We start from the raw sequence: 72,089 nt of genomic DNA, 5'->3' as shown, positions 1-72,089 counted from the left end.
TGGTTTGCGAACTGCTGCTGCTGTACGTGCACCCGGATTTGCGTCATACTTTAGGGTAACTCAAAACAAAGACTGCACCCTCGGCACTTGCTGTTTACAGACTGCGTACTTTTAAATGACCACAGGTCAAGTGGTTTATCGTGATATATATCGTTATCATGATATAAAATAATTCATATCGTGATAAATATTTTTTCCATATCACACAGCACTACATGCAGTTACTGTTCCTCCATTTAGAAAGACAGAGGCGTCAGAGTGGACTTCTACATTCAACACAGACAGTCTCACGATCCGACTCCCGACGTTGGTTTTGAATCGATTTTTTAAATTAAATTATGTATGCTGTATGCATTTTGTTCATTCCTAAGTTGCGAGTCTACACCAACCAAAATACTGTCTTTAGTTAATAACATTTGAAATGATGAAGGTACTTGGAAAGTAACACAAAATAAGCTGCCTTTTTTAGAAAAATACAAAAACTTTTCATAAGTACTTAAGGTTTTGTGAGGTTACAAAACCCTGTTTAATCTTTCCCTCCCAGGCTTCTAGACTTCTGATTGGCCAAAATTTCGTTTTTAGCGTTTACATGTGTGGACAAAACTGCATGTGAGCACCCAGCTGCTTAAAGCCGTAGCGCCCAGATTACTTATTACTTACTTACTTATGTAGACAGCTACTTTCGTGCAACTGATATAAGACCCGGTAAGCTGAAGACAGCTTTAACCGTCTATTTGTTGAAAAACAGTAACGGGACCACAACCGCATTTTCTTGTTAGCAACGGTAACGCCATTGTAAGAAAGAGTAATTAGTTAGAATATTCGTTACTGAAAAAAGTAACACCGTTAGTAATGCCGTTACTTGTAACGCCGTTATTCCCATCACAGCTGAGTGGTAAGTATTTTGGTTTTCCATTATATTAGTATTTGTCAGTAACATTCATTTGCAGCTCTGCTCTAAAAGAACATACGTACCTGGGCCCGCCTACTATCCTTGGAAAGGTAAAATGTTTGGCTAGAATCCAAAGTGTATGACATGTCAGGGAAAAGCCCCGAAATAAAGCACCGAAATGTGCGCTGCTTTTCAGTCTGGTTACTACCGTTTATGTCAGAATCGGTACCCATCCCTAATGTTGAATGGCAAAACCTACCAAGGTGGTTTAACCATTGAGCCTGCACAGCAGTGCAGTGTGTATCTAGTCCCATCAGTATTCTATAAATGTGACATTGCATTTATCTTGAGCTTTACTCTTGTTAAAAATGAGAAAATGCTCCAACAAAGTTATGAGTTGTAAATTGAAAGCAGAAGCAAAACCTTTAAAAGTCATCCAGAACATTCAAGCAGCTAAAAGGATTTTTAAATGAATGGCTCTAAAAATCTTCCAAAGACTGTTCTGGTTATCTGCTACAGAGAAGATGTGCAAAAATTATGTACAACTATAAAACAAATGGAGTAATTGGTCAATTTTAAGTATATTCAAATGCAGTCATGGAGATTCCAGTTGTGTGTTGATGCAAATACTATGGTAACACCTTGTGCTGTAATGTTTTTGGAAATAAACTCTTCCTGGACATATTGGCACCTCTTTACAGTCTTTGGGCTTGGCTGTAAATCTAGAAAACAATAAACATGGTTTGTCTTTTTATAACCTGTGTGATTACCGGAGGCAGAATGACAGGGTAGTGGCGTTGAGTGGAAAAAGCCAAGGAATGCTGCTGCTTTTCTTACAACCTGCTTACAGCAGCCTGTAGTCATTATAGTAGAGCTGAAATCCTTTAGCGTTCAATTTCCACCATACACCGAGGTTTCCCTCCACATGACATCCACAGATGTAAGCTGTGTTAAACGCTGCTAGTGGAAAACATGAAGATTTGGGATTCCTCATCATCTAGGAAACATACATTTATCAATTAAAGATACCATACAATAGCCTACAAAGGTTCCTGTAAATCATTACTTTCCTAATAAGGGGTCACCAGAGTGTATAGCTTCTCATGACTTGGCAGGTTTCTAAACCACAAATTAAACATTTGATATCATTACGATAACAATAAAAACATACATCTTAGGGTCTTTTCTTCTTCCGATAAGTTTAATTAAAAAAACAGTCAAGTAAAGCACATTTGCTTGGCTGACTCATTTGAACTTGACCTTCCATTTCTAATCTAGAGGGTTTAATATGATGCTGGTCCACCTTTTGCACAGATAACAGATTCATCTCTTCTGGGAAGGGCTTCCACAAAGTTTACATGTGTTTATGGGAATTTTTTGACCATTATTCAGGAAGGATAGACACTGATCAAGATCTGGCTTGCACACCAAACTCATCTTTGTCCAGAGGTGCACAGTCATGTTGGAGGAAGAAGGGGCCATCCCCAAACTGTTCCCACACAGTTGGGGGCATGAAAATGTCCATAATGTCTTGGTATGCTGAAGGATTTAGAGTTTCTTTCAATGGAACTGAGGGAAATGCAGTCCCACCAAACTTCTCACTTGGCACAATGCAATCAGAGAAATATCACCTCCTGGCAATGGCCAAACACAGACTCATCCAGAAAACATATCTCCACTGCTCTAGAGTCCAGTGATGGCATACTTTACACCACTGCATCCAATGCTCTGTATTGCACTTGGTGATGTAAGGCTAGTCTCAAGTTCACTGAAGTTTGGAGGTCTGTAGTGACTGACTATGAGAAAAGTTGGTGAACTCTGTACATTATGCACGTCGGCATCTGCTTTGTGATTTAATGTGGCCCATGACTTTATGGCTCAGTTACTGTCGTTCCCAGACACTTCCACGTTGTTATAATAACAATAAGAGCTGAATGAGAGCAACCTGTTCTTTCACAAATGTTGTTTGTAGAAGCAGTCTGCATGCCGGGCGCTTGATTTTATGCACCATGCAAGTGACTGGAAGGCCTGGATTCAATGATTTGGAAGGGTGAGAGAATATTTTTGAAATATAGTGAATGGTTGATTAGTTTTCATCAGTTTGGGGGTTATGTATTTTATATGTTCCACTTCACTGTTCTCAAAAAAAACAAATGTATGCGGTCTTAAAATACCCTGGCATGCTGAGGAGTGTGATATCTTTTTGGCACACTGTCTGGGAAAGATGACAGTGTGCCATCCCATCCCATCATCATCACCGACCATCCCAGTCGGTGTGGCTGGAAAAAAGTGCAGCATGTATTTGATATGTCTAGAAACTTTGGGTCAAGGAATACCTGCCTCAATTTCAGGAGCATCAGAACAAAATTTTCCCAAAGATGTAGTTGTCATTCTGGAGGAGTAGGAGGTGATTTAGAGGGCATGAGGTATCTGGTCCATAGCTAGGAGCCATTTTGCATCTGTACAACTGAGAATTTTATCCCCTGGCAATAAGTTGGACTCATTCTGGTGATGTATAAAAGTTTACATACATATAAATAGCTCTTACACTTTTCTCCACCCTTTTAAATGACAAGATCCCTGGGTCCTGTTTTCCGGGCCACTATTATAAACAAACCAAGTGCACAGATCACAAACTTAGGAGGCACACTGAAAGTCCGAAAGTAGACTAGACAGGCAGGTAATTATATGGGCTACAGAAAATAATTAAGTTATAGACTGTATTTGTATGAAATGTGTATACATATTGCATTTGAATCATTTTAACCACATTTAACATGTTTTTGCTGTTGTTGTTTTGGAAAAAATGCTTTGATTTTGACACTCCATTTGATTTCCATGCAACCCTGAGAAAATGTCTGTAGATCCACCCCTGCACATGCTACTGTGGACAGACCCCATGGCCAGCAGTGGGTGGGTTATACCCCTATGAAACACTGTTAAATGTTGTGAAAGTCTGTTGGGTGGGCTCACTCTGGGCGTCAGTTATTCATAACACCTATCATAGCTTAATATGCTCCCTTATGGGATTTTTTTCTTATTATTATTTATTATTTCACAGAAAAAGTGCCAGTGTGTGAAGGGTGATTCCAGCTACCTCTTATCGAAGGAGTTGAAGCTCTTCTGTCCAGCTGTATATACAACATGTCAACACACTGGACAAACAGACTCGAAAACCCCCTTGGAGCTGCAATTGATTTTTTATTAACTGGTATGTAACTGCTATAAAATGTTTCATTCTGGCTTTTAAAGTCCTAGTCTGTTTTTTTATCATATATGTGTTGTTTATTTATGACACATCGTAGTTATGATCAAATGTCAGTGTGGATGTGCATTTGTTGTCTTTACTGCAGTAAACTGGGTTATTATCATGCATGAAACCACCTCACCCTTTATGCAGTTAGATAAAGTTTATATTTAAGTATTGAGTATCTTGCCCAAGGATATTTGGCATGCAGACCAAAGATGAGAAAAAAACCCAGAGTAAACCCTCTGACCAGTCTCTCAGTGGGAATTTAGGGACTGCTGCATTTTTGATTTCACAGAAACATGGATCAGTGACAGAGTTCTGGACAGCTACATGGCTCACTGCATGTCTTGGTGGTAGAAATGCAGCTCTGAGCGGTAAGACTTGTGATCGTGGCTGCTGTGTCTACATCAACTTGGAAAGGTGCAAGAACTTTTTAATTACTGTTCATAGCTGGTAGAGTTTATGATTGTTCAATGCAGACCCTTTTATCTACCTTGGGAATTCACTGCTGTGCTCATTACAGTAGCGTGCAACCCACCCAGCGCTAATGCAAAAATATAGTGACAGTTAACCCTTGGTCACTCTTTAGCAACAGTTTTATGAACAGGAAACAGAAAAAGGGAGTTATACAGAATATTCACTTCAGTAATGGTTTGCAGTGTTGGTGTGGTTTTCGGTCTCCGATGTGACTCATCACCGTGAGGGATTTTTGGTTGCCAGGCTGTGTTTGCCGGTGATTTTGTGGCTTTGAAATTAGTTGTGAATGTACTTGTGTTTGCTTAAGAACAGACTAAGATAGCAAGAAGACATTGAAATGATGTTAAATCAATATGAGGTAATTCTGTTAAATCAACATTGAAATCTGACATTGATTTTACATCACTTTTGCACCCTCAGTTAATAATGAAACAACAATTATTTATTAAAAGCTAGACATTTTAAATGAGAATAAGAAAGAAAAGTATGTCTTTGTGCCCCCTTTTCCCTGTTAATGCCCTATCGGCCCCCCTGGCTAAACTTTGCTAGATCCGCCCCTGCACAGTTACCAGCCGTCAGCTACCTAGAAAAGGATCCTGGTGTAGAAATTAATATTAAATAAATTCTCACAACAGCTTATCAAGGTTAAACGTGCTGCTGTTGTTCAGTCGCTGGTTTCCTCTTTCTGGCACGAAGTGGACCAAAAACAAACAAGAGAGACGGACTCGTGACAGAAAAGCCGATCAGCTGATCATTGATCAGTTTCATGATTGAAGTAGCAGCAGGAGAGGGAGGGAGAGGCAGTCGCTCCATATATCGGTTAACGCGGGAATGCTTTACAAACATTCAGAGATGAACTTACACACTTGCTTTACTTCTCTCTGGGATAACTTTCTCAGAGATGAAATGCTGGTTTGGTAGCGAGGCTACAAATACACACAGCCGCTCTATCACGTGAGCACACTGCTCCGAGGTGCTATGGTTATGAGCGGAGTTGTTTGATATTTAATGGATCGATTACATTTTTATTTCCCTCTGATATCCGATCCAGTAATTTACGTCAGTATCGGACCGATACCGATACGTAATATCGGATCGGTCCATCTCTAGTCAGAACATGATATGTCATGTTTAGGTGGAAACTATTGAGCTAACTCCCTGCTAACTTCTATTTCTGTTAAATTTGATAAATTCATGGATGCCGGGAAGTTAAAGTTAATTGTTACATGTGGTAGAGCAGCCACACCAATCCTTTTATTACAGATGAAAGAATTTAGACTCTCAGTGATGCCGCAGTGTTTGTTCGGCTCAGGGAACTGCAGCGGAGTTTGGGCCCAGACACAGCTATTGACGTCAGTGTTTTTGAAAACACTGATTTTTCAATGCGTTTGCACCATTGTCCACACATAAATGGTGTTTTCGGTCACTGAAAATGGAGATTTTTAAAAACTCCCGCCAGGGTGGAGCTTTTCAAAAACTCAGTTTTTGCGTTCACGTGTGGACAAGGAAAACTGAGATTTAGTCACGCGATTTTGATGTCACGCTGTGCGCCACGTTATTGTTTACATGGGATTAATACAATAAATAAATACTGTTGCTGTTAATATTACTATCTTCACTTTTTACACGCTTACATATACACATGCAGTTAGTGCTGGGCGATATGACGATATATATCGTGTGGACGATAGAAAAGTGTCTATCGTGCCATTTGTCTTCTATCGTTTCTATCGTTTATAACCCAAATTTGATAAATTATTACATAAAATATATAATTAACCCTTTACAACCGGTCGGAGCAGGCACACTCTGTTTTACCTAACTATTTTTAAATCTCTGTAGAACTGGAACCACGTAAGTTAGTGCAATAATTTTTTTTTGCATGTGAAACCGGAGTTGTACTTACATCTTATGCCATCAGCTTGTTCTAGGTCACGGTTTCCTTCCACATATAGCTTTGCAAAAAATGAATAAGAAGCACTTGCAGCAAAAAAACCATAATATTCCAGAAACACGCTTTGCCGATGTTAATAACACTTCCTACGTTGGCATATAGGTCAGCGAGAACTATCGCATGTCCGCCATTACCTGCCCAAAACCGAAAGTGATGTCATTTTCGCGAAAGGGCCTTATAAGCCTATGTTGGTGTTTTTAAAAGTCATGTTTGACTTTATGCTTTTCTGTATCGTTTCTGGGATGCTTAGAACTCAAATTACACTGTTGGAAATAGTTTACTTTCATGCATTATAATATTTATTTTCATTTTTCCTGTAGTGTATATAAAAATTAGAGTATCTCAAAAATAAAACTATGAAGACACTCAAAATAAATTTCTCGTGGTTGGAAACTATTTTGTATTTACAGTTTTGAAAGATACACCTCTTAATTTTTTCTAACTACAAATATATGTAAAAAAAACAACAAAAACGATTTTCATTTTTTTTTTGTAGTTTATTGCACTACAATTTTTTTGCAATTTATGTAGTTATTATGGACTTGATGCATACATATTATTAAAATTTGGGCTATAACGGTTGTATTGATATATGGAAACTTGAAATGCTCCCACAAAGGGCACTACAGCATGTAAAAACATAAAGATAAGCTTGGGCGGACTTGGTTCTATGGTAGGTCTTAAAGGGTTAAATAGCCTGTGGCAAATATATTAGTGTTGTCTTCTCACTATACATGCTCTTACTTTATGCAAGAGAAAATAAAGTATAAAAAAATGATATTTTTCGCAAAGAAACTCTGTCTTGTGGTTTGAAAGCTGGTGCTGCTGTACATGCACCCGGATTTGCAACATACTTTAGGGTAACTCAAAACAAAGACTGCACCCTCGGCACTTGCTGTTTACAGGCTGCGTACTTTCTAGATGACCACAGGTCAGGTGGTTTATCGTGATATATATCGTTATCATGATATAAAACAATTCATATCGTGATAAGTATTTTTTCCATATCGCCCAGCACTACATGTAGTTACTGTTCCTCCATTTAGAAAGACAGAGGCGTCAGAGTGAACTTCTACATTCAACACAGACACTCTCACGATCCGACTCCCGACGTTGGTTTTGAATTCCATCCATCCATCCATCTTCATCCGCTTTATCCAAGGCCGGGTCGCGGGGGCAGCAGCCTAAGCAAAGAGGCCCAGATCTCCCTCTCCCCAGCCACCTCCTCCAGCTTATCCGGGGGAACACCAAGGCGTTCCCAGGCCAGCCGAGAGATATAAGCTCTCCAGCGTGTCCTGGGTCTGCCCCGGGGTCTCCTCCCGGTGGGACATGCCTGGAACACCTCACCCCGGAGGCGCCCAGGGGGCATCCTTGTCAGATGCCCGAACCACCTCAGCTGGCTCCTTTCGATGTGGAGCAGCAGCGGCTCTACTCTGAGCCCCTCCCGGATGGCCGAACTTCTCACCCTATCTCTAAGGGAGAGGCCAGCCACCCTTCGGAGGAAGCTCATTTCTGCCGCTTGTATCTGCGATCTCGTTCTTTCGGTCACTACCCACAGCTCGTGGCCATAGGTGAGGGTAGGGGCGTAGATCGACCGGTAAATTGAGAGCTTCGCTTTTACACTCAGCTCCCTCTTCACCACGACGGACCAGTGCAGCGTCTGCATTACTGCAGCTGCAGCACCAATCCGTCTGTCGATCTCCGGCTCCCTTCTCCCATCACTCGCGAACAAGACCCCGAGATACTTGAACTCCTCCACTTGGGCAGGAACTCATCCCCGACCCGGAGTGGGCACTCCACCCTTTTCCGGCTGAGAACCATGGCCTCAGATTTGGAGGTGCTGATCCTCATTCCCGCTGCTTCACACTCGGCTGCGAACAATTCCATGCGAGCTGGAGGCCCTCACCCGATGAAGCCAACAGAACCACATCATCTGCAAAAATCAGAGATGAGATTCTGAGGCCACCAAAGCGAAAGCCCTCCGCCACTTGGCTGCGCCTAGAAATCCTGTCCATAAAAATTATGAACAGATGGTTTGCCAGAATCTCTTCGAGGCAGTCCGAAAGTCTTTCTCCATGGCCTCTCCGAACTCCTCCCACACCCGAGTTTTTGCTTCAGCCACTGCCCGAGCCGCATTCCGCTTGGCCTGTCGATACCTGTCGGCTGCCTCCGGAGTCCAACAGGCTAACCAAGCCCGATAGGACTCCTTCTTCAGCCTGGTTTTGAATTGATTTTTTAAATTAAATTATGTATGCTGTATGCATTTTGTTCATTCCTAAGTTGCGAGTCTACACCAACCAAAATACTGTCTTTAGTTAATAACATTTGAAATGATGAAGGTACTTGGAAAGTAACACAAAATAAGCTGCCTTTTTTAGAAAAATACAAAAACTTTTCACAAGTACTTAAGGTTTTGTGAGGTTACAAAACCCTGTTTAATCTTTCCCTCCCAGGCTTCTAGACTTCTGATTGGCCAAAATTTTGTTTTTAGCGTTTACATGTGTGGACAAAACTGCACGTAAGCACCCAGCTGCTTAAAGCCGTAGCGCCCAGATTACTTATTACTTACTTACTTATGTAGACAGCTACTTTCGTGCAACTGATATAAGACCCGGTAAGCTGAAGACAGCTTTAACCGTCTATTTGTTGAAAAATAGTAACAGGACCGCAACTGCATTTTGTTGTTAGCAACGGTAACGCCGTTGTAACGATAGAAAGAGTAATTAGTTAGAATATTCGTTACTGAAAAAAGTAACACCGTTAGTAATGCCGTTACTTGTAACGCCATTATTCTATCACGCTGAGTGGTAAGTATTTTATTTTTCCAATATATTAGTAATCGTCAGTAACATTCATCTGTAGCTCAGCTCTAAAAGAACATACGTACCTGGGCCCGCCTACTATCCTTGGAAAGGTAAAATGTTTGGCTAGAATCCAAAGTGTATGTCATCTCAGGGAAAAAAAAGCGCCGAAATAAAGCACCGAAATGTGCGCTGCTTTTCAGTCTGGTTACTACTGTTTATATGTCAGAATCGGTACCCATCCCTAATGTTGAATGGCAAAACCTACCAAGGTGGTTTAACCATTGAGCCTGCACAGCAGTGCAGTGTGTATCTAGTCCCATCAGTATTCTATAAATGTGACATTGCATTTATCTTGAGCTTTACTCTTGTTAAAAATGAGAAAATGCTCCAATAAAGTTAGGAGTTGTAAATTAAAAGCAGAAGCAAAACCTCTAAAAGTCATCCAGAACATTCAAGCAGCTAAAACGATTTTTAAATGAATGGCTCTAAAAATCTTCCAAAGACTGTTCTGGTTATCTGCTACAGAGAAGATGTGCAAAAATTATGTACAACTATAAAACAAATGGAGTAATTGGTCAATTTTAAGTATATTCAAATGCAGTCATGGAGATTCCAGTTGTGTGTTGATGCAAATACTATGGTAACACCTTGTGCTGTAATGTTTTTGGAAATAAACTCTTCCTGGACATATTGGCACCTCTTTACAGTCTTTGGGCTTGGCTGTAAATCTAGAAAACAATAAACATGGTTTGTCTTTTTATAACCTGTGTGATTACCGGAGGCAGAATGACAGGGTAGTGGCGTTGAGTGGAAAAAGTAAGTAAGTAAGTAAGTAAGTAAAATTTATTTATATAGCACATTTCCCAGATAAAAATCACAAAGTGCTTTACAGTAAGATCAGACATACAAGTTAAAATTAATTAAATTAGTTAAAAGCCCGTTTGTATAAAAATGTCTTCAGCTGCTTTTTAAAGGAGTCAGTAGAGTCTAGACAGCGTAAAGACAACGGCAGAGAGTTCCACAGCCTAGGTGCCAGTGCCTGAAAAGCCCGATCCCCACGTGTTTTAAATCTAGTACGTGGGACCACCAGTAGCCTCTGACCTGAAGACCTAAGTGCTCGGGATGAAGCATGAGGTTTCAACAGGTCAGAGATATACTGGGGAGCTTCACCATGCAGAGCTCTAAAAGTTACAACTAAAATTTTAAAATGAACCCTAAAATTTACAGGCAACCAATGAAGAGAAGCCAAAACTGGGGTAATGTGTGACCTCTTGTTTGTACCAGTTAAAAGTCTTGCCGCTGCATTCTGAACAGACTGAAGGCGATCCAGAGCTGATTTGTTAAGACACGTAAAAAGACCGTTACAATAATCCAAACGAGAAGAGATAAAAGCATGAATAATCATCTCAAGTTCTGCCTTTGACACCAGTAGCCTGAGTTTAGAAATGTTTCTTAGATGATAAAAACAGTTCCGGACAAGTTGTTTAGAGTGTTTCTCAAGAGACATCGAACTGTCAAATATAACACCTAAGTTTCTGAGACTCGACTGAAATGAAGGGTCTAAAAAACTGATATGCTGCCTAATTTCTGAGAGCATGTGATCAGGTGCAATAATCAAAGTTTCTGTTTTATCTGCATTTAACTGAAGGAAATTGTCATTTAACCATTGTTTGATTTCTGACAGACAATCATTTAAACAAGACAATTTATACAACTCAGAAGCTTTGAAAGAACAGTACAACTGAATGTCATCAGCATAGAGATGATAAGAAATATTATTGTAACGTCTGATAATGTGGCCTAGAGGGAGGATATACAGCAAAAAGAGAATAGGACCTAAAACAGATCCTTGAGGTACCCCAGAAGACAGAACTGATGTTTCCGACAGCACATGATTTATACAGACAGTAAAGGATCTCTCAGATAGATACGACATAAACCATTTTAAAACAACGCCAGTAATCCCAAACAAGTCCTTCAGCCTATTTATCATGATGCTGTGATCAACAGTATCAAAAGCAGAGCTGAGATCCAACATAACCAGAACAGTGTACTCTCCAGAGTCTGCTGCCATCAGAATGTCACTAGACACTTTAAGCAAAGCGGTTTCAGTGGAGTGCAATTTGCGGAAACCAGACTGGAAAATGTCCAGAACATTGTTCTTTTCCAAAAAGTTTATAAGTTGTTCTGCAGCTATTTTTTCCAAAATCTTTGACACCAATGGTAGTTTTGATATTGGCCTGTAACTGCTTGGAAGAGATAGGTCCAAATTTGGTTTCTTGGAAAAAGCCAAGGAATGCTGCTGCTTTTCTTACAACCTGCTTACAGCAGCCTGTAGTCATTATAGTAGAGCTGAAATCCTTTAGCGTTCAATTTCCACCATACACCGAGGTTTCCCTCCACATGACATCCACAGATGTAAGCTGTGTTAAACGCTGCTAGTGGAAAACATGAAGATTTGGGATTCCTCATCATCTAGGAAACATACATTTATCAATTAAAGATACCATACAATAGCCTACAAAGGTTCCTGTAAATCATTACTTTCCTAATAAGGGGTCACCAGAGTGTATAGCTTCTCATGACTTGGCAGGTTTCTAAACCACAAATTAAACATTTGATATCATTACGATAACAATAAAAACATACATCTTAGGGTCTTTTCTTCTTCCGATAAGTTTAATTAAAAAAACAGTCAAGTAAAGCACATTTGCTTGGCTGACTCATTTGAACTTGACCTTCCATTTCTAATCTAGAGGGTTTAATATGATGCTGGTCCACCTTTTGCACAGATAACAGATTCATCTCTTCTGGGAAGGGCTTCCACAAAGTTTACATGTGTTTATGGGAATTTTTTGACCATTATTCAGGAAGGATAGACACTGATCAAGATCTGGCTTGCACACCAAACTCATCTTTGTCCAGAGGTGCACAGTCATGTTGGAGGAAGAAGGGGCCATCCCCAAACTGTTCCCACACAGTTGGGGGCATGAAAATGTCCATAATGTCTTGGTATGCTGAAGGATTTAGAGTTTCTTTCAATGGAACTGAGGGAAATGCAGTCCCACCAAACTTCTCACTTGGCACAATGCAATCAGAGAAATATCACCTCCTGGCAATGGCCAAACACAGACTCATCCAGAAAACATATCTCCACTGCTCTAGAGTCCAGTGATGGCATACTTTACACCACTGCATCCAATGCTCTGTATTGCACTTGGTGATGTAAGGCTAGTCTCAAGTTCACTGAAGTTTGGAGGTCTGTAGTGACTGACTATGAGAAAAGTTGGTGAACTCTGTACATTATGCACGTCGGCATCTGCTTTGTGATTTAATGTGGCCCATGACTTTATGGCTCAGTTACTGTCGTTCCCAGACACTTCCACGTTGTTATAATAACAATAAGAGCTGAATGAGAGCAACCTGTTCTTTCACAAATGTTGTTTGTAGAAGCAGTCTGCATGCCGGGCGCTTGATTTTATGCACCATGCAAGTGACTGGAAGGCCTGGATTCAATGATTTGGAAGGGTGAGAGAATATTTTTGAAATATAGTGAATGGTTGATTAGTTTTCATCAGTTTGGGGGTTATGTATTTTATATGTTCCACTTCACTGTTCTCAAAAAAAACAAATGTATGCGGTCTTAAAATACCCTGGCATGCTGAGGAGTGTGATATCTTTTTGGCACACCATGTCTGGTAAAGATAAGAACCACCATCCCAGTCGGTGTGGCTGGAAAAAAGTGCAGCATGTATTTGATATGTCTAGAAACTTTGGGTTAAGGAATACCTGCCTCAATTTCAGGAGCATCAGAACAAAATTTTCCCAAAGATGTAGTTGTCATTCTGGAGGAGTAGGAGGTGATTTAGAGGGCATGAGGTATCTGGTCCATAGCTAGGAGCCATTTTGCATCTGTACAACTGAGAATTTTATCCCCTGGCAATAAGTTGGACTCATTCTGGTGATTGTTGCACTTCTCCAGGTTTGCCCTTTCTCACTGTTTCAGTTGATAACTTTTATGATTCGAATTTCTATGGATTGCTAAGTAGCAATAGATTTCCACATTGGTGGTCTAAGGATCTTATCTCTGCTTTTTGCAGATGATGCTGAATGTCTCATCAAAGAAGAGGGGAAAATGAGCTTTCTCCACATGGTGGCTGGTTCATTCGAGAGGAACTCCAAGCCCCATACTCCTCCACATCAAAAGCAGTCAGCAGAGGATTCAGGCATCTGAATAGGAGGTCTCCCGGAGGCTTCCTAAGTAAGGTGTTCTGGGCATGTTAAACCAGGAGGAGCCCCGAGGAAAGACCCAGGACACTCTGGAGAAATTATTCCTTTTGATTGGCCTGGGAATGCTTCAGTGTTGTTCCAGATGAGTTGGGTCTTCTCTGCTTAGGCTTCTCTGTCCAGCCTCAGATAAGTAGCAGAAAATTGCTCAATGGATCCATAGATAACATGATTTAATCATGTCTTAAAATGAAGCTTCAATGCAACTGTATTAGATCTTATGGGAAAAAAGTATCATAACTTATATTTTTAAGAAATTGAGTCTGCACAAAAACATAACACAGTGATCATTGGCACATCGTGTGATGTGGAAAGAGATGATAACGGCGTGGGCCGTCCAGCTTTGAGGTTGTAATTGCCGGGAGGGAATTTTACTGCTGAGGATGACGTTTGCCTCCAAATTTGAAACTTACCACAGGAAAGTGACTGATAATCATTTCACTGCTTTGACTGCATCCCAATGTTCAAGTTGACTATGTTCATGCAGCTGATTTTTTTTTTTACATTCCAGGATTTGATAGCCAGTCAGACGCCAGTAAAGATGGGCTGGTGCGTAGAGGAGGATCACTTTCTTTAGGTTATATTAATCCATTCTTCCCCTGCTCCACTCAGAAGGACAGAGACTCAGGATGGCCCGACCTCTGCAACTCTTCTTCGTGGTCTCCTCCTTAAAGGCCACCTCTCTGTGTGCTGTTCTGGTTCCCTTTAATGTAACAGTCAAAGAGGGACAAAATGCCATCCTCCCATGCTTCTTTCAACCTACCTGCAGCAATAGATCTATGCTGTGGGTGAAAAATGGGAAAAATGTGGTGAAGCAGAATTGCAGCACAGACGAAGGAAACAAGTCTGCTGATGCCCAACTGTCTGTATCAACTGACCGTAACTTTGGCTTAAACATAACACGGGCTGAGAAGCAAGATGAGGGAGATTATTTTTGTGAGATCCAATATGAAGAGAAACGGTGGTGTGTAGCCATTGTGAGGCTAAAGGTTAACAACACAAGGTCCGGATCATCCTCTTCATCACCTGCGTCGGTAAGCATCTCTCCTTTTTGCACATGACATTGAAAGGTCCCACTTACGTCTGAGTTTAACTAAATTTATGTTTCCTGTGCAGTGTGTGAAAAACGGGAAGCAGAATTCCACCACAGGCGAAGGAAACACGTGTGCTGATGGCCGAGTCTCTGTGTCCCCTGAACGACACCTTTGCCCAAACGTAACATGGGCTAAGAAGCAAGACGGAGGAGATTATCTTTGTTACATCCAGGGTGGAGGGAAACGGTGCGCAGCTGTTTTGAGGCTAACAGTCAACGGGACATCCACTCCACCGCCTGCGTCGGTAAGCATCCCTCCCTTTTACACATGACAATGAAATGTGAACACCACAGTGTCCACTTGTGTCTGAGTTTAACTGAATTTATGTTTCCTGTTCTCTGAAATTCTGTCCTTAGAAACCACAACAAACCTGAGCTGCTGTCAGCTTGACAGAGGAGGATCTTTGGCTCCTCGACTTTGTGGACTGGATGATGAAATCAGTGGTGCTGTGCAACATCCACACCCGATGCATTCACACGGACCTTCCTCCTCCTCTTCAGCTCATCAGTGGCTGCCACCCGTTACACATTTCTCATTTTCAGTGTCTAAAAACATCCAGGTGTGAAGTTAGAAGTACCAGCTTTACTCTGAATGTGCTTTGGGATGTTAAGTGTGAAGCTTAGAAACATTAAAGTTTTTCAGACTCATTGTCACAAGAAATGTGTTCTAACAGGACAGTCATATCTCGTTATATTCTGTCATTTCTTCTTTGATTTTTATTTTATCTTTAGTTTGCATGACTTTTACATTTTATCCATCTGCCTTTGTATTTCTACTCATTCTGTCTCTAAATAAACTCTTTGGTTGCTCCAGTGTCTTCTTTGGTGTCTTCAGTCTAAATGCAGTCCTTCTCTTTACATGAATAAATGAGTTTAATAGTCTAAAGTGTGTACTTGCAGCATTACATAATTACATGTGTTTTTTTCTGTAAAACACTAAAGTATAACCAAACCAAAAACTCCTTTACTTCCCAAAGATGAACATAAATGAAGAATCTGAGAGTCACTCAGAGTGAAACATCTGCAGCTGTAACCAGACTTCAGTATTTTTTAGCTCCATCATAGTTGAGTCATTTTGTTACGGGACAGACATGTGTCGTCATGTTCACGGAGGAAGGAATATTATTAGAACATTATTCATTTTACAATAGATAGAAATTAATATGAAGCCAAACTACAGAGAATCAAGAGCACAAATCAATTATTAGATCATTTCATTTATGCAGCAAAATGAGTTTGTCCACAGAACTGAATGAAAACCACAAACCACAACCACAATTGAGTCAATAACAGGTTGACAACCCACAGCTCCCGAGTCACATGCAGCTCTTTCATCCTTATACTGCGGCTCCACGTAACTTGGGCCAACAAATTATAAGTATTTAACTTAAGAGAGAGATTGGCGCTAGCCTTAACTCATTGTGTTTCTTCGTTGTTATTATTTTTTAAGAGTTCATAATGTTCAAAATGCATTCATTACATAATTTAAATGCAATTTTCTCTGTAGTACTCCATGGATTTCATAAGCAGGACATTATAGTTGTTTATACAAAGCTTAAACATAAAACAATCAAACAATATATGCAGCGTTATCTTCATTTTAGATCTCAAAAATTGGCGGCTCCCAGTGTTTTCTGGGCAGTTTGGGTGTTGCCGACCACTAGAAGCAGACAAGGTGCTTTTTCAAACCACACGGGGGAGCTGTTCATATATTTTTAAGAACATAAGTGCTTTAGTCTATAGCTGTGAACATGTGGGGAGAGAAAAAATCAACGGTCAATGGTGACTTTATTGTCACCAGTGGGAAATTGATTTGATCTCTATCCATACAGAGAGATAAAAACAAACAAACACAACACACACACACAAAGCCCAGAGAGAACAGACCAAATTTTATCATCAAAAAAGTGCAATGGCAACAACCCTTATGGTTTAGTGTTATTAACCATGATTATAGCAGCAAATACAAAAGACACTCTATGTCTCTTTGTCTTCACTGCAGGCACTTTATACTGACGACATGAGGGAAGCAGCTGAAAATCATTAGAGAGGATGATCTGAACATAACATGACACAGGTCGTCTTCCTCAGCACCTGCCTGTAAGTCCACATGCTGGACCCGAGACCTCCCTGAAATCGAAACAGCCCCTTTAACCAGATTACTAAGTCTGGTCTTATTGTTCAAAGACATATTACCATACCAAACAATGATACAGAATGTTATAACAGGTAATAATCCCTTATTGTAACAAATGCACTGGATTTGAAATGTGTCACTGTGCTCACTGTGTGTGTTGACAATAATATGACACACATGACCATGAATCTCCCCACTCATATGTAAACCAGGGCACATAAAGACAACCACAGGAAGTGAAAAAGGAAATAACTATATTATTAGCGTCTCCTCTTATTAGCAGCCTTTTAGGCTCTCTAACACAGGCAGATCTACAGTTAAAACATGTTCTGGAAATGCAATAGTCAGGTCACGTAGATACATCTCATCATACCTTGAGCTTTGAACTGTGCCATTTTTGGTTTTCTGTTCAAATGAATTCAGGACTGAAACTGAAACTTCCACTTACTAACATGTCTGATTTCCATTTTCTTGCCCTCTGCAGCCATCACAGTCCTCTCACTGGACATGGATCACAGTCCTTAAAATAGCAGCTTTAACACCTGGGATTGTTTTCCTTTGCGACTGAAAACTGAGGAGAGAACCAGAAGATGAAGAGACTGGAGCAATAAAACTGTTCAGTCAAACTGGTGCCATACCACCATGCAAAGAGAGAATTATTGAATTTTATTTTATTTTATGTTTTGTTTTTTTCATTTTATTTTTGCATGTGTGTTGTTGCTGCCTGTGTTTAATCAAGTGTGAGACACTTACTGCTGCCTTTCTTGGCCAGGTCTCCTGTGAAAATAGGTTTTTAATCTCAGTGGGATCTTTCTGGTTAAATAAAGGTTAAATTAAAAATGAATTAAAATTACCCCACTGTCTAATACTACTACTACTACTACTAACAATAATAATAATATTAATAATACTACTACTACTAATAATAATAATAATAATTATTATTATTATTATTATTATTATTTGGTGATGATGATGATTAATAAATATATATATATATTTGTTTTAAAAATTAAATGAAGAAACTTTGATATCTTTACTTATGAGTCAAGCACTTGACTCACAGTCAAGTGAACAGTGAGTGTCCTGTGAACATTTGCCATTCATTACTTAGCTGTGAGTCTTGTTCAGTAATAGTGTGTTGGAAAGTCTCTCTGTATGCCGGCTTGTACACATACACGAGAGACACGAGAGTTCTTCTTTACTGATGTTTACTGTGCTTCTCTTAACGTACACAGGTACAAATACAAATGTACAAGAAAATTATATTTCAGCATTAAAACATATTACAATATAAAATTCACAAAATATAAACAAACATAACACTTTGGCCTGCAAGTAGACAAACCGGTGTAAGTGGAACTTAGGATTTATTTCTTCTTTGACATTCACTATGAGCAGCTTCTCTGACCTTACTTCCCAAAACAGGAAGTGACCTCTGCCCTTACCTTATACTCAAAAAATTAACCGGTTATTTTCCTTGTATCAAATTGACTTTACACCAATCCGGTATGCAAAAAAAGGAAAATGTTTCTGCTCAACATAAAAATAAAACATACAAAATAAAATGCGTTAATTACATTATCATTACAAGAGCTAAGCCTAGTGGTCAAATACTAACATTTCACCAACTGTTACACTCTGCCCGTCCCTGATCTTATCAAAATCAGTCAGAGCTGATTTTTTTTTTTTTTTTTTTTTACAAACATGACCTCTGCTGTGATACGCTTTTTTTGTCATGTTTTATTTTATTTTTTATTTATAAATCCTTTAGTTACAATCCCTGTTACCATAGTTTACGAGCTTTATGAGACAAGAAATGCTCCAGCTTTGCATTGCCAACAATTATTTCCTCAAAGCCCGCTGACATAATAACACTTGATTATGGTCTCTGTAAAATCAGCGGTGTGGAAATGAGAGCACCCAAAAAGAGCAAACAATAAAAAAACAAAGCAGAAAGGACCTGAAATGATATCAAGTGTAGTCCTAATTTTTACCACAGGCCTCTGGAAGTGGTTAAAACAGTTCCTTTATTACCCACACACAACCAAATAACCCAAGTTTCAAACTCATGTTAAGCCTCACAGACTGTAACATGAGACCAGAGGGACACGCCTCTCCTAAGACAAGAGAGAGCTCACACCACACGCTGAAGCTGTGAGAGTGACGGTCAGTGAGAGGAGCACCAACACCAGCATCACCTCTGCTAAACACTGAAGCACATCACAGCTGCTGAGTCAGCGCAGTGGGTCTCACATTATTTCATGTTTGTCTCTCTGCAGCCCCCACGTGAAGCAGAGACACACACGAAAACTCCCATCGTCAACACAGCCTTCATAACCCTGCTGCTCTCTGCTGCTGCTGCTGTGTGGTTGGTTTGGAGGAGGAAGTCCTGCAGATCAGGATCCACACCTGGAGGCGCTGATGGAGGACCTGCCAGTGACCTGGAGACGACACCTTTCACTGAGAGGAGCCCTGACAGAGGGACGTTCATCGGATAACTGAAGTGTGTGTGTGTGTGTGTGTGTGTGTGTGTGTGTGTGTGTGCGTGCGTGCGTGCGTGCGTGCGTGCGGTTTCTACACCAATGCGACCTCTGCTGTGATGCTGTGAGTTTTATAGGACATAAATTTCAGCTTTTCTGCTAAGAAACATCTGAGATTTGAATGTTTGTGTCATGTTTTCATGTCTTCCTGAGTGTCCCTTTGCCCCTTCTCCAGAAATCTGGCAATATTATTTTTAAATAACAAATGAAACAAACAAATAAATAAAGTAGCCTGCAAAAACAAAACAAAAGAAATAGTCAAATGGAAATTTGGAAAAACTGATTTAAGAAACAAACAGGAGAAGGAGACAAAGCCAGACAACAGGTTGATGGCTATGACTTCGACAAATCAAAGGGTGAAAGGTCAGAAAGAAGAAAAATATTTCCCAGCATGCCCCTCTGCCATCAAAACCTCCCATGAATGGTTTTTACTTTAAGCAATGCTGTGAATGATTGAATGAATAGCTTCATATCAATAATGAATTTTAGCTCAGCTTAAATAAAGTTAGACTTGTTAGAGTTTCACAACAAACAACCGTGACTTAAACTTGTTAGTCAAACTTTCATGTGTCACCTTGTACTGAAAGCCAGTTCATGTACACATAGATGTGTCTGTTGACGTCACTAAATCCTAAAATGTCCTACGATGAGTCACGCTCTATTTGAGACAGAGCCAAACAATAAGTGAGGGAAATACTGCTCGTGTACAGGTTTTCAAGGAAGGCCACACCTCCTCCCAGGACATTGTTTAAAAGATTGGCAAGACAGAGCACATCCCAGCAATCAGCGAAATCATTTGGAAAGCAGTGAATTTTCCCATCCATGTAGTTTATGTCAGGCACACAGGCAGTTTGTCGCCTCTCCTGCGATACCTTTCTGCTGCTTGTAATTTTTAGAAGTCAACACCAGGAGCAGTACATGCTGATTGTGCCTTTTAATCTGTCATGCTGCACAAATGAACCATGTGAGCGGCGCCATAAGTGCAGCACTGATGTTTATCTTCCCTGCTTCAATAATTTACATTCCTTTAGACACAGTTCACCCATAACGGCATAATGGCATCATAACATAGATAGGCCGGGTGTATTATCAGTCTGTATACAGTTATTGTTTTACAAGTGTACAGGAAGAAAAATATAGAGCACAAAGGTTTAATTTGGTTAGTTCTTTCCCATACATAACAAATGATGGTACAGGATTTAGTTTGTATTGTTTGTCACTACAGGTATATGATGTAATAATTACCTTTGGTTCCCTTTGAGCTACCTGGCTGCTGCTGCAGTCCTTCGTGGTTTGGAGTGAGGCTGGAGCTGGTTTAAGTGGAGAGGCCAAAACAATGGGCTTAACCTTCTGTTGTGAACACACAGGGAGGAATGGGGTTTCTTCTTGTGTCATGGTCGGTTATTGTCTCTGTGGTTTTCAGCTGTGATGTTTAAAATACTTTATTTAGTTACAATATAAGTTGAGCTGTTTCTCATTTGGGGACATCAGTTTGTTGAGTTATGACATTTTGTTAAATATTTTTATGAGAATTCTGTTTAACTGACATCTTTTATGGACCAACTTAGAGCTTAACACAGTTTGTTTCCATTACACAATCTGTCCCTGTGGTTCCTGAAGGAGAAAAAAAAGCATGATTGCTAAGCATAAATCAGGCAGCATAAAGTAGTCCCATAAATGTGGGAGCTCCTGCAGAGGGGTGTTTTTCTCCCACCACAGACGTGCTCCAGTGCAGTCCTTCAAAAGGCCAACTGCACATCGCTGGACACGGATGATCTAAGCCATAGGTGTCAAACTCTGGCCCGCGGGCCAAATTTGGACCGCAGCCTAATTACATTTGGCCCGCGAAGCCATACCAAATTACTATCAGAGCTGGCCTACTGGTATTATACAGCTAATATATATATTGTTTAGTATTAAGCTTTGCTTGTTCCATATTCAGTTTTTCAGCAAAACGTGTTTGAGTCCATAAGAAAAGATTCATTCTTATATCTGGAGGAATAAATATATTTCAATAAATATTAACGTTAGCCCGCGACTTTGTTCCAGTTTTGAATTTTGGCCCACTGTGTATTTGAGTTTGACACCCCTGATCTAAGCATTTGCTCATTAAATGTAAGTGGACCAATTTCACATTATACACCAACACTAACAGCACTCTGTGTTTGAGCACCTAGAAACTCCATCATTGTTTCCCTCCAACATAAACAGTAGATATGCAGGGAAGATAAATGATGGTAGATATCCATACTTACATAAAACTGAGGAATTTGTAATGGTTATGGTTGCAAGACAGAAAGCATCAACTTTGGAGCTGAGATTAACAAAAGTAGGACGATTTGCCACAAAATTTTAGCAGTTTAAGCAGTGGCGGAGCAGGGGGGGGGGCTTACTGGGCTTAAGCCCGGGTTGTTTTTTCAGAAGCCCGGGGTCTTTTGGAGTGTAATTTTTTCATAGTTAGATGCCTGGCTGACAACTGTATAAAACAAAAATTACACACAATATTCGAAGCACATAGTGCACACTGTGGGAATTTACAACTGTGCGTAAATCCCCCCTAATTGGTATGATCTGAGCTCAGGCACTAAGCAGGGCGGGGCAGCTGCTGTCTAACGGTGTGTTCACACCGAACGCGATGGACGCGAATAAAACGGCCCAAACGCCCCTAATTTGACGCGTGCACATTCACGTCTCAACGCGTGTCCAAGGCGCGTCAACCGGAAATGTGGGAGGAATGTGGGAGGAAGTTGTGCCAGACATCTTTGCAAGATGGCAGCTGTCGAGCTAGCGCTTGAAGAGAGAGTCTCCCTTCTCTATGTACTGTGGAGAGCAGAGTAGCGGCGTAAAGGACATCCTCGCCGTACCTGGGTCCATCAGGTCCTCCAGAGGCGTGAGCAGTTTGGTGAGTTTCACCATTTGCTCCAGGAGCTGCGCCTGGATGACGGCCGATTCCAGCGCTATCACCGTCGGCCAGTTTGAGGACCTGCTTTCCCTCGTCGGTCCCAGCATCGCCCGCCTAGACACCAACTACAGGCGCTCAATCCCACCTGCAGAGCGCCTGTCCGTCTGCCTGAGGTTAGTAAAAGTGTTTAATACGGTAGTCCTTTATTGATACCTGTGCTAATATGCTAAACCATCCAGTTATACACTGCTAACATGGATGTGCTATGCTAACAGTGAATGCTGTCGGTGTTTACTGAAAGAAAACTGTGGTATGGAGACTGTTTATAATATTTCTAGTGATACTCAGAAGGTCTCATCAAGTCCCGATTTAATTCGATTTATGCTGTTATCAGTGTTTGCGATGATAGCATGGCTGTGGTGTCACATCAATGTATGCGCTCGGTGTTTGCTGATATCAAACTGTAGCATTAGGACCACTGAGTTAACCTTTGCAGCGATACTCACTCCTTTTTATTTAGACCTGGTTTAATTCTGGGATAGTTGAATGTTTGTATATAATCCCTGCAGCTGTCAGACTCTATAGCAGGGGTCACAGCCTTTATTAAAACAGAGTTAGATAAAACTGAACAGTTTGGTTCATCTTTAGTTACATGGTTCTATCTTGATAAGCTGTCTTATCACAGATTAATTTTTCAAAAATATTAATGATTTAAGCAAGGAAAGGGCTACATGTCAACATACAACTCTTTATTTCTATTAATGTCTTACTTCATTCCTACCTGATTGACATGTTTAGGAATTATGAGTGATTGGCTCACTGTAGTGGCAAAAGTTGCTACCAATCAAATTATGATATGTTAAAGTTAAAACAAAATACAACTGTTTTAGATATTATCTAATATACATTTTGTAATTATCCTTATAATTACAAAATGTTTTATGTAAGATTTAAGTTTTGTGATTTAAATCTGACATCACCAAAGTATTTTGGAATTTGAATAATGTATTTTGTAACTGCAGTACACATAATACTGATTTTGAACAATTTTGTCCAGGTTCCTTGTCACTGGGGACTCCTTCACGACCAAGCGTTCAGTTACAGAGTCGGTGTGTCCACGGTGAGCCAGATCATCCCCCAGGTAGCGACGTCCATCTGGGACTGTCTAGTGGACGATTTCATGGCTGTGCCTTCACCTGGAGACTGGCGGTCCATCACAGAGGGATTCCAGGAGCGCTGGAACTTTCCTCTGTGCTGTGGAGCTCTGGATGGGAAGCACGTCCAGACAAAGGCACCCCATATATCATATAGGAGACACACACATTGATATACACTAAATATTTATTTCATTTCTTTTTTGTGGTGCCCAAATTTATGCACCTGCTTGATTTTGTTTAAACAATTATTGCACACTTTCTGTAAATCCAGTAAACTTCTTTTCACTTCTCAAATATCACTGTGTGTGTCTCCTGTATGATATTTAACTGACATTTTTTATTGTAACAACCAACGATTTATACAGGAAAATGATGTCTATTAACAAGGTTGCCCAAACTTCTGCATCCCACTGTATTAGTATATTTTGTCATTAGTATAATATGAAATAAATTCTACATGTGTCAAGTCGTGTGCCAACATTTGCTGTGTAGTAGAACTGAGACATTAGTCATTATAAACATTTATTTGAAATAATATTAAAATTCTCAAACAGAAAAACATTAAACATAAATATATAAAATATAAGAATTTACAGAGAGACAGGAATAAAAAGGACCAGCTGCTCTCCAGAGCAGGAACAAGGCTGAGGAGGAAATGCTCCATTGGAGACTGGTGTGGCTCCAGCTCCACCGCCGATGGACCGGCCTGGGACCCGTCCCTCATCTGCCTCGGAGCCGTCCTCCCCTGTGGGCCTGTAAAACAGCACAAAACACAAAGAAATGAGAAGGCTGCTACTAGATTTTAATTTCAACATTGAAAAAAACAAAAACAGGATATAATCAGATTGGTTTTAGATATTTAGTAAACGTGATCACAAGGCAATCCCACCGACTAAAAAGGTATCAGTGCTTGCTGTACATATCTGTGGGTGCAGCAGCAGGAGCTCAGGGACTGGGGATGCTCTGCTTCAGAATCAGTTGGTTCTATCAATACAGTATTAAATGTTAACAGGTTGGATATAATAATCGTAGAGTAGACAGTGGTCCCTCATTTATTGCAGCAGGGGTTCTCAGAATAACTAGCCCCTGGCCACGCACTTTATACACCGTTTTCCCCACACATTGGTCACAGTTCTCACAATTGATTCTCAAAGTGCAAACCTTTGTAGATTGCAAAACGTAAAAGTATTATTATGCCGCGGTTTGTCTTCATCTGCCCACCACTTTCGTGCACCTTTTTCCCTCGCGGTGCAGGTGTTTATTTCCGAATGAGGGTCACAGTTATGGGTGTTTTTGTGCTGTTTTTTTCTATTGAACGTGATGGTTATCAAAACCAAACATGATAAATTTGGCAAGCGCAGGAGACACGACACAGAGCAGATTTGTCAATCAGGCTGCAGAATGCAATGCTGTACGGTGCAATAAAAAAAATCAGCGAAAAAGCGAAGCAGTGACGGATGAGCGGGACCACTGTGTGCTGTTTATTAATAAAAAATATATATTCCTATATGACAACATGCATAAAAGCAGAACGGTATTTGTACGTCAGTGGGAAAATAGCAGTGGCTTGCTAGCTTTTGTGTGGCTTCCCCGGGTCAGTGAAAACTTTCAAAAGAGAAATGAATGAACTTACCAGGTTGCCCGATCTCTTCACATATCTTCCTCCAAGCTCGGTCCTTTTTATTCCTGTCTCGGTACAGAAAGCAGCTGGTGTTGTACAGCTCCGAGTTGTTTGCTACCGCATTGATTAGCCTTCCCTCCATTGAAGTATGAAGGGATTTGGCTGGATCTGCCCCTTTGACCTAGGTCACAGCCACGTCACCAGGCTCCTGATTGGTTGTCGCGGCGCGATTTGACGCTGGAGTTCAGCTTTTTCCAACTCGAGCGGTAGACGCGAAACGCGCGTATGCACAAAATGCAACACATAAACTCAAGCGCGTGGTTTTATTCGCGCGTCAAACGCGCCTGACGCGCTACACTGACGCGCGTTTCACGCGTTTTGGCGTTTTCGCGACGCAAATCTGCTTCCGAATTTTCGCGGGACCCGCAATCGCGCGTCATCGCGCTTTTCCATTGACTTTACATGTAAACCTGACGCTCTATTCGCGTCCATCGCGTTCGGTGTGAACACACCGTAAGAGTGCGCTGTTGGAGAAACGGAGCCAGGAAGACAGAGGAGAACTGAAGTTTGACCAGGTACCAAAGCAAATCATTCGTACTGTGCAAATAATGTAAATATGACGGTGCATCACGAAAGATTGATATCAAACTGATCACTTGACCCATATTACATATTACTTGCTCTTCGAGTGAATCAACAAATGGCGAAATGAAAAGCTGAACAACAACAATGCTGTTTTTTGTTTAGAGAGTCTCAGCTTACATGTATGTTTATTTCATATTTTCAGTTGTTTCCCTCCACGGCTAAATAAATCGGTTTCAGTAATGCACTGATATACAAGAATGGACATAAGGGGCTTCTTTCAAAGAAAAAACTCTGGTAGTATTTTATATATTATGCTTTGTATGTTGTTCAGTATATTTCTGTGCAAAACAAGAGGAACTTCAATACACAGCAGTATATTCACAATTTAAACCAGATATTTACATACACTTTATGGAAAACACAACAACATTTTTTACTGTAAAACATCAATTTAGAGTAAACTTGTTTTGTTCTGGATAAATAAATATTGAAATATCTTTTGAATTAGTTGAATGTCAGAATAAAGAGAGACAGAGCTGTCTATTTTTTATCACTTTCATCAAATTTAGGAGTACATGTACACTAAGTTTATTGTTAATTAATAAGAAAACTCCAGACGATTCCATTCTGAGCTGAAGAAGCTTCTGATTGGTTAGTAGAGTCCATGTGGCTCGATTTTGAATACAATTTGGTGCCATTTACAATTAAGAAATACAGATAGTTTCTCTCTTTACTCTTAAAGTTAACAAATATGTTTTTATATTTATCAATCTAAAAAAATAAACATTTAGTCTGATTTGATGTTACAATTAAAAAAGTGTTTGTGTTTTGATCTGAAGAGTGTGTAAATATCTGGTTTCAACTGTATATTTGATGATTGTCAGCACAAAGAGGGAGAGAGAGGAACAGAGAGGGAGAGAGAGAGAATGAGGACAGAACAGAGATGGAACAAGAGCAGGTGAGACACATGTTAGTCAAATGGTTGTTTACGAAAAGTATCACCGTATCATAGGTCCTCATGTATCTCGTACCTAGTGTTTCTTTTTAGGTTTGTTATTTTTCAAATTCTACATTTATTAAGTTCTGCAGGCTTGTTTGCACAACAAGGCTAAATAATTATATAAACTTTTCTCAGTCTAAATAGTGGACTTTGGTAGAATTAAAACAATAAGTGTAGTGCAGGTCTATGATGATTTTTAGTGCTACTATCATCTAGTTCTGACTCTGGTTCTGTCTTGGTTAAGTCCTCAGTAGTCCTGATTTTGAACTGTTGTAGTCCTGTTTTAATTCCGGATCAGTTCTGGGTCTGGTTGAATTGGGGTTTAGTCCTCGTGTCTTGATACAGCCCCGATTTTGTTCTGCCTTCCTGCTTAATTAAAAAACTAGTTTAAGGTGTCCTGCACATGTGATATATATTTTTCCCTATATGAAGTCATTCTTTTTTGAACTAGGTTGGTTTGGCAGTTAATTTTACCGGTCAGAGAATTTTTCTAGGTAATATTCACAAAGGTAGGACAATTTGCCACTGAAATTTGTGTTGCGCGCAAGCGCAGAAACAACAGGTCGGATGGATTCCCAGGACACCGGTGCTACTGCCAGTGTAGCTACCGCCCCTCCCCCCTGACCCAGCGCAAAGCACAAGCCTCGCATGCGGAGTGAAGCGGAAAAAAAAGTGTGAGACAGAGGGTGAGAGAAAGAAAAACAAACACAAAACACGGCTGCCAATAAGGAGACGGGGCTTGCGTCATTCACTTTCGTTCGAGACTGACACATCACTACTGGCTTTCCAGGAAGCAGCTGAACAATGAGGAAGTAAGTGGAGCTTGTTGTTGGTGTGTTTGAAGAAACTGTAAGTGTGCTTTGTTTCCTCCTTTAACAGTTTGTCTTTAGGAACTTTACTGTTTCTTCAGCTCATGTCTGATTTATTCACACAACTAACTCTGTGTGTTTTTATTTCCGGTCTCTCCTTTAAAGTCGGTGTGTAATGTTTTTCTGGCTAACATCAGCTGTGCAGGGCTGGACTGGCCATCGGGCATACCGGGCCACTTGTGATTTTTCGATTTTATGGGCAGATGGGGTTTTATTTCTTTTCTTTTTTTTAACGGTATAAATGAATGGTGGTGGATTGGCCATCGACTCAGGACTGGACCAATTACAGCCAGGAAGGTTGAACTTTAAAGTTGAGGTGAAAAGGAACGTGATTTCTCCCTATCACTACTTAAGGTAGAAAGTTGCTAATTCAATCATGAAACTGATCAATGATCAGCTGATCGGCTTTTCTCTCTGCGCCAGAAAGAGGAAACCAGTGGATGTCACGCTAAACAAGAACAACACGTTTAAGCTTGATCAGCTGTTGTTAGCATTTATTTAATATTACTTTCTAGTATCAGCTGATGTTTGCTGGAGCCACAGCTGTAAAGCTGCTGGTGTTCCAGATCTACTGGCGTTTAGATCAACTGGCGTTTAGATCAACTGGCGTTGGTCGAACAGATGTATGGCAGACTTGCGTTTCAGTAGCTGCTACGACAAACCAGCCAAAAAAAAAAAAAAAAAAAAAAAAAAAAAAACCGCCAAATGTGTCATCTGTGACACTTGTGAGGTTGTCTCAAACACACTCCGTCAGTCTTGATGCTGTTGAACAACAAAATGTTTAAAAATGTGGCAAGTTTACCTGGTAATATCCTCATGCGCGACACGATCGCGAAAACAGCAAAAAATTAACACCACGCCGATGTTGTTCACAGGACAGCAAGAGTAAACGATCGGGAGACTCTTGTCGTCGTTATCGTTCCTCTCGCACGTTTTATTACTAAAGCGTGCAGTTTACTTTGTGCACTAACATGGACTCGAGTGAACCAAGTGCCACAGCCTACAGCCAGATCAACTTGTGACACACATCTGCAGCACGTTTGAATTCGTTTCATGCACAATACATTTTTACCTTTCAATTGTGTCTGTTTATGCGTCATGCAAATAAACCTTTGAAATGAATGAAATGATATCATGTATGTATTATCAGCCTACATTTGTACAAAATAGCAAATTATATACACAAAGTCATAAGAATCACCACCCTTGTTCATCATGATATCAATACTTTTGCCCATAAGAAAAATGTCGTGAACAAATATATGACACTAATATTTCACCGGTGTTGTAACATCACATGTCGTTAGCATAGTCTGCGTGTGTCTTTTCTCTGCAAATGAACATTTTAGAGTTAGTTGTTATATACAATCTGTATAAGTGTGGTCAATCTAATAATGATCCACAGTTACACAGTGATCAGTAATAAACAGTCTCCAAAACTTGCATATAATCCTCAATTTGGAACCCATCTACTGACTACCACATACAAGCTGGACCAGTCTCCAATGCAGGTCAGTCCACTGCTGCCACCTGTGGCCAAGTACCATAGCCTACTACTAGATTAACTTGTGACACACATCTGCTGCTATGATCACATCGAGTAAAGGCTGAGTGGCTGCACTTACACCTGGTACATCCAAATCTACCCACAAACATGTTGAAAGATGCAGTGCCTGCAATGTGGATTGTTAACACTAAAAACAGTAAGTAAGCAAAGACAACACTGATCAATTTCTTGCATTTATTTAGGTAGGACGTTCAAATGGCCAAATCACACTACGCTGCCCTCACGACACGTGACCATGTGAAGCTAGACAGCTAGCGAACAAAATAGAGGAGATCTTCCACACAAGGCTTGCTTTTCTTGCTTTTAATGAAGATCCTTTAAAGCCTTTCCTCTCTCAAGGTTTCTCCTTGCTATTTCTTATTTGTAACTGAAATATACAGAAAATGAAAATAAATTGCTAGCTAATACACATCTTAATGACAAACTTAGCCTAGCTTAACACGTGCGTTACATTAGCATCGCAGTTCACTCCAGGTAAACACATATAAAAGTTATCTCTGAACATATTAATACTCACAAAGACGAACGTTTCCCAAGGTACAAGCGTGTAGGGCACTCTTAGCGTGTACATGAACTCGTTCACTCTTTTAATACTGCCGAAGCACTTTTCACGGCATTAACGGAGAAAATACGTCAAAGATATGTTAATGATCAGAGCGCTCCCTCGCTCCCGTTTCCGCACATACAATACAAGATCACTTGTGATAACGATGATTCACTCTGAGCAAATTTCGAACCCACACATTTTAACTGTTTTTAGCATGAATCACTTATAATATTTCTTAACTTTGAACTTATTTATCACTTTGCTTATGTAACTTAATCAGACTATGCATTAACTATTGACTTCTGACCAAAAGGCATAACACACACTATCAAAACATGCTTCCTGCTTGCATTTATTTAGGTAGGATGTTCTGATGGCTAAATAACACTATGAAAACATGCTTCCTGCTTGTATTTATTTAGGTATATATATATATATATATATATATATATATATATATATATATATATATATATATATATAACAGCTTCTGTTGTCAAGTGAAAATAGCAAAGATTTCAGGGCTGGGCTAACATCCTAGTAACAGCTCACACAATCACAACTCATCAAAGCTTCTCATTATCATTAGGACACATTTAGGTCAATATCACTTCACATTTCTGTGTCATCATCCATCAAATGTTGACACATAGTGGGTTTGTCATTCTCTCAACTGACACTGAGATGAAGCAGGAAAGAAGGAGTTGATATTTGGACAGCACACATGATGGAAAAGAGGATTTCAGTTCATGTGCACATGAATGATTTGTGTTTTCTCTGCAGGTGAAGGTAGAAAGTGTTTGTGAGCTGATGTGGATGTAAATTGAGCAGCATGGATCAGTGTGAGGACAGAGAGGAGGGAGTCCCTCCCTCTAAAACCATTCTGTGTGGGGAACGTGAGAGCCAGACCAAATCTCAGAGGTGAGATGACCATCTCTAACTGTCCATGACTATTCTCCATGTCACAGCTCAGCACTCGCATCACTGCTCCATCATTATTCACAGGAACCAGCCTGGACCTCCATCCAGCTTTGTGTCCTTAAGGAGTGACACGTCTAAAGGTGGTCTCGTTGATTTTAAAGTGTCTGCTGCAGAGAGGTGAGCTGTCAGTAACATGAACTGATGTCAGTTTGTCTGATTTAAATGATTTTGATGTTTACTGGTTTCTAAAATGCATCTCTGTAGGAGAGTAGTGTCTCAAAGGACACACAGGCACAGGTGTAACTGTCATTTTATCTGCTTTTAACACATATTTGGACACAATTGGCTGTTTTTAGCTATTTATTTTAATCACAGGTGCAAATTTAGAGCTCACACATCTGGATCCTAAACTATGATGGAAACAGCTGCTAGCAGTGGGTAGTTTGACTTTAGCCTAGTGGCTAAGCTAACACAAACAAGCATGCCAGCTGTGCTCTGTGAGGATGATACACTGCTCTAGAAAGCAAACTAAGGTTTGCAGACCTTAAAGAGGACATCGCTCTGATCAGTGGAAGTTGTTTGTGCGTGCCACGTGATGCTGTAGGATTTGAGGATTTGTTAACATCTCCATGATGATACATCTCCTCGTATAACTGCAAACACATGAACGCTCCTAACGGCAGCTATCACAGCCACAGAGGCAGACTGTTTCTCACTGTTGCATTCAGGGACATTTGTTTTCCTGTAAAAAGCTGTACTCTAATCTAAGAGGACTGTTACTGACAGGAAACAGCTGCATTATCTGCAGTCTGTGTGATCAGAGCTGCTTCAATGACTTTCATCAGATAATTTATCGTTGAATAAAACATGTTTGTGCCTGCAGCAGTCAGAGGTCACAGTCTGCAGGATCCAGCTGTCTGTCTGTGAGGAGTGACCTGTCCAAAGATGAACCTCCATACTTCAGTGATGAACCTGGACCAACGAGGTCAGAGAACTGTGATGAGCTCCTTTAGATGTTTGCGTTTTCCTGGATAAATACGAGCTGAAAAATCCTCAGATTTTTACAAAGAAAACGATGAAACAAAAAGATAAAAATGTCAGACTGTTTCAGGACAGATATGCTCATATCTGTGGGGAAAGTGTGTACTGAGTGGGTTCATGTTTGTCTTTAAAGAACAGAGCTGCTCTCTCTCTGATCTGTCATTGTGTCTGTGATCTGTTAAACAGTCTGAGAGGTCACAAAGAGACCCAGGGTAACGTCTAAGCAGCTAAAGCCCGGATCATACTGGGTGGTGTTAATGAGACCTCCATCAGGAGAACACTGAACAACAGTAGTGTGGATGTAGTGGATAAATCCCAGGATACTGATGCTCAGACTTAATCACAGGGAACAAAAACTGATTTGATCTTCAGATTGTGACCTTTATACTAGACGTTACATTTGTTTAGTGATTTCAATAGAGATTAAATGTGTGGGGGGTTGCCCTGAAAAACGCATCTACTTTCCTGAACTTATGAATCGATGACTAAGGAACCAAATTGCAATTGTATTATTAGTATGACGGTAAAACTTTCACAAATTCATTCAATATACAAAGTTTGTTTTAGAAAAAACTCAGAGGTGTCAGATGATTTGTGACAAAATGACACAGCAGGTATTTCTCACATGTCCTACACTAATCTACCCAGTTTGTAAAGCTGTTGTTATAGTGGTGGAGGGCAGACCTGGGATAATGTTCTGGTCTTTGAGCAATGAACTGCTTGTAGAGGTGGTTGATGGTTTATCAGTTTTACCTCCCACTGAGTTAATTTGTTCAATTTAATGAAGTCTGAGCTTCTGCAACATCATCCATCAGCAATGAAAGAGAGTCCATGAAACAGACTGAAAATGCCTGATATTTTCACAATCTGAGTTTAAAACATGACAAACTTGATTCAGATGAAGTTACCTGAGCAGAAACTACTGGATCTTTATCTTGTGCTTGAACTGATTCTTCATGGTTCCTCCACAGAGTGGACCAGGAGAGCTCAGAGGTTCCCAGTGGTCAGTCTGCCCAGCAGCATCAAACACACCTGGACTCCATATTTATGGTCTGTACATGTACAACAACTACTTTTACATCTATTGTGTTCACAGTCCTCTCCATGCTGCTCTTTGTAGACCGGTGGATTGTAAGTGTGTCCAACATGGATCTGATGTTTGGCTCCATGATTTCAGTCTGATTGGCTCATTCATAAAGTATTCTGTTCCAGCTGCTGGAGGACAACATCATCACTTTTGTGAAGAACGAGCTGAAGAAGATCCAGAAGGTTCTGAGTGCAGATTACCCAGAGTGCTTAGTAAGTCGAAAGAGCAGCAGCAGAGAGGCATTTGTGAAGATCACACTGAAGTTCCTGAGGAAAATGAAGCAGGAGGAGCTGGCTGACCGTCTGCAGAGCAGTAAGAGGATTTCTCTAAAGATTTAAGCTGCTGGATAAATGAAACATTTACTAATGTCTTAAGAGAAAGACCAACGTGTTTTAAAGATTCATTGTTTTTGGAATTAAGTGTATATTTTCATTTTCAAATGATATTCTACATATTTCTTCTCATTCAGAACTTCAAGCTGTAGTTTGTCATCGTAACCTTAAATCTGCTCTGAAGGAGAAGTTCCAGTGTGTGTTTGAGGGGATCGCTAAAGCAGGAAACCCAACCCTTCTGAATCAGATCTACACAGAGCTCTACATCACAGAGGGAGGGACTGCAGAGGTCAATGATGAACATGAGGTCAGACAGATTGAAATAGCATCCAGGAAACCAGACAGACCAGAAAAAACAATCCGACGAGAAGACATCTTTAAAGCCTCACCTGGAAGAGATGAACCAATCAGAACAGTGCTGACAAAGGGAGTGGCTGGCATTGGGAAAACTGTATTAACACAGAAATACACCCTCGACTGGGCTGAAGACAAAGCCAACCAGGACATCCAGTTCATATTTCCATTCACTTTCAGAGAGCTGAATGTGCTGAGAGAGGAAAAGTTCAGCTTGGTGGAACTTGTTCATTACTTCTTTACTGAAACCAAAAAAGCAGGAATCTGCAGCTTTGAAGACTTCCAGGTTGTGTTCATCTTTGATGGTCTGGATGAGTGTCGACTTCCTCTGGACTTCCACAAAACTGCAATCCTAACTGACCCTAGAAAGTCCACCTCAGTAGATGTGCTGCTGGTAAACCTCATCAGGGGGAAACTGCTTCCCTCTGCTCACCTCTGGATAACCACACGACCTGCAGCAGCTAATATGATCCCTCCTAGGTGTGTTGAAATGGTCACAGAGGTCAGAGGGTTCACTGACCCACAGAAGAAGAAGTACTTCAAGAAGAGATTCAGAGATAAGGAGCAGGCCAGCTGGATCATCTCCCACATCAAGACATCACGAAGTCTCCACATCATGTGCCACATCCCAGTCTTTTGCTGGATTACTGCTACAGTTCTGGAGGATGTGCTGAATACCAAAGAGGGAGTACAGCTGCCCAAGACCCTGACTGAGATGTACATCCACTTCCTCGTGGTTCAGGCCAAAGTGAAGAAGGTCAAGTATGATGGAGGAGCTGAGACAGATCCACACTGGAGTCCAGAGAGCAGGAACATGATGGAGTCTCTAGGAAAACTGGCCTTTGATCAGCTGATGAAAGGAAACGTGATCTTCTATGAATCAGACCTGACAGAGTGTGGCATTGATATCAGAGCAGCCTCAGTGTACTCAGGAGTGTTCACACAGCTCTTTAAAGAGGAGAGAGGACTGTACCAGGACAAGGTGTTCTGCTTCATCCATCTGAGTGTTCAGGAGTTTCTGGCTGCTCTTCATGTCTATCTGACCTTCATCAACTCTGGACTCAATCTGATGGAAGACCAACAAACAACCTCCAAGAAATCTGAAACAGGAGAATCTTCAGAGAAATACTTCTACCAGAGTGCTGTGGACAAGGCCTTACAGAGTCCAAATGGACACCTGGACTTGTTCCTGCGCTTCCTCCTGGGTCTTTCACTGCAGACCAATCAGACTCTCCTACAAGGCCTGCTGACACAGACAGGAAGTAGCTCACAGACCAATCAACAAACAGTCCAGTACATCAATAAGAAGCTCAGTAAGAATCGGAATCTGTCTGCAGAGAAAAGCATCAATCTGTTCCACTGTCTGAATGAACTGAATGATTGTTTTCTAGTGGAGGAGATCCAACAGTCCCTGAGATCAGGAAGTCTCTCCGAAGATGAACTGTCTCCTGCTGAGTGGTCAGCTCTGGTCTTCATCTTACTGTCATCAGAAAAAGATCTGGATGTGTTTGACTTGAAGAAATACTCTGCTTCGGAGGAGGCTCTTCTGAGGCTGCTGCCAGTGTTCAAAACCTCCAACAAAGCTCTGTAAGTACATTTGTACTCATGTTTTACTTCAAACATCCAACTGTGTCAGTAATTTATTTCACCAGGCTTTCTGTATTTGTATGAATTTGTATCCTAAAGTTTGGGATTACTCCTATACAGCTGTAACCTCTTTGATGGCTCAAGAACTCTGTGTACTCGAAACGCTGAGTCTACCATAAACTATGATCATCAGTGCTGCTGTTGTGTTATCAGTCTTTGTTTAAAAACTGCCAAATGTTGTAATACCTTATATTCACATGCATGCTTTTAGATACATTTCTACTGCAGGTCTATTTTTGGTCACAAATATTGGTGAAACACTCACTTTTACATGCATGGTGGCTCATGCATTAAACAAAGCATTTGCATTTGAATTACTCAGTGAATCATTGTAGCCACAGAAACGTCTTTAGTTGCACTTTTAAGCTTAGGTTTCTGGGCTCTTCCCAGGATGTAATGAGCATTACTTCTTCACCCACCTCTCTCCACTTTCATGTGTTCATGCACCACTGTTGAATTGAGTTAATTACTAAACTCTGCCTCGGTCTTCCACAGTGTGTTTTTTGTTTCTTTGTTGTTTTTGGCCTGCTCTCTCCCCTCACTCCCAAACTGGTTGGAGCAGATGGTTGTCCCTCCCTGAACCTGCTCTTCTTATAATAAGTTGTTTGTTTTTTCCCCTGACTTATAGCTATTCTCATCATTGTCTTCAAATTAACTCACACACTGACTGCTGCTATAGCTTACCTGGCTGAGCAGGTGACCGATGTACTGAAGGTTAGAGTTGTGACTCCAGGGCCTGGGTTTAAATCTTCTTTTCATCATCCTTCACAACTCATCCACCAGGTGTCACAAACTACAGCACGACTGCAAATACAAAGCATGTCTTACTGGATGGCTGCAACAACCAGAGTTTTACCTACCTTTGGTCTTTCTTGACAGCATGAGTGTAATATTTATTGAACAGAGTCGTCTTCTGTGATCTTTGCTGCTTTGAATGTCCGTGCTGTCCACAGATATATTTCAGTATCAGGCTCTAATCTATGCAAATGGTTCAGAGAAGATTACATTTCCAAACATGACTCAGAAATGATGTTTATACTAGATTTACAGTTTATGTTAATGTCCTCTGAATTACGAGGTGGAGGAGGTGAAGCTTACAAGGAGTAAGTGCTGATAGAAGGACAGCTGTGTTTTAATGAAGCTATTTAGTCAACCAGTAATTGTATTGCATGGTGGCATTTTAAAAATTCATTTGACTGATTTAATTAATTTGTTTTTTTTACAGACTAAGTGGCTGTAACCTCTCAGAGAGAAGCTGTGATGCTCTGTCCTCAGTTCTCAGCTCCATGTCCTCTTTTCTGAAAGAGCTGGACCTGACTAACAATGACCTGCAAGATTCAGGCGTGAAGTTTCTGTCTGCTGCGCTACAGAGTCCACATTGTACACTGGAAACTCTCAGGTCAGAATCCAAACGTTCCCACTGCTTATCATTTAAGGTCTGAATGATATTAAACAATAAACAACCAAGCTTTGTAGAATTGGCGAATGACCTTTGACCGGGGTGGCTGTAGCTCAGGTGGTAGAGCAGGTCAGCTACTATCCAGAATGTTGCTCTCCAATGCAGTGTGAATGTGCATGAAGCACTGAAACAGCTTAGATAATGTTCTTTTGTGAATGGGTGTGATTGGGTGAATGAACGAGTTGTATAAAGTGCTTTGAGTGCTCAGATGGAGTATAAAAGAGCTATATAAGAACCAGTCCTTTCACCTTTTATTTATCTTTGGAGGGCTTATGAGGTTCTTAATTACTGTCTGAGGAGTTTTTACAGTCACATATTTTGTAAAAGAGAAGTATTGTTTGGTTCATGTTTTCTGTGGCATGTTTTGTTTGACACACCAATGAGCAGGCTATTTGTTCCATCCATCCATCTTCTTCCGCTTATCCGGGGCTGGGTCACGCGGGCAGCAGCCTAAGCAGAGAAGCCCAGTCCTCCCTCTCCCCAGCCTCCTCCTCTAGCTTGTCTGGGGGAACGCCAGTAAACGCCAGGGGAACGCGGTAAACCAGCAAAAAACTAGAGCAGCCGGGCTACGTAAAAAGTGTAAGGGGGCGTGTTTGCGGTCACGTCTAGCGGGTGTGTGGGCGGGAGTGTTACACAGTCGCTCCACCTCAAGTCACTACTGCGCAGACTCTGGCTCCAAAAATGCAAGATGGCAGCCTCCACAAGTGGGATATTTTGGCTTTATTTTTACACAATGGGAGGAGGTGGTGTCGCGTTGTCCATCTTTTATACAGTCATTGGTTCTGTCTTTTAAAAATTAAGATGGATTATATGGTTTTGTAAACTGCCCTCTCTCTAGTGGCTGCTTTGTAATATTTTTTTGGTTACTTTAGAAAAAAGAAAAATCCAAGATGGCTCACCGTGATGCTGAAGTATTATTGTTTTAAGCTCATATGAACCTTAAAATGTTGTAGCTTTGGACGACATTTGTCCGTCAGTATGAATGATGATAAAATCATAATTTTATTTTGTTTTGCTTAATGATCATTTTTATGATTAAGATGAACGTTTTATCTTGTTAGCTTGCAATAAGCGTGTAACAAGCTAGTTTGCAATGTTGGTTAGCTAACACAATATTTCGTATGCTTTCAGTTTTACGATGGTCAAAGAGAGAGCCACGGTGAGAGGCCGGTCTTTAATAAATGAGCACAGAAATGAAAATAAGTCTGGATATTGAATCATCGTTATCTCACTGTCTAGCTGGTGAAAACGTGGAAACTCAGGGCAAGGACAGTAAACTGTCAGTCTGGACTTTTCTTTATTTCCATTAGCTGTAAGTGAGATTTCAGAGCAATCAGAGACTGTGGGTCTGTGTATGAAGTATAATTCATGTGCATTTGTTGAAATTGTAGAATGAGAAATAGCAGTTTTGGGCTATTTCCTGCTTGTGCTGATGAAAATGTTTATTGACGTGTGAATTCATTCTTCAACGCTTGAAAACTTTGCTTTTCTTATTTTTGTGTAACACAATTTAATGCACTGAAGAACAATGAAAACAGGAAACAGAGAAAGCTGGCCTTCAAATTAAAAGCTGCTCCTCCTGAAACGTGTTGGTGGTAAAATTTAAGAAGAGCTGAAGCACATAAATAATCTACGTGCCTAAATATTAAACACAGTTGAGGCCAGTGTTGTTAGTCCAGGTCAGAAGATGACTTGTTGGAATGAAAATGAGCTTGTAGTTTGTCTGCTTTAATAATGTGACTGAAAAAGGTGATGGCCTTCAAATATGTCCATTTCTTTCCAACTTCACCTTTAAAAGACATGGGGATCCTGGAATGAAAAAACATGACTTTTTTATGTTTTTTATGATAAATGTACAACTTTAATGTGAAAAATTCAGAGATTTTTTCTCTTGTGTTTTTTTGAAGCTGCTTCCTGTTGGTTTCAGCTGTTTGGAGTTTCCATTTTCTAAACTTCTACATTCTGAACCTTCTTCAGCTCTGAAAAGATTATGAAACACTGACTGATTTCAAGCACACACTTTGTCTAATAAACTTACATCTTTCATTCTTTATACAGATTGGGGAGCTGTGGTTTGTCAGAGATCAGCTGTGATTATCTGGTAGCAGCACTGAAGTCCAACCCCTCCCACCTGAGAGAGCTGGACCTGAACTCCAACAACCTGCAGGATTCAGGAGTGAAACAGCTGTGTGGCTTTCTGGAGAGTTCAGGATGTGGACTCAAAACTCTGAGGTCAGTCACCATGTTTTAGTTGTGCTGAGATGAATATGATGTGAAAGTTGTGCTGACACTAAACTGCAGACACAAGGCTGATATTATACTGATCCACACTGAGGATCTTCATTGTAAAGTCTGTTTACTTCTTCTCTGGTTTAGTCCATTGATTGTAGCAGAACAATGTTCACATTTCAAACAGTGATACTCAGCGTGGCCCACACGCGGCCTGCCAACCTTTCCTAATTCAGATAGAGGGTACCCCGATTAACTGTGTACCATTCTTCCTCACAGTTCTAAGTATCAGACACAACAATGAATAATCCACAGCTGACTCTCTTAAGAAAGGTCAAAGGTCATGACATCTCCAAAATCCACCTGTGACACACGTTTCCATCAGTGTGATTGATTCTAGTCAAATAATGATTGATAACTGATCAGTGTGCGACACAGTAAATGTTTGCAGTGCCAGAAACTTCCAATCTAACAGCAACACTGTCCACAGTGTCAGAGTTACAAAGCTGGAGATCATAGATTTTATTCTGGTAAATCTGTGATGTCACTGCCGTCCCCATCCTGATATATTGATCACTGAGAAAAGCTGTAAAAGCTTCATGTTTAGCAAAAAAATGTTTAACTGGGAATTCTGCTTTTGTGACAAGTTAAACTTGTGCAGATGAACACTCTCCTCTGAGTTTGCATTCAGGAGACTGACACCCTCTCTACTTTTAAGATCAGCTTCAAACTTTCCTTTTTGATAAAGCTTATTGTTAGAGGTGGATCAGGTGATCCTGAGTTATGCTGCTATAGGCCCAGGCTGTTGCAAGACTTCCCATGATACTCTTCTTTCTCCTCCGCCCACCTCTTTTCACTACTGATGTTTTTATATGTCACTACTGCATGCTCTTAACTTTTGTCTTCTCTCTTCTTAGTTTGTGATTTGTTCTTGTCTCTCTGAGCTCATCTCTTCTCTTCCCCCTCACCCTGCAGCCAGTCATTGTAGATGGTTCTCCTGTAGCCTGTTTTCACTGGTAGGATCTTTCTATCAAAGGGAGTTCTTCCTTCCCACCATTACCAAGCACTGCTCACAGTCGATTGCCTGATGGTTGGGACTTTCTAATATTGTAGGGAGTTACCTTAAACTGTTAAATCAAATCAAATCAAATCACTTTTATTGTCACATCACATGTGCAGGTAAACTGGTACAGTACATGTGAGTGAAATTCTTGTGTGCGAGCTTCACAATACAATACCATAAGAACAAGCTAAATATAAGAATGGCTAAATCTGAGAATTATATGACTAAATATATGTACAATATATGAGTGTATGCATATTACTGAATTTGTATACTAAATATGTGTGTGTGTGTGTGTGTGTGTGTGTGTGTGTGTATATATACATATTTTACAAATTAATAGATATTAATAAAATAGAGTAAACAATAAAATAAAGTATATAAAATATACAGAGGTTGGTAGTCGGACATGTGCTGGTCTCCATGAGTGTTGAAATGGATGTGTTGGTGGAGTTTTGGTGAAACTTTCTTCAGGTTTCCTTTGTTAAAGTCCCCGGTCATGATAAACGCCTCTGGGTGTGCAGTTTCCTCACTGCTGATCGCACTGTACAGTTCCCTGAGTGCTCGGTCAGTGTCGGCTTGTGGGGGAATGTAAACAGCCGTAATAATCACTGCTGTGAATTCCCTCGGTAGCCAGAATGGCCGGCACTTAATCATCAGGTATTCCAGGTCCGGTGAGCAGAAGGATTTGACCGGGTGCACGTTCGCATAATCACACCAGCTGTTGTTGATCATGAAACACACACCACCGCCTCTGCTTTTACCAGTAAGATCCTGTGACCTGTCTGCACGGTGCACAGAGAACCCCGGTAGTTGTATTGCGGAGTCCGGTACCTTATCCGGAAACAGTCACTTATAAATAAAGTTAAATTAAACTGAATGGACGTAAATGGATAATGTTATTGTATCTGACAAACAGAAAGTCATTGTTCACAGATGGATTCATGTTTTGTGTGTCTGCAGTCTGTCAGGCTGTCTGATCACAGAGGAAGGCTGTACTTCTCTGGTCTCAGCTCTGAACTCCAACCCCTCCCATCTGAGAGAGCTGGACCTTAGCTACAATCATCCAGGAGACTCAGGAATGAAACTGCTGTCGGCTGGATTGAAGGATCCACTGGACACTCTCAGGTATGAAGAGAATGTCTGATAGAGGAGGAAGAGTTGAAAACATTTCCTGTGTCCTTCACTCACTTCCTGTTTGTGTCCTGCAGATGAGACATGAACAATCACACATGGAGGAGTATTTTTAGGGACAGACACACTAGTCTAGTTGGATAGTACATGGATCTTTATGTAGGGGGTCTCCAACGAGTCTGTTTGCAGAAACATTAATGATAACTGATAACACATATTGAGATTTTAATTAAAAGTAGACATACAGTTAGGTCCATAAATATTTGGACAGAGACAACATTTTGTAATTTTGGTTACCACAGTGAATTTTAAAGGAAAAAACTCAAATGCAGTTGAAGTTCAAACTTTCAGCTTTAATTCAGTGGGTTGAACAAAAAGATTGTATAAAAATGTGAGGAACTAAAACATTTTCTTAACAAAATCCTTCATTTAAGAGCCTCTAAAGTAACTGGATGAATTAAATAAGTGAAAATAAATTGTTGGATTTCTCTGGATTTTGTTAGACACCTCTTTCCATGACTCCTCTCTCCTCGTGTCCTTTCCTTGGCTCCTCTGCTCACGTCTCTGGTGGGAGGGGCTAAGATATGAGGAGAGCAGTGGAGGATGTACAAACTGAGAAATGAGAAAGGGGCACAGTCTAAGAAGCTTGATGACCTTTAGGTAGGTCTGTGCGACAGACAGTAAATTTGTCATGTTTGAACTAAGTGAGTGAGATGAAGAGTGATGGTGGAGATGGACTACATACACAGGAGCCTGACCCTGAAATGCTCTGTATGAAAGGTAAAATAATACTGAGGACAGGTGAAAGATGCAAAGGCAGGTGAGGAAGTGACAAAAGGAGCCTTTAGTGGCCAAAAGACACAAGTCCATCAAACCGAAATCCAAAGCAGCACAGGAAGCATGAAAAAAACAATAAGAGCTGCTTGAATTCTCCAAATACTGAGGAAAGGTGCTTCATTGCTTCCTTTATTTTTGTCGTGGCTGACCGAACGGACTCACGTGCAGACCGCTGACAGTATATTTACAAATTTTATTCTTTACACAAACACCAGGTGAATATTTACACGGTGAAGGGAAAAACCAGAGCTCCAGGGATTCACGGGGCTTGGGGAAAACAGGCACAGACACTCCGCTCTCACTCAGAGATTCACTTGGACTCTACAGAACATTCCACAGGCAGTAATCCACAAAACGCTTCAGTAATCCACACACGCTCCACTGAGACGAACACACGGGGAAAAATCCAAGGGACATGAGGGCAGGCTTCGGGGAAATCTATTTACAAGAGAAAAAAAGTTAGCGAAGGAAAAAAAATCATGGGAGAAAGCTAGATTCTACTGACAGTAACTAACTGCAGTCTACAATGGTCCAGCGAGGAATGACACCAAACTGCTGTCATAAATAGTCCAGGGCAGGTCATCAGGGAGATCACTCTCAGGTGTGAAGTGGCAGGTGCGTGGGCCAAGGGCGGGAGCCCATAATGAGCTCCGCCCAGGCATAGTGGAAAACAAAGGGAGAACAGAGAGGGGGAGGAGCGAGAGCAAGAGAGAGCAGAGGCAAAAACAAAAACACACATGTAGCCACACAGGGAGCGCCAGGCAGACACGGTACCATGACAATTACCTCCTTTAGAAGAGGAGATACTACTGGAGCATCCTTTATGAAAGCAGAGGACATAGATACTAGGGGTGCAACGATACACAAAATTCACGGTTCAGTTCGATACTTTGGTGTCACGGTTCGATATTTTTTCGATACAAAAAAATGTTCATTCCTTTTTAATTTGTCATTTATTAAAATTATAAATATATATTTTAACTCAAAAGTACAGTTTTTAAATTTAATGTTGCTGAAACAACAAAATAATAAAATAAATCTATCTGATCGAGAAATCACTCATCTTTGGAAAAGAGAGTTTATTACAGAGAAATGTCTCTTTCCAAAACAAAAGCTATACTATACGCTTCTTCTGGGCAATATTCTCAGCAGCATATTACACATATCAGGTCCTCATAAGGAGAATCATGTGCTAACGGCTGTCTAAACGATTCGGGTAAAGTTTGTAGCATGCATGCTTGTTGTTTTTGTCTGCTTCCACTTGTCTTTGCACTAGGATGATGTCGGAGTAAATGTGCAGTCATATTTGTTGTGTGCTGTCAGTGTTAATCTTGTTAAAATGACTTTAACGTGTCACATCTGCAATGATTCATCACCTGGCACGTTTTTGCACATGTTTTGGGACTGTCCTGTGGTATCCAATTTTTGGGTCTTTGTGAACTCTGTGTTATCTGAGGTACTGGAAGTTTTTTATGTTCCCAATCCTGGTCTTTGTCTCCTTAATGATACCTCTGAAATCTCCTTAAAACAAATGCAATGCAAAATGTTGTTCGCTGGATTCACATCCGCAAAGAAGACTATTACAAAGCAGTGGTTCTGTCCTGACATTTGTATGGAATCATTCTGGAGACGATGTCTTATCCGTGTTATTGGTTTTGAACATACCACAGCAAAATTAAATAAAGCTCGACCCACGACTGTTGACGCTTGGAAAATCTTCTCATCCAGAGTTATCTCCTGGAAGAGGCAATAATTGGTTTTAACTTTGTGTTTTTGTGTCTTTTCTTTGCTGTCCCTATGCCTTGTTTGCTAATGTTTGCTTTGCTACTGCAGTTTACAGTTGTGCTGTATATGTCTGTACCCCCCCCCCCCCAACCCCGTTTTAAATCAATAAAATGTTGATCACAAAAAAAAATGACTTTAACGCCGTAACACGGCAAATCTCCGTTAACGAGTTACCGCGGATCGCCCCGTGCGTGGGGCTGGACGGCATCAACACGTTAACAAGCTAATTGCGCTAACGCACTAGTTCCCACCAATTGAGCATTGCATGGCACATCGACATACTGTTTTACTTTTGTCCATGACGCGCTTACCATCAGGGTCATACTTCACATGAAAACCAAGATAGTTCCAAACGCCGGTGTTCTGACAAACCATCCTACTTTGGCAAAACGTCCTACCGTAAGTAGTTTATGCACATTTCTGCTGTCACAGAGTAATTCCAGCACCAATTTAAGTAGGTATGACAGTTTGCCACTTAACTTTGCCCATTAGAGTATACTTGTAGCTCATATGCATACAGTCAGGATGGTTTGCCACTTCATTTTACCCGTTAAAGTATGCTTGTAGGTAACATTCACAAAGGTAGCATGGTTTGGCACTTAATTTTACCCGTCAGAGTATGTGTGTAGCTGTTATTAACAAAGGTAGGATGATTTGCCACTGAATTTTAGCTGTTAAAGTACGCTTCTAGCTCATATTCAGAAAGGTAGGATGGTTCGCCACTGAAATGTAGCTATTAAAGTATGCTTCTAGCTCAGATTAACAAAAGTAGGACGATTTGCCACAAAATTTTAGCAGTTTAAGTATGCTTGTAGGTGACATTCACAAAGGTAGGTTGTTTTGGCAGTTAATATTACCGGTCAGAGCATTTTTCTAGCTAATATTCACAAAGGTAGGACAATTTGCCACTGAATTTCGTGTTGTGCGCATGCGCAGAAACAACAGGTAGGATGATTTGCCAGGTAGGATGGATTTCCAGAACACCAGATCTGAATGAGGGTGGGGGAGGTTCAATTTCAGGTAGCGTTGAGGCAGTTTCCATGTTGCAACAAGCTTAGCTTCTGTCTTGCTAGCTTGCGCTGCGCTCAGTGGATCTGCACTCGACAGTGCAGCCTAGGCGGAGTAGTTGAACGCAGATCCACTGAGCGCTCAACACAGACAGCATCGTCAGAAGAAAAGTTGATAAAATAAATAAAAAATTTTGTATTGTTCAATACATATGCGTACCGAACCGAAAGCACTGTATCGAACGGTTCAATATTGATACGAGTATTGTTGCACCCCTAATAGATACAATAGATACAGTTCCATAATTCATAGCTAGCAGGAAGTGTGGATTTGTTGTGGTGTGGAGGAAGAGGTTTGTGTATATATATATATATATATATATATATATATATATATATATATATATAAGACAAGACATAAAGACAAGAAAGCTCCTTACCATGCATGGAGGGTTTCACCCCAAGTCAAGCACCCTGAGGCTGTACGCTAAGCGGAAGGAAGGGGGCCGGGGACTGGTGAGTGTCAGCACCACAGTCCAGGATGAGACAAGGAACATCCAAGAATACATTGGGAAGATGGCCCCAACTGACCGAGTGCTCAGTGAATACCTCAGGCAGCAGAAACCCAAGAAAGAGGAGGGAGACGAGGAACCATCATGGAAGGACAGGCCCCTGCACGGTATGTACCACCGGCAGATAGAGGAGGTGGCTGATATCCAGAAATCCTACCAGTGGCTGGACAAAGCTGGACTGAAAGACAGCACAGAGGCACTAATCATGGCAGCACAAGAACAAGCTCTGAGTACAAGATCCAGGCTGGGGTCTATCACACCAGGCAAGACCCCAGGTGCAGGCTGTGTAAAGATGCCCCAGAGACAATCCAGCACATAACAGCAGGGTGCAAGATGCTAGCAGGCAAGGCATACATGGAACGCCATAACCAAGTGGCCGGCATAGTGTACAGGAACATCTGTGCTGAGTATAACCTGGAAGTCCCGAGGTCAAAATGGGAGATGCCCCCAAGGGTGGTGGAGAATGACCGAGCTAAGATCCTGTGGGACTTCCAGATACAGACGGACAAAATGGTGGTGGCTAACCAACCGGACATAGTGGTGGTAGACAAACAGAAGAAGACGGCAGTAGTGATCGATGTAGCGCAGGGCTGCCCAATCCCGGTCCTCGAGAGCTACTATCCTGCAGCTTTTAGATGCATCCCTACTCCAACACAGCTGAATCAAAAGGTTTGATTACCTCTTCAGCATGCCATCGTGTTTGGCAAAGGCCTGATAACAAGCCATTCATTTGATTCGGGTGTGTGGGAACAAGGATGCATCTAAAAGCTGCAGGACGGTAGCTCTCGAGGACCGGGATTGGGCACCCCTGATGTAGCGGTTCCGAATGACAGCAACATCAGGAAGAAGAAACACGAGAAGCTGGAGAAATACCAAGGGCTCAGAGAAGAGCTCGAGAGGATGTGGAGGGTGAAGGTAAAGGTGGTCCCCGTGGTAATCGGAGCACTAGGTGCGGTGACTCCCAAGCTAGGCGAGTGGCTCCAGCAGATCCCGGGAATAACATCGGAGATCTCTGTCCAGAAGAGCGCAGTCCTGGGAACAGCTAAGATACTGCGCAGGACCCTCAAGCTCCCAGGCCTCTGGTAGAGGACCCAAGCTTGAAGGATAAACCGCCCGCAGGGGCGTGCTGGGTGTTTTATATATATATATATATATATATATACAGGGATTGCAGAATTATTAGGCAAGTTGTATTTTTGAGGAATAATTTTATTATTGAACAACAACCATGTTCTCAATGAACCCAAAAAACTCATTAATATCAAAGCTGAATGTTTTTGGAAGTAGTTTTTAGTTTGTTTTTAGTTTTAGCTATTTTAGGGGGATATCTGTGTGTGCAGGTGACTATTACTGTGCATAATTATTAGGCAACTTAACAAAAAACAAATATATACCCATTTCAATTATTTATTTTTACCAGTGAAACCAATATAACATCTCCACATTCACAAATATACATTTCTGACATTCAAAAACAAAACAAAAACAAATCAGCGACCAATATAGCCACCTTTCTTTGCAAGGACACTCAAAAGCCTGCCATCCATGGATTCTGTCAGTGTTTTGATCTGTTCACCATCAACATTGCGTGCAGCAGCAACCACAGCCTCCCAGACACTGTTCAGAGAGGTGTACTGTTTTCCCTCCTTGTAAATCTCACATTTGATGATGGACCACAGGTTCTCAATGGGGTTCAGATCAGGTGAACAAGGAGGCCATGTCATTAGTTTTTCTTCTTTTATACCCTTTCTTGCCAGCCATGCTGTGGAGTACTTGGGCGCGTGTGATGGAGCATTGTCCTGCATGAAAATCATGTTTTTCTTGAAGGATGCAGACTTCTTCCTGTACCACTGCTTGAAGAAGGTGTCTTCCAGAAACTGGACAAAATACTCATTTGCCTAATAATTCTGCACTCCCTGTATATATAATATAATATATATATAATATAATATATAGATAGATAATATCACACAAGTATTTACAGCTGTGGCTCTGTAATTTGTTGAAGCAACATTGGCAGCAATTATAGCCTCAAGTCTGTTTGAGACAAAGAATCCATGTTTCTGTTTTTGCCTCTTTTTGAACTTTATTTTTGAAAAATCCAGCATACAGAGTATAGTAGGACATCCCATGAACATGGAAAGTTACTTAAAGACAAAAACCTGCCAAAACAGAGGTGGTAAAGAAAATCTGAGAGGTTTAAATGTGGCTGCATAAAGCCAGGATTAACACATTTGGGCGGAGGAAAAAGAGAGAATTAAAATAATAAATGAGAGAAAAACAACAATAAGTTATTATCATTACCAGTGTTGGGATCATTACACAAAAGAGTCATGGATTACACAGTAATTGTCCTTTTTCTGAAAATCATTACTTAATTACTTGCCAAATAAATGAATTAACTGAACCACTTCACTGTAAAATCCAATTAGTTCCCCAAACTTAAAAAAATGATTCAAACTCGTTCCCTAAAAAAGAAACAAAGTAAAGCTTACTTAAGATATCTGTGTTAGGACAACTTATTCATTACAAGTATACAGTACTAAGAATAACAGGATGTTTCTGAGGGCACAATACTAATTGTTTACTCACTGATAAAAATTTCAAGTTCTACTAAATTTAAAAAAAAAAAAAAGGTTTCTGGTAACTTCCTCTTTTTCTAACACATAAATCTGTCCTAATGATAGTTTTTGTGTATGGACACAAAAGCAACAACACAAAGCAGCACAAAGACTTCACAGTGATTCTACTGCAGAAAAGTGAGCAGGTAGAAATGGATTCTCCAAGCCTGACTGCTCATCACTGCCTTTGTTGTCTGTTTAAAAATCAGCCTTGGGTTTCTGGACTCTAGTCAGCATCTACACAGCTATAACATTGCTCTGGATTCTGGCTTTGTCACTTTGTGTTAGCATGCCATCTGTGCACAGGGTTGCAAAGAGCCAAAGTTGTGTTAGCAGCATAATGCAGTTGTTTGTGTCCTGGATGTGGTGTGTATTTCATCATCAGACTTTTGTGCATTAAAAATCAAATGTATATCTCCACTATAAACCACTGCAGCATTTTCCTCCTGAGGGACACGAACTAAAAAAAACTGATTGTAGCTCAGTGTGGAGGAAGGAAAGTGCCTGTTTTTGATTTTTCTTTTCTATCCACGCTGCGTCAAGACAACTGTAATGTAATTACAGCATTGAGTACAGTTACATGTTACATTACTGATTCCCAATGTGTGCTATATATTTGTCCAGTTTGGTGTTTATGCCTGCGGTCTACTATTTATATTTGATTCCTGCACGCTTGGAGTGAGCTCACCCATCATTTAGTTTTACATGTACAATCTCAGTAAAGAGCTTTTCTAATTGATCCTATTCTAATGTCGCAGGGAGGTGTCCTTTCCAGCTAAACAGAAGAGGAATATAAAGATAATGAAGGTCACAGTTTGAATCAATCAATTTCATTCAATACAGTGGTGTACTGACAGATCCAGGATCAGTCCAAATCATCAGCAGTTTGATCCACGTATGGATTGAAGTGTATTTGTGAAACTCTTGGACTGTTCCTTTATCAATGTAAAACAGTATGTGTATGAGAGCCATGCAATGTCCATGTGTGCATGCTGAAAGAGACTGTGCTGGTCTGACCCCCCCTCCTCCTTTCAGGGTGGAGCCTGCTGGAGAACAATGGTTGACACCAGGTCTGAGGAAGTGTAAGTGTGTTTTTAATATGATTCATGAAAACAAAGCAGCACACATTCAACCATCTTCAAACTGTCACATCACTCATTCACATTTCTGATGTCAGGTGTCATCATCAAAGTGTCAATCAATGAACAGATGATGGATCAATAACTGCAACTGGATTGTGTTTGTTCTCTCCATCAGATTCCTGTAAACTTACAATCGACACAAACACAGTAAACAAAAGACTCAAACTGTCTGACAACAACATGAAGGTGATGCGTGTGGAGAAGGTTCGGTCATATCCTGATCATCCAGACAGATTTGATGTCCGTCCTCAGCTGCTGTGTAAAAATGGTCTGACTGGTCGCTGTTACTGGGAGGTCGAGTGGAAAGGAAATGTTTATATATCAGTGAGTTACAGAAGAATCAGAAGGAAAGGAGACAGTGATGACTGTGTGTTTGGATACAATGATCAGTCCTGGAGTCTGTGGTGCTCTAATGTTCTTGGTTACTCTGTCTGGCACAATAACAGAAAAACATCCATCTCCTCTTCCGTCTCTAACAGAGTAGCAGTGTATGTGGACTGTCCTGCTGGCACTCTGTCCTTCTACAGTGTCTCCTCTGACACTCTGATCCACCTCCACACCTTCAACACCACTTTCACTCAAACTCTTTATTCTGGGTTTAGTTTCTGGTCTCCTGTTTCCTCGGTGTGTCTGTGCTGAGTTGAGTGTAAAGAGTGTCCTCCTGTTAGAGAAACACTCTGACTGTTGAACAGATAGTTCAGTCTGTACATGTCTGTCTCTTTCACTCAGAAACACGTTTTCAGATTCACGGATTCAATCAGTTGATGTTTTAAACTGATTGAATCCTCTTCAGATGGGTCATAATGCATGTGGCTTATCTAATAAACAGCAGTTGCTGCATTGATTATTTGAAACTAGTCTTGTCTTAATCGTGCACCTTTTGTATTTCATGTTAGAAAAATTGCTTTGAATCTTCAAAGACAAAAAATATAAAAAGGTCAAGACAATCCCTAATTTCAAATAAAGAAAGACCAGCACCAGCTTTGGTTGAGTCACCTCCAAAAAACCTCTTCAATGGCATCTACTGTCTGGAAATGTTTGTAAACTTCCCTTGCCATCTATCCCCAAAGGTTCTCAATTAGATTTAAAGCAGGGGAACATGCAGGTTGGTCTAAAAGAGTGATGTTATTCTCCTGGAAGAAGTCCCTTGTCATGCAGGCATTGTGTACTTTAGCGCTGTCCTGTTGAAAAACCCAGTCGTTACCACACAGATGAGGGCTCTCAGTCATGAGGGATGCTCTGCAATGTCTGGACATAGCCAGCAGCTGTTTGATGCCCCTGCACCTCCTGAAGCTCCGTTGTTCCACTGAAGGAAAAAGCACCCAAACCATTATAGTGCCCCCTTTACTGCGAAAAATTGAAAATTAAATTGTTTTATGAAAATTAAGTAAAGGTCACATTAAAATGTGAAAATTGATCTGTTAAATTAACTTTTTTTGTTTTTTGCTTTAGAAACCTGGAATTACAGCTACTTTGCTAATTTTTTAAGTGAAAATGTGCTACATTTGACATTTATTACATTTATTTGGTGCATATTGTTGAAAAATGTCAGTTTCTTATTCACTGGCTAGTGACTGGCTATGTAGTGATGGGTTTTATGTAGGAGTACCACTGCTTTCTATGTCCAACCTTTCATTCGATACATCTTTAAATGCTATTCCATGTAATCAAGTTTGGGGGTTTTTATTAGCTGCCTTTTTTGGTAAACAACTTCTTTATTTTAATTTTGTGCTATCTATTGATAAGGGTTTTTCTGTGTTACTGGAAGGTCTTTACCTTAAATTATCAAGTGCCTTGAGGTGACTGCAATTTTGCACGACAGAAAATAAAAGTTGAACATGTACCTTACTGCCTGAAGACACGATCACATCTGGGTAAGAGTGAAGATAACTCAAATTTATCATTTATGGTTTTTGTAATTGTCAGTTGAGTTCAGTATGAAAGCGTATAAATTGTTATATGCTTTCATATAACAGTTGCATGTGTTGAGGTGGATGCAGCTGGCAGGTAGACCCTCATTGTTTTTAATACATACAAAGTTCAGTGTCTGATTTGTAATTGTATGAGTACAATTGCATAAGAAAAGTGTCATGGATGCTACAAAATTGTATTTGCAGAAAATTAAAATTCGCAAAGGAATTAAAAATGGTTCCCAAAATGTGTGCATTTATAAATCTTTTGTTAAAATGTGTTGTATTAAATATAAACTGAATCAAGTATGAGGAAAACGTTTGTTTTTCTAAGTAATACTAAAGTAGTTTCCTTTGGATGTTGTCATGATTTTTAAAAAAGTAATCTTTTGATATTCTATAACTTACTCAGACTAAAAATCTCATTTCCAAGAGAGACCTGGACCTGAAATAAGATTAAATGAATCACATTAAGAAACTCCCCTTCCAAACAAACTTTAACCATTTTTCAAACACAAACACTCAATGACTCCTTCTCCAATCCTGGTTTTTGGACTGTATTTACCATTATGTTCATGACTTGTCCTCTGCTGCTAGGGGTCCTTCACTGTGCACTAATTCCTATTCACCCACGTGTCAGATCCTAGTTAGTGAAGTGGAACTCATGTCACATGGAAGACCGGGTTCCCTGAGGGGGAGTGAGAAGTGTCCCTTGCTTTTTTTGCGGCTCAGAAAGTAGAGCAGGAAGGTTTTAATTGGAAGGTTCGTGGCTCAATCCCGATCTGTCAAATATCGTTAGGCAAGATACAAATCTCACGTTGTTCTCTGAATTCATGAGTTATAGTATGAATGTATGTGAACGTTAGATAAAAAGCACTTGCGGAGAAGAAGCATACAAAAAGTGCTTGTATGAATGAGACACGTTGTGTAGAGTGCTCAAAGTAGAAAAGCACTATAAAAGATCCACTGACCATTTAACTTTAACTGTCATGATAGAGGAAACATTGCAGGCAATGGCAGAAAAGTTTGCATTGTGTGTTTTTAAAAATCTAGAAGCAGGTGCATCATGTGCTGCTTGGCTTTAAGAAATGAAATCACTAGAAAAAATGTCATGTCAACCTAACTCCCACACCATTTCCTGTTTATAAATGACTTACTTTGTACTGAAATATTTATACACCATCATCAAGTGATTTTTTCTGTTTTTGCTTGTTTGCTTTCTTTGAATCCATATATATTCAATGTCAAACTGAATGCAACTTTATATCTGCCTTTGAGATAATGCTGCAATATTTACTGCTGCACAGCAGGGGGAAGGAAGCGCTGGTGAAATCAATTGGAGTAGTCAAAAGCCAAATTTCTTCATACATACAATGATTTTATTAATTTATTTTTTTTTACTGACAGTGATAATAGTGATTTTTTTCAACCGGCCAAATCTTTTCTCTGAACTTGGTCTTAAACTTCTAGAATGAACACATATTTTTACAACTTGTAGTGAAAGCCCAAATCAGTACATCCCTCCTGAAAACTATGCTTAAAAGCAAAGTTTGTTCCAGAAACTAACCAGTTTAAAGGGTTCTGCTAAAAGAGTGGTTAAGTATCCAGCCAGAATTATGCCACCAGCATGTAGTCCCTTTCGACCCTGTGTGGCTTAGAGAAAATCCAAAATCATTTCAAACTTTTGCACCAACTCTGGCAGGCACTGGGCTTGCTGTTTCACCAGGTTGCTCATCAAGTCTATCAGGTTATGCTGAATCTGTTTATTTGTTCCTGTCCACTGTTTGGATGTGGACTAAGAAAGAATGTCTTATCTTGTCATGACTTGTCTTATCTTATATCATATATCAAGTAAGTAATTAAAAATTTTATTTCTAAAGCACCTTTCAAGACAAATTTACAAAGTGCTTCAGGACAAACCAGTGCAAAATACCAGGGGAAAAAAAGAAGAATTAACTAAATGCAAGTCTGAAAAGATGAGTTTTTAGTTGTTTCTTGAAAGAGTCCACTGACCTCAAGCTCGGAGGAAGAGAGGTCCAGAGTCTGGTGGCCACGAGGGCTGCCACAAACAATTATTTTGATAGTCAACTAGTCACCGATTATTTTTGCGATTAGTCGACTAATCAGATCATGCATCCATTGGACGTAAAACGTACAGCTTACTGCACCAGCAGCATCTGCTCTTATATAACTATCATTAGCTTACAGCTTGAAGTGTTTAAGGTATGTGCTAACTAAAAATAAAGACAAGATGATAGTTTATTAAATTTAAATGAAATTTGCAGATTGTCTCGGTGGAGTTTAATTATCTCAGCCGTCTGATCTCAAATATAACAGGACACAGGAGTAAATTCTCAACCATCTCGCACTTCTGTTTAATCAGTTTTCTGTTAAATGTTTATTCAGCTGTGTCAAAACTATAACTTTAATCTAAGTCAAACCGATTTACTCAGGAACAAATAAAACACTGACAAAAGCCAAACAATAACATTTTTAAGTTATCTAAGTGACTTATATATCATGTTAAACCTGAGTAGCGAAAGACCGCGGAGGGTTTGTAAACGATGTGCCAATTTTGATAGGAAATTGCTTAATTTTAGAAATGTTTTTGCTCTTTTTTTTCTCTATAAAATAGTTGTTGTTGTTTTTTGTTTTTTTTAATCATTCATGTTAGCAGGGGGATTTACATGAAAAGGGAAACAAATTAAGTTTGAGTGAAAATGTAAAATTTTTTGCACTCTGATCAACTGACTCAGTGAATCAAATGACTCAAAGCAACCGATTCACTTTGGTGAGTGACTCATTAACACTCGATTCAGTAAAAAGAATCAAATTTACCAACACTATTAGACAGTAAACGTGACGAAACTATTAAGGAAAAAACTCCATGTATATATTGTTTATCATGACTCTGGTTTTACGTGGCCTATCAACACAGTTTAAAAACTGGTATATATCACTTTGTTGCTTTGTCTTTAAGTGGTCATGTGATTGGCATTACATGAGATGAATTGCAGAATGGCAGATAGTCAGATTAACAGTATTTTGTCTCTATCTTGAGGTTTTACACGCTTACACATAAACACGCAGTTACTCTCCCTCTATTTACAAAGGCAGTGGCGTCAATTACAGTTTTTTCTGATTGCTTAAGCACATTTTCTGTAACTATTGGCTAATTTTGCAAAACTCTTCACACAAATAAAAAAACCTGTCTCCCAATAATCAAAACATTGTAGTTCTCTTGCAAAAGCAAACACAGCTAGATTAACTCTTCACACCTTCGTAAAAATGGTGTTTCCGTATCAAACAGTACACACAAGCCATCATCTACTAAGCACACAATGCGCCAACTGCACACTGATGGTATGAATACAAAACACATCTGGCTTTTGCTTTCTCTGTGCACAAGGTAGGCTATGTCAGTTTGAGCTCATACTTCTGTCATAGATCCATAAGCATAGAGGGATCCAAACTTCAAGTACTGGTGTTTATTCAAACACATCAAAACAAACACAAGTGTTTATTTCCAAGTATAGGATTATTTGCAATTGCCATAATGACTATATGGGTTACTTGGTCTGCAGTGAACATGCTTCCTCTGCCCCAGCATCTGGTCATCTAGCAATTCTGTAAAGTAACAATTTCAGTATTTTTACATCAATGGTATTGGTGTGTTTCTCATTGGCATACGGCAGTGCTACAAATATTTGAGCAAAGTGACTGTACTAACCGATTCTCATTTCAAGATGTCCTTATGGTACTTGCTACAGTGTAGCGGCTCGAGTTAGGCTGGACCCGTTGGCCAGCTACCCTCAGGGTCATTCCACGGTTGATTACATGGTCCACTATTGTAGCTCTGATGTCATCAGCAATTCTATTTCTTACTCTTCTTACCCTTCCTCTCCCCCCTCCTCATCTTCCTCTCCCCCCTCCTCATCTTCCTCTCCCCCCTCCTCATCTTCCTCTCCCCCCTCCTCGTCTTCCTCTTGCTCCTCCTTGTCCTTGTCGTCCTCTTCATCCAACTTCTTCACCTCCACGTCCTCTTCCTCGGCCTCCTCTACTTCTCACTCTTTCTGCTCCCTCCATTGTACTCTGCACACACAGCTTACCTGTATTATAGTGCTTAGGCTGATTGCAAAGTGAACTAATTATCTAAAAAAGTTTCCACATGTGAAAGTGTGCCAGACAGTTGGCAAATTAGTGTTAATGATAGCCATACATGTGTATACTTTTGCTAGGAGTGTGTTGGAAATTTGGTAATTGAGTGTTGTGCAGTGAATTGTGCCTACAGTTTTGCAAAGTGTGTGTTACAAAATTGCAAACTGAGTGCAAAGCAGTTTTTGTGCTTTTAGTTTTGCAAACTCAGTGAGTGGTTTTGCTATAAGTCTGAATGGTTTAGAAATTGTGCTACAGGAATCACAGTTAGGGTTTAGGCATTCGGCAAAAACTGTAATTATTATTTTGTAATTATTTTACATGTAGTTGTTTTTTTTCCTGTGTAATAATATTCAACATTGCTATCAATACATTTTTCAAAAAATGCCTCTCTGTGCAAAATGGGTTTAAGAACATAAATAGCTGTAGGATACTGTTTGTCTGTGATTTGAACAGCCCAGCGCGTGCTCCCAACTAAAGGGAAAACCAATTCTGCAGGGGAGACCTACCTCAGCACTTGTGCAGGTGAAACCAAAGGGCAGATTTGCTTCACCCTATTTCCTAGTCTTTGGCTTAGAATGAAGTTGGTTTGGAAACATGTTCAGCGATGCGTCATCTCCTGCTTTGCGTTTTTGTGGGCGTCCTGAGCTAGCAGTGTCCAAACGTTGTTTTTTTTCTCCCTTTTCATACAGCGCCCCCCCCACCCCCCCCCCCCCCCCACCCCACCCCACCCCACCCTGCAATGGCTCTGCGCTCTCCCTAGGTGGCGGGCCCCACACTTTGGGAAGCTCTGTGCTAGATAGTGATCATGATTACCGTCCGCGGGAGCGCGCGCAGCTGCTTAAAGCTGTAGCGTCCAGATTACTTACAGCTACTTCCGTGCAACTGATATAAGACGCGGTAAACTGAACACAGCTTCAACCGTCTGTTTGTTGAAAAATAGTAACGGACTGCATTTCCCTGTTAGTAACGTTGTAACAATAGAAATAGTAATTAGTTAGATTACTCGTTATTGAAAAAAGCAATGCTGTTATTCCCATCACTGATCACACATGCTGCCCCAGAGGTGCCTAATGCAGACACTGCGGTCGAGCAAATGTAGCCTAGATGGATCATGAGAACCTCTCCTCTTCCTCCTCCTCTTCAGCACATCTGCCAGCAGCTGCGTCTCCTGCACAATGCCAGCTTTTATGAACGTGCTTTAGTGTTTAGTGTGCATTTTAATAATGTCGATGTTTTCATAGTCACAAATGATAACAATGACCATTCACATATGATTTTAGATTAAAACTTCATTTGATCTGTTTCATTGCATCTATGCCTATATTTGTATATATATTTTCTAAATAAACTGTCTACTTCCTGTCTGAGTGAGGACGTTTGATGTTTTCAAAAAAGTGCCTCCAGTCCACATACAGACCTCCTGTTTGATTTGCTGATTGTAGTGTTATATTTTATGAATCCTTTATTTATCCAGGTAAAAATCTCATTGAGATTCAAATCTCAGTTTTAACAGAGACCATCTGTACTATCATGGGCTTCAGTTTATGTTATAGGTTCATCTTTTCAAACAGAAGCTTTAAAAAAAAGACAACAGATTTAACTTACACATCATAGATAGATAGATAGCCCTTTCTTTGTCATGTGCAGTGACAAATATGCAGTGAAATTGGACCCCCTTCCGTTCGTACATTCATTTCACAGACATCATATTAGGGCAGGTCGGAGAGAGGTAGGATGGAAACAATGAAATATGTAATTCATGAGGGAAGACAGGGAGAGAAAAAACGAACTCCAGCCAGACTGAGCTTCTAGAGGAGAACAGTTTGAGAACAAAAAAGGAGCAAAGACACTCTACTTCTTTATATTTTGCTACAAAAAGCTTCATTCTCAGGAAGTCAGCCAAAAACCACTGGCAAATGTTTGCTCATTTTCACTGTTCAATGTGGGGAACACATTTTAGCGCATCCATGCTTGTTCTGACTCAGCGTGTCGCTAAACAGGAAACCTCAAAACCAAAGGAGTCAAACACTTTTTCACACCACTGAACAGTAAGACTGACAAAGAAGCAGCTTCAGTAATCGGAATTCTGATCTCTGCATCAGTCTGAGTCTTCCCATTGTTACTAACCTCTCTTAACTGTTCCTAATAACATCAGCTAGAAATAAAATCTTTATTTGGAATTGCATTCTGCTGTTTTAAATCTGCTAGATGTGCAGTTAGTGTTGCATCTCTTACAAACTCACATCCAACTCCACATGTTTGACTTGGCAGATTTTTGCCAAATCCAAAGGGAAATAATGTCTCCTCCCAGGATCAAACTGAGGATCTTTTGCTCGTTAGGTGACTGTGAAAACCACTACACTTTCCTCTTATCCACACAGATCAAATGTATACATACACTTAAATCTTTTAGTCGGTGCTGTTGAAGGTTCTACAGTGTCTCTTAACTTGCCAAAGCTAAGACCTCCTTAGTGATCAGGATTGACTAGTAAAGTGAAAATTGTTAGATCTCCAAAGTCAGTTCAGCCTATGAGGCTATCAGGTGTACAGACATTTTATTAAAAATTCAAATCTTTAAACACAGTGATGTTGATAAACTCCAGCCTAAACTTAACTGACTACACAGTCAGTGCAGATACAAAGTTGTGTTAACCAAATGTTTTCAACCATAAAGCCACTATTAACATCATCAAACCAGACTAAATCAAATCAAATCAAATCACTTTTATTGTCACATCGCATGTGCAGGCACACTGGCACAGCACATGCGAGTGAAATTCTTGTGTGCGAGCCCCACAAGCAACAGAGATGTGCAAACACAACAACACAAACCAGCAAATACAAGAATGGCCAACCTGAAACTAATAAATATATGTACAATATATAATAGTGTATGCATTTCTGGATGTGTATACTAAATATTATCCTACATGTGTGTGTGTGTGTGTGTGTGTGTGTGTGTGTGTGTGTGTGTGTGTGTGTGTGTGTGTGTGTGTGTGTGTGTGGCACAGCGATAGAAGGTCCTGAGGATGCGGGGGCTCATGCCGAATCTTTTCAATCTCCTGAGAAAGAAGAGGTGCTGCTGCGCCTTCTTCACTGTTTTGTTTGTGTGTACTGACCACGTAAGATCCTCAGCCAGATGTACTCCAAGGAAACGGAAGCTGCTCACTCTCTCCACAGCAGCGCCGTTGATGGTGATGGGGGTGTGTACTTCTCTGCACCTCCGGAAGTCCACTATCAACTCCTTTGTCTTTGCGACGTTGAGGGTGAGATGGTTGTCTTGACACCAGTGGGTCAGGGCGCTGACCTCCTCCCTGTAAGCCGTCTCATCACCGTTGGTGATAAGACCCACCACTGTAGTGTCGTCCGCAAACTTCACAATGATGTTGGAGCTGTTAGTGGCCGTGCAGTCGTAGGTGTAGAGTGAGTACAGGAGAGGGCTCAGTACACACCCCTGTGGAGCACCAGTGTTCAGTGTGATGGGGGATGAGGTGATGCTGCCCAGTCTGACCACTTGGCGTCTGTCAGACAGGAAGCTAAGGATCCAGCTGCAGAGGGAGCTGCTCAGTCCTAGATCCTGCAGTTTCCTGTCCAGCTTCGAGGGAACGATGGTATTGAATGCTGAGCTGTAATCTACAAACAGCATTCTCACATACGTGTCTCTCTTCTCCAGGTGTGACAGGGCAGTGTGTAGTGTCAGGGCTATGGCATCATCAGTGGACCTGTTGTGGTGGTATGCGAATTGTAGAGAGTCCAGTGAGTCGGGTAGTGCAGAGCAGATGAAGTCCCTGATCAGCTTCTTGAAGCATTTGCTCACGATGGGGGTCAGGGCTACAGGTCGCCAGTCGTTCTGTGCCAGACTATTTGTAGTTTCAAGAAAAAGTAATGATACTTTTACTTTTTCAGATTTTATTTTCTTACAAAAGAAAGATATGTCAGGTCTGACACAGTTACGTTAAAAACTGGATTTATTTAAACAAACAAAACTGAAGCTAAGATATTTTTTGTGATTGATTATGAAAGCAATGCCACTCACAACTCATAAAGATGATGTCAATCTACAGAGAATCAGCTAGTCAGCCACTGATGTCACTGTCAGTCGCACAGATGTGGGAGGTTTTACACACAGTTTGAGTCGCTACGCTTTGAACAGGAAGCATCGAAACTCTTTCTGTTTCGTGACCATTTACAGACAGGTCGTTTCCATTGAACTAAACAAGAACAAAAAATGAAATTAAAAGAAGTTAAGCTTCATAGCATGTGAGTACGTGTGGTGAAGAGACAACTTACAAACAGCACAACTGTGTCTTAGTCATTCCAGGTAAGCGCTCTCTGCTTCACATGAACACGTGATACCAGGGAGAGCACACTGGTGCTGGCCAAAGAGACACTGCAGCAGATGAACAGTTTCAAGTTCTTAATAAAGAGTCCCCTCATGACTATTAATCCATCTTATTTCTGATTTTGTTACAGAAAACTGTAAAACATGTCTTGAAGCGATGTTTATTTTACTGACACAGTTATAGTCACACACAAACATCCATTTTTTTACGCAGAGCCATATAGGTTTGGATTAATAATAATTGTAATAATAAACTACTGGTGTTATCTTTGTCTAATATTTAAATTTAGTGATCTGAAACAAGTGACAAACATTTAAAGAAAAATCACAAAGGAGTCAAACACTTTTTCGCACAACTGAACAGTAAGACGGACAAAGAAGCAGCTTCAGAAACCAGAAGAACTGAACGGATCAGAGTTCAGATCTCTGCATCAGTCTGAGTCTTCCAGATGTTACTAACCTCTCTTAACTGTTCCTATATACTGTGAAATAAAGTAGGTCAGGATTCAGAGTGAACCTCCTAAAGCAAAAAACGTGTAAAAGTAAAGTGTTTTATGGCTTCTTAACCTCCTAACACCCAAACTCCTCCACAGCATGCATTTTTAATTTCTCTTTGATATTTGGGCTGATTGGGACCTGATGAATGTAAAAACAAAGAATCGCCAGATTTTTTTTTTTTTTTTTACCTGATTTTTGTTTCTAAGAAAAATGAGAGCCACATATGAGGATATTCATTTAAAATTTTGATAAAACAGAGGCACTATAATGTCCTCGTAAGCAGATATCAGGCACTTTATCAGGCACAACTCAAAATGTGATGTCCACATATGTGGGCAGGAGGGCCTTGGAGGTTAAGGAAGTGTTCTTGGTTTTTGTTAAGTTACTAACACTGACCAATCATTCAGGTAGCTAACTCCTGAATGGGCAGTGAAATGGTTTAAAACTGTTTCACTGGGTACTTTGTTAGCAGCAGCCTGTCAAAAAAACACTAATTGTTCCAAACAGGTGACTGGCAAGAAGCCAAACTAGAAACAGGAGGTACAGACTGTGGTGTGCCAAAATTATATAGCAGCCTCATTTCAGCATGACAAGGATCCCAAACACACAGTCAGTGCAGTAAAACCATACCTGGATAGAAAAACACACACACTATCAGTCATGGATTGGCCTCCCCAGATCCTGTAACTCAACATGTGGGATCATCTAAAGGCAGAAACAAAGACTTTGAATGTCCATCAAGACGCGTGGAGAAGTATTACAAGAAATCTTGTCAAAGAGAGTTCAGACTGTGAAGATTTATAAAGGTGGTTGTGGCGGGACGTGGTCTGTGAGGCGGCTGCAAGTGAGGCGGACGCACCTGAGCGCCATCCGCTATCATGCCTCGCCGGCTTAAAAGTCTGTGCTGGGTACCAATCTCACCTCATACACCAACACTAACAGGCCCTTTGAGCACTCACCCACTCTGTGGTTTCCTGTGGTTTCTCTGAGGGCGGTGCATTGGTTGGCACAAGCAGTCATAACCAGACGCCTCGGCAGATAAAAAGAGTCAGCTGCTGTGCGGCTCACTTTGCTGCCACACTGACAAGATGACACGTTTTTCGGTCTCTACGCTCATTCCTCTTCTTTTTATCAGCAGCGTTTCTGGGAAACTGATTCAAGCCGCTGCAGGAGACGATGTAACATTTCCCCTCACAGAGGAGTGCATGAAAGGAAGAGGCACGCTGAAACGTCGCCTGCAGGACAACAGCCTCCATTCGGTCGGGGATCTCGACGGCAGCTGGAAGCCGGCTCCAGGTTATATTAACAGGTTTTTCCAAAGCAGCGACTCTGTGATACTGACCAGTGCAGATATCAGTGATGAAGGCTATTACGAGTTTGACTGCAACAACAAGAAAGAAGAGAGTGCACAGCTGCAGGTATTCATACCTTCTGATGTTTTTGTACGCGAGGGCGAGGATGCCATCCTCCCGTGCCGCTCCATCACAGCAGGTCAGTGGGTGAAGTCTGTGCGCTGGAGGAGAGATGGAAAGGTGGTGCTGGAGCTGGATGTCGGGTCGGGGAAAACCACATATGGAAAAAGCTTTGATGAAAGCCGGGTCTCAATACCATCAGACTGGGACCAACGAGCAAACCTGTCCCTCATCATAAAGCGAGCCGAGGCGAGAGAAAGAGGAGTTTATTACTGTGACATCGACAAAGTGGAGAAACACCGCTCCGCTGTCCGCCTGCACGTCTCCACACCACCGACACCACCGAGCACCACATCCCAGCCTACAACCACAGAGAGGGTAAGAACACAGACTGCATTAGTTTTAGACTTCACTGTGAACATTAAAGGTCTACTGAGGTATTCTTCCACACAACCACACAGATAACAGAGCCCAGCTCAACAAGAAATGTATTCTGATGATCGGGGGAGGCCTTTATGGCAGTCATGGGCTTTGATAACTTGGTGGAAGCAGCTCTTTCAGAGCCTCATAGTCTGTGTCATAATGGTCGCAGAAGCTCCATAAAAACCAGAAGCCCCTGTTTTTCCTGTTTGACCAAAATTCTACAATTTTCTGCAATTTTAATGTCCCCACATCTGCTGTCCAACCTTCAGTCTCACCACTTGTCGCACCACATAAAGATCTCATCCTTACGTTAAGCTTTACGGTGTAAAATGTTTTATTTTCACTTTAACTGAAAGCATTTAAAGTCAGTTAAAACTGCTCACTAACATTTCTGCTCTGTCTTCTTGTCCTCTGCAGCCATCAGAGTGCTCCGACTGGTCGTGGAGAACATTCTTCATAACAGCAGCTGTATTTGTGATCGTTGCCCTGCTGGTTTGGCTCTGCTGGTTTCTGAAGAACAGGAAATTCAATGTGCACACTCAAGGTTTCAGTGGAGGATCCTCAGAGCAGGAAGAAATAAACTTGAAAAATGTTAGCATCAACAACGGTGATGGACACCTCTGCAACGGCAAAGAGGAGGAGGAGGGGCTGAAGGGAGCAGAGAATCAGACTGTGACCAACAACACATGCTAAAGTCAAACGGGAACCCTGACTTTATAAATGATGAGCTGAAAACGAAAAACAACTCAACCCTTAAAGTGGAGAAGAAGAGGTGAACGTCCAGTCGCTTTCTTTCAAAGCTCCTCAGACAACTTTACAAAATTCTTCATTCTTCAGAACTGTTTTATTGTTTATTCTGCTTACTTATTTAGTCCCCTTTTATATTAAAATTATTCATTTACAGCGAGAACTTGTCCTGTTTGTTTATAGAGATTTACAGTCTTCACTCTGTTTACTTTGCTCTTTATAAAAATCTCAGGGAAGCTGCTGTTTGCCAATAAAGTTGAGATAATAACAAACTGACACTCTAACCTGATGAAGATTACAGTCATTATGAGATTTTATTCATTTATTGCACATAGCGAGACATTTTTAAACAACAGCTGCAGGTATTTGTGTAAAATAAAGACAACAAGGAAAAAAAAAGTTCATACCAAAAACATTTGAGTAAATAACAAGTGGGGAGAAAACAATGAAAATCAAAGATACAAAACATCAGCAATATAAAGCTTGTAACAGAGCAAACAGGGTTTTTGTTCTACACAAGGATCTTCATTTATTTTACTGCCTCCACCTTGAGAAAGGCAGGACCTCACTGACGTAGTAGACGATGCCCAGGGAGAGGAGGAAGCTCAGGTCCTCCACAAACTCCTGCCAGGTGTTTGTGAAGTTTATATCTGACTGAGGTTTTATGAGCCAGCTAATGCAAAGAAAGCTAAACTATGCTGGACTTGGTTTGTAGTTCAGCCCTCAGGGTAGTGGAACCAACTCTACATGTGGAGTGAAGATACTCTGTGAACATGAGAAAATAAGAAATTAAAAGCTGTGCTGATATAATCAGGATCTGCCTGCATGAAACACTCAAGAACTGAATCTCTCACAGTTTCATTTCTCTTTGTTTGCTGGTTACACTGATGTCCTGGATGCTTTACCTTATATGGCCATCTGTTAGATAGGTGTGTGTGCACACTAGAGCAGTGTGTGGCAGCAAGCAGTGTCAGATTCAACTGACTCAGCACATAATGCACTGAGCGATCAATACAGACTCAGTCTATTCTCAGAGTCGTCACAGTGGGACAGAAGTTTCACCTGACCAGAGACATTTTGCTTCCAAAGAGTTTTTATGTTTTTCTTTCTTTGCTTTTCTTTTTTTAACTCTGGGTTCATTTACATGAGCATTTTAAGCTTTTTGATTTAACAAATGCCAAGAAATAAAAGGTAAATCCACAGATTTCAGTTAAATAAAGTAACACACAATCACCACCTTTAATTTATCCTGACCAACTGCGTTCACATGTCATCAAAGTTCCATTTTAATCCCGGTCAGTGTTTGTTATCAGACAGTGGACAGAAAAGGTCTTTTAGCTTTGATCATATCACAGTGATTCATGCGAACTCTGTGGCATTCATGAAGCTCCATCCTGATATTCAGATCCACGCATACAAGAAAACCTGAAGAGCAGACTGCAGCTCTCCGTTTCTCAGAGAAAGTCTCAGATTTGGAAGGTGTTGGCATTTTTTGAACAATTATTAATAAGCAAAAACTCCACGTAAACCTTCTCTGATCCCACACACGCCACAGACATCATTCACATGACGGTGTGAACGTTTGAGCAGCACAAGCCAACTAAAAATGACCACTAGCTAAAAAGCTGCCCTGTAATTGCTGTGATTGAGACCAGGCTTTTACTGCAGCTGACTCATTCACTGAGAGGCAGCAAATATTTGAGCATTATTGATGTGAACTGAGACGTGATGCACTGACCAGAGCAGCAGTAAAGACGGTGGCTTAATTTAGCAGAATTACAAATGAAGGGCTATGAAGGGTTTGCACTGTGCAAAGCAGCCGATGAGCCACATTTAACCCCACATCCACGGCCAGCTCAGGATCACCAAGTCATGCAACATGAATGAGTTTCATGCAGGGAGAAAATGCAAAGTCACAACAGGAAAGCTTATGAAAACACTTCAACGCCAGCCACCAAGCTGAGTGTTTCACAGACATCTATAGACATTTAATTTAATCTTAATCAACTAATTATTCTCCTTCAATCACTCGCTTATGCTCTGTCACACCTACTACAACAATCCTCCCACCACTCCCATCAGCTTCAACATCATCCACATCATTTGTGTCTGCGGCTGAAGCTCAGAGGACTCGTTCAGTGCAGCAGAGACAGTAAATCTTAGAGCTGCTTATCTTCTACTACCTCAGCTTATCAGCAAACCCACTCAGACAGTCCACTACATTAAATTCAACACATTACACAGTCATTACCCTGCATTTAGTAAGATATAAGCACAGAAATGGAAACTGACCTTCCTCTCTTGTGTGTCAGTAGTAAGTAGTGCTAAAATGAATATCATTGTTACACAGAGCGTCCACATGTCCACACACAGGCCTGTGATAGTCAAAGTGTCAGTGTGCTGGCAGGTACAGGAGAATCTGTAGGTGCCACAAATCCTCTGAGGTAAAAGTTGTAGAACAGCTGATCAGCTCTGAAACAGCTGAATCACCAGAGCGAACACAATCTATTCCACCTTAAACGCATGAACGCTCTCAGTCACTGTCTATTCTTACCTGCACGCATGACTGAACAGTGATTTTACTTCATCGCCTGTTATTTGTGGAAGCTCTACTGAAACACATCAAACTGAGTTCACAAGCTTTTCAGAACACTTGACCTTTGACCTTGACTTTAAGGTTGTGGTCTGTGATATCAATTTAAAAATCCTGGGATACGATGTTCTCGAGAACGTCAGTGAGGCCCAGCAGTGATAGTCTGGTGATAAAGTCTGACCCACAGCAGGTTAAAGGCTGTTACACACCAGACGTGCTAATGCATCCACACCATCCTCCAGCCTCCACCTCTGCTGCTGCTCCACCCACACAGCTGAAGACGAGCAGCATCATCGTCTCAGCTGAATACAGCACCTGCAGAGAGGGAGCAGCAGAGTTCTGATGAGTCTTAACAAGCCTCCTGACAGCCTTCATATTAACCAAGAGTTTGACCGGCATCATCATCATCATCATCTGGAGTTAGAGCTGGATCCAGTGCACTGAGCTCCAGGAGGACTTTAACTTGGACCGTGTGGTCAGCTGACCTGAGGTTTCTTTCTGATACACCCTGTACAACATATCAGACAGTAAAAGGATAACACTGGTGTTTTTTTACACAACACTTTCATTTAGACGGGGAGACTAGAAAGTGATCTGCTCTGTAGCCTCCTGAGCCTCAGCCAACAACACATTAGCACATGTAACAGGAGCTGCTTTAGTTTTGTAACTGCTTTCACACACAAACAGTTCCAGTGTGGATTATGTGCAGTTGTTGACCAGTAATACTGAAGAGAATCACCCTGTTAAAGGAAACATAAAGCAGTTTGCTCCAAATTAGCTCCACAGCAGCACTTGTTTACTCAGCGCTCCCACACAGCCTTCAATAAATGTTAAGACTTGAATCGTTTTGATTTCCACTCCTGAGGGGAAGTGAATGGCTGTGGTTTACACTGCTGTGAAGTAACGTGCTCTGCTTTGTGCTGAGAATATACTGTTGCTTTTACAAGCCACACAGTCTCAGAGCAGTGAGCATGAACCAACAGATGGGGCCCAGCAGGAGAACAATGAGCTCAAATTAAATTAATCTGAATCACAGTTTTACAAACTCTGTGTTTTAAAATGTAAATGCAATGATTTGGAAATCTCATAAAGTCACAACAGAGAGACGGACTCATCTTGGACTCTCTGCTCCCGTGCAGTAAGTACAGTTAATAAATGTCAGCAGTCTGTCTGCCTGCTGAGTCAATATGATATCAGTCTGTGATTGACTGGGATCAGTTTGCAATCTATTTCTGATAATCCAGCAATGAATGCTGATAAACTGTCAAAGTCAGTGAGACTGAGCCATTAGCTTACCTTAAAGTTGTTGTAAGATAAGATAAGATAAGATAAGATAACCTTTATTAGTCCCACACGTGGGAAATTTGTTTTGTCACAGCAGGAAGTGGACAGTGCAAAAGTTATGAGGCAAAAATTAGAATACAATAAGAATAAATACAGTACACAACTGTACAGAATAGAATAAAATAAAATACTATATACAGTAGAATAAAATAAAATAAAATAAATATACAATAAGATAAAAATAGAATACAAATACAAATACTATATACAACTGAGTAAAAATACAACGATGACAGAAGGATTATTGCACTTAGTATTATTGCATATGTATGGATGTGTGTGCTTGATCAGTTAAAGTCTTTATTATGGAGTCTGACAGCAGTGGGGAGGAAAGACCTGCGAAATCTCTCCGTCCCACACCGTGGGTGCCGCAGTCTCCCACTGAAGGAGCTGCTCAGTGCTGTCACAGTAGGTCTTTACCCTGCAATATAAAGTGCTTTGCCTACCAAAAATTAAAAATACTCAAATGAACTGTTTGGAGTTAATGGCCTGAAAGGCCTCGGGTTGAGCCAAGTAAAATGATTTGTACAGGCCAGCGAGAGGTGCTGTTGTGCTGTTGTGATTAAACGGGGAGCGTTTCTCCAGCTGCTGACGTGTTTTTAATCTCAAATCCTCTTCCTCACTATAGAATCACGGTGTTAGCATCACATTCTTTTTTTATTTTTTTGGTCAAAATTTTTTCATTTTATTTTATTTTATTTATTTTTTTTTGGGGGGGGGGGGGGGGGGGGCACATGAGTTTCTGAATTTGAGCCCGTGGGCTCTTTTCTGACTGTTTCCTCGTGGCTGCGTGCAGCGGGGCTAGGGGAGGGTCTGTGCTGACGGACGTGGGTTACTGACCTGGTAGCCTGTCTGCCCCTGGGTGGGTCCGGGATGGGCGTGAGGTTCTGGGGGCGCTCCGTCTCTGGGCTGGGGCCCTGGTCGGGCCTCGGGGCCTTGGGTCCTGGTTTGTGTGTTGCCGGGGTTGTGGGCGGGTGGGTGCATGGGGGCCCATCCCTGGTGCATGATGCCGCCGGTGTGTCGAGCCACCTGGGGGGCTCTTCAACTGGTGGGGGAGATTGTCACACCTTGCAGGAGCTTTCCTCTCCTCAGGAGCTCCCTCTGCAGGAGGGGGAGATACAGGAGAGGTGGAGGAAGATCTCAGCCTGGGCGTCTATCGTCTCATGTAGTCTGGAAGATGAGTGGATGGGGGGGTGGGTGCAGTTTTCTCTGTGGTGGGGTTGGGTGGACTGTCCCGGGCTCTGTGGGGCCGGGGGGTGCTGCTGCACTGGGCCCCGGTCTGGATGGGCCTGGGCCTCCTTTCCCTGGCGGGTCGCGGAGTATGGGAGTGCCTACTGGGGTCAGCGGGGGAGCTGGCCCCAGGGAGGGGTCACCTGCCCCTCCCTTCCTTCCCTCCCCATCTCCAGCTGCCTCCCTCTTCCCGCTCCACCACAACCACCCACACATGCAGGGCCTTGGAGTAGGGGTATGTCACCAGGGTGAAGAGGAGGCTATCCCCCCCTCTGTCCCCTTCTGGCTGCCTCTGCCTCAATTTTATCCCACAACTTAGACATTCACATTACTCACACCCTCATTACACATACATATAGGATCTTGGGGGTGGGCACGATACACGGAGTCCAAAGTACCATCAGGGTGTACACCTCACCCCTGGCGTCGTTGCCCACCTCTCAATTTTAAATACACGTAGACATTGAGGGCTAGCAGGAGGGACCATGCGCTTACCTGCTGCTCTCTGGCAGGTAGCTCCAAGCCCTCCTGGGTTTTAAATGCACCTTAGAACACACATGCATCAACACTACAATGAGCGGGTGGAGGGAGGTTTGGAGTCTTCTCTCACCCCCATTCTCTGCGGCCTGCTGGAGCGGGGGGGCTAGGAGGAGGAGTTGGCCGTCCGACTGCGGTCTGGAGTGTGGGGCCTCCCTGCTGCTGCGGAGTCGGGGCGGTCTGCCTCTCCCCACCGCAGGGAAAAGGGTAACACCACCTGGGTCTGGGTGCAGTTCCCCCCTCCAGGGGCAAGGGTACCTAGACCCGGTTTGTAGAGTACGCTTGGGGAGTGTGATCGTGTGTACAGCGTCTCTTTATGTCTGTCTCCACGTTGGTTGAGTGTGGAGTAAGTGCATATGAGAGCATGAGGGTGGGAATGGATGTTTGTATCTGTGTGTGCCTGTATGTTTGTGTCTATATGTCAGGTTGGGTATCAGACGCCACCTCTCTGGGGACATCTCAGGCCCTCCAAGGTTTGGAGGCCTATCTCCACCCACCACCACTTCCCCTGCCAGTGGCGGACTCCCTCAGACATCGGTGCGTTGGTGGTTCTTTGTGTCTGGGGGTGGGCGTCCGGGTACACACCGGCTTACTCCTTGGCGGCCGCTTATCGGGGCCTGGAGCCTGGGGCTCACTCGGGCCACTTCGGAGGTGGGGTGCCCCCGGCCTCTCGGCCTGGGGCTCGGTCACTCAGGCACAGCTGGCTGCCGGCGGAGCTCACGGGCGCGTCACTGCAACTCCCCCTGGCTTCTGCTCCGCGGCTGCTGAGTGAGCCCTCATCTGGGACTCTCCTCAGCTCTTACTGGAACAGTGGCGCGGCTGCCCCTCTGTTGGTCTTCCTTGGTCTCTTGTGTTCTGGGGGCCTCTGGATGTCTGGAGTTTTGATCTCCTCCATACCTGCTTCATACCCTGGAGGACGGGGCTGTGGCCCCCCCACACTCCCTAGCAGATCGTTACATGGAGAAACCTTTGGAATGCAAGCATGCTGATCCACACAGGTATGCACACAGGTGTACACACGGGTGTTCACAGACGCGGACTACAGCTTTCTTGGCTGCTGCCTCAAAGCACATTGTGCGCTGTCTATCTTGGGTGCTGCACAATATTGTTTATTATTTAGTAACTATTGATATCTACTGCTAGCTAGTTTATTGTGATGGTGCCGTGTTTTTTTATTATGTTGCTCTTTGTTGTTTGCTTTCTCTTCTGTTTTTTTTCTCCATACAGGTGATCCAGGTGTTTTGTTTTGTTTTTTTTGTTTGTTTTTCTCTCTTCTCCCCCTTCTCACCGTCTCTTCTCCCCTTTGGTTTTCTTTCTCTCCCTCTCTTTCTTTCATTCTTTCTCCCTGTCCTATCCCCCAGTCATGTCTGTCCCGTTTGTAGCAACTGAAAATAAAATAAATTCATAATTATAATAAAGGTCAATCAAATGGACCAATATGGCAAGGCCATGATGATCCACTTGGTAAAATAAATCCGCTTGGCATCTTTCTTGGCCTTAAGACAACAATTCTGATGGCTATAGATCCAAACGGGACACAAAAAATAAAATAAAATAAAATAAAATAAAATAACCTTTCTGTCAGTGTCATTCATTACTAAAAGTATTCCCCTAAACAATGAAATGAATGCTAGACATGTGCGATACACACATTAAAAACTAAAGCATACACTTTCCACTTTTACTGCAGCACAAAAAACATTAAAAATACTCAAATGAACTGTTTGGAGTTAATGGCCTGAAAGGCCTCGGGTTGAGCCAAGTAAAATGATTTGTACAGGCCAGCGAGAGGTGCTGTTGTGCTGTTGTGATTAAACGGGGAGCGTTTCTCCAGCTGCTGACGTGTTTTTAATCTCAAATCCTCTTCCTCACTATAAAATCACGGTGTTAGCATCACATTCTTTTTTTATTTTTTTGGTCAAAATTTTTTTATTTTATTTTATTTTTTCATTTTTTGGGGGGGGGGCACATGACTTTCTGAATTTATAGTGTATTTTCACTTTAATAGTTTTCCCCATGTTAAGTAATAGATAAACAAATTAACACTTCAAGCAAAGAAAAGTTTTTTTTTTAAATGCTATATTCTGATTTCTTATTTTTTGACGCTGGAAAAAAAAAAGAAACCTAAAATAAAAAGACGTTTTGGGTGAAATAACATGAGTTACTCTCTTGTAATTGTAATCACTACTATAACTTTTTAATTGTTTATACATTAGTACAGACATGTTCTTTCATTACTGCTGCAGTATTCCTCCATCATGTAACTACAGGAGCTGTACTGCGCACACTGACACTTACTTGGAGGTGAACCTGCTGGATGTGGAGGTCCTGGGCTGGTGTGGTTACACGAGGTCTGCGGCTGTGAGGCCGGTTGGATGTGCTGCCATATTCTCTGAAACGCCTGTGGAGACGGCTTATGGTTGAGAAATGAACATTCAATGCACGGGCGACAGATCTGGTTGACATTCCTGCTGTCAGCATGCCAATTGCACGCTCCCTCATTGCTTGTGGCATCTGTGGCATTTTGCTGTGAGACAAAACTGCACATTCCAGGGTGGCCTTTTGTTGTGGGCAGTCTGAGGTACACCTGTGCACTACTCATGATGTCAGATCAGCATCCTGATGTGGCACACCTGTGAGGTGGGATGGATTATCTCAATATAGCAGATGTGCCCACTACCACACATTTGGACTGATTTGTGACCACTGTTTGGGAGGGATGGTTATATTGTGTATCCGGAATGAATTTTAGGTCTCTACGTCCATCCCATGGGGAATGGGAGCAAAAACAATAGTGTTGCGTTTATATTTTTGTTCAGTGTATACTAATCCTGCCTGTTTCTACAGATTTGCAGTCTTTCCTGTTTTCTTTGCGCTTTGTAAAAAGCTCAGGTTAGCTGCTGTGTGCCAATAAAGTTTTGAGTTGGTAACAAAGTGACGCTCTAACCTGATGCAGATTACAGTCATGATTTTATTCATTTTGCACATTAAATGACTTCAAATGTTTGATGGAATAAACACTGAAAACCTTTAACAAAAGCACATTAAGATAAAATGAATATACAACAAAGTAAGAAGCATTAATCTGCTGCCATAATCCCAGTTAAACCTGAAGCTTCATCTAAACTCAGCCCAGGTGTTTCTCTGCAGTCGGCTCTGTTATCCTGACAAAACTGTTTCCCGTCAGAAAGGCTGCAGGTATTTGTGTGAAATAAAGACAGCGAGGGAAAAATTCACACCAAAGACATTTGAATAAATAACAAGTGAGAGAAAACAATGAAAAGATACAAAACATCAGCAATATACAGCTTGTAACAGAGCAAACAGGGATGTAAAGGTGACTTTATCAATGAGTGCTTGTAAAGGTGTTAGGCCACACATGAAGCTGTTGGTGTCTCTGAGTCACCGTCCTCTCTTCTTCGTGCTGACAGCATCACATGATGTTGTTCAGATTCCAATAAAATGATCAGATTTGCACAAGAAATAAACACCAGAGTTTTTGTTCTACATAGAGATCTTTGTTTATTTTCCTGCCTCCTCTCCACCCTGAGAAAGGCAGGACTCTGCTGACGTAGTAGGCGAGGCCCAGGGAGAGGAGGGTGATGACCACCATCAGCAGCAGCAGCAGGACCCTCCAGAAGCCATCGTCCTCCACAAACTCCTGCCAGTTGGTCCTGATGCTGGACAGGACGCCCTCAGTGCTCTGCAGGGTCGAGTTCAGTAAGGAGCAGCTCTGCATCACACACACACACACACACACACACACACACACACACACACACACCATTAACATTAAGACTCAGTTAAACAAGCTGAAAAGATAAATCAGCACTAAGATCATTAAACAAACAACAACAGAGATTATTTCAGTCCTAACTTCCTGAAAACTGCTCAAGGGTCTGAAGTTGTTTGCAGCTGTCATTCCCAGTACAAATCTAAGCACCCGTACAGTAAGTACAGTTAATAAATGTCAGGGAGT

The 72,089-nt window shown here is 41.3% G+C and overlaps 3 protein-coding genes and 2 long non-coding RNA genes across 23 annotated transcripts in view; 4 read left to right on the top strand and 1 right to left on the bottom strand.

The window, feature by feature from the left end:
* Window positions 1-14,778: 14,778 nt before the first annotated feature.
* On the top strand, window positions 14,779-15,568 carry LOC113012778 (uncharacterized). The gene is made up of 2 exons (XR_003270746.2): window positions 14,779-15,002; window positions 15,115-15,568. It is a non-coding gene; the product is annotated as an uncharacterized LOC113012778 (long non-coding RNA).
* A 6,563-nt stretch (window positions 15,569-22,131) lies between these two features.
* LOC145425483 (uncharacterized) lies at window positions 22,132-23,962 on the top strand. The gene is made up of 2 exons (XR_013906183.1): window positions 22,132-22,512; window positions 23,397-23,962. It is a non-coding gene; the product is annotated as an uncharacterized LOC145425483 (long non-coding RNA).
* A 2,769-nt stretch (window positions 23,963-26,731) lies between these two features.
* LOC113019053 (NLR family CARD domain-containing protein 3-like) lies at window positions 26,732-51,074 on the top strand. Of its 5 annotated transcripts, XM_080298527.1 has the most exons (13): window positions 26,751-27,551; window positions 30,469-30,606; window positions 30,691-30,783; window positions 31,490-31,591; window positions 32,619-32,697; window positions 32,860-33,046; window positions 33,204-34,733; window positions 34,812-35,007; window positions 36,293-36,466; window positions 38,585-38,758; window positions 40,782-40,946; window positions 48,810-48,856; window positions 49,032-51,074. In XM_080298527.1, exons 2-13 carry the CDS (start codon window positions 30,518-30,520, stop codon window positions 49,553-49,555), a joined length of 3,360 nt encoding a protein of 1,119 aa, XP_080154653.1. In that variant the 5' UTR covers window positions 26,751-27,551; window positions 30,469-30,517; the 3' UTR covers window positions 49,556-51,074. The 5 variants fall into 5 exon arrangements, with proteins under 5 accessions (XP_080154654.1, XP_080154655.1, XP_080154653.1 ...); XM_080298526.1 differs by having other exon boundaries at window positions 31,493-31,591; window positions 33,204-35,007; XM_080298525.1 differs by having other exon boundaries at window positions 26,752-27,551; window positions 33,204-35,007.
* Window positions 51,075-59,612: 8,538 nt separating this feature from the next.
* LOC113012781 (uncharacterized) lies at window positions 59,613-62,569 on the top strand. The gene is made up of 2 exons (XM_026153108.2): window positions 59,613-61,614; window positions 62,077-62,569. Exons 1-2 carry the CDS (start codon window positions 60,913-60,915, stop codon window positions 62,350-62,352), a joined length of 978 nt encoding a protein of 325 aa, XP_026008893.2. The 5' UTR covers window positions 59,613-60,912; the 3' UTR covers window positions 62,353-62,569.
* An 8,859-nt stretch (window positions 62,570-71,428) lies between these two features.
* LOC113019060 (uncharacterized) overlaps window positions 71,429-72,089 on the bottom strand; it is a 73,067-nt gene continuing 72,406 nt past the window's right edge. For 8 of the 15 annotated variants that reach the window (XR_013906170.1, XR_013906163.1, XR_003271928.2 and 5 more), the window contains one exon: window positions 71,595-71,843. Coding sequence is in view for 6 of the 15 variants with exons in the window: in XM_080298520.1 (XP_080154646.1) it covers window positions 71,577-71,843 (267 nt within the window). In the remaining 9 variants the exon portion in view is untranslated. Of the gene's footprint in view, window positions 71,844-72,089 lie in introns of all 15 variants that reach the window. The other 7 variants (XM_080298520.1, XM_080298518.1, XM_080298517.1 and 4 more) reach the window with 2 other exon arrangements.

The sequence above is a fragment of the Astatotilapia calliptera genome, chromosome 3 (assembly GCF_964374335.1).
Source record: "Astatotilapia calliptera chromosome 3, fAstCal68.1, whole genome shotgun sequence".
Taxonomy (NCBI): domain Eukaryota; kingdom Metazoa; phylum Chordata; class Actinopteri; order Cichliformes; family Cichlidae; genus Astatotilapia; species Astatotilapia calliptera.
This window is presented reverse-complemented; position numbering and strand designations above follow the sequence as displayed.

Coding starts and splice junctions, on each gene's coding strand:
- LOC113019053 (XM_080298525.1), top strand. CDS start 30,518: ATGGATCAGTGTGAGGACAGAGAGGAGGGAGTCCCTCCCTCTAAAACC. Junction 30,784..31,489: donor AAAGTGTCTGCTGCAGAGAG/GTGAGCTGTCAG, acceptor TTGTGCCTGCAG/CAGTCAGAGGTCACAGTCTG. Junction 48,857..49,031: donor GACACCAGGTCTGAGGAAGT/GTAAGTGTGTTT, acceptor TCTCTCCATCAG/ATTCCTGTAAACTTACAATC.
- LOC113012781 (XM_026153108.2), top strand. CDS start 60,913: ATGACACGTTTTTCGGTCTCTACGCTCATTCCTCTTCTTTTTATCAGC. Junction 61,615..62,076: donor AGCCTACAACCACAGAGAGG/GTAAGAACACAG, acceptor TGTCCTCTGCAG/CCATCAGAGTGCTCCGACTG.